The sequence below is a fragment of the Cryptomeria japonica genome, chromosome 1 (genome assembly GCF_030272615.1).
Source record: "Cryptomeria japonica chromosome 1, Sugi_1.0, whole genome shotgun sequence".
Taxonomy (NCBI): domain Eukaryota; kingdom Viridiplantae; phylum Streptophyta; class Pinopsida; order Cupressales; family Cupressaceae; genus Cryptomeria; species Cryptomeria japonica.
This window is the reverse complement of record NC_081405.1, coordinates 666378579-666450667: the sequence shown is the minus strand read 5'-3', so window position 1 is coordinate 666450667 and position 72089 is coordinate 666378579. Positions and strand designations below refer to the sequence as shown.

General features: G+C 35.6%; 1 protein-coding gene across 4 annotated transcripts; it reads right to left on the bottom strand.

Moving 5' to 3' along the window:
• Window positions 1-30814: 30814 nt before the first annotated feature.
• LOC131071957 (CMP-sialic acid transporter 2) lies at window positions 30815-65160 on the bottom strand. 4 transcript variants are annotated; one of them, XM_058007932.2, is made up of 15 exons: window positions 64834-65160; window positions 56356-56410; window positions 56210-56258; window positions 56008-56119; window positions 55761-55840; window positions 47087-47162; window positions 46225-46325; window positions 32728-32799; window positions 32403-32451; window positions 32237-32278; window positions 31851-31972; window positions 31550-31609; window positions 31372-31420; window positions 31200-31294; window positions 30815-31111 (listed from the first exon to the last, which is right to left on the bottom strand). In XM_058007932.2, the coding sequence occupies exons 1-15, from the start codon at window positions 64858-64860 to the stop codon at window positions 31060-31062; spliced, it is 1041 nt and encodes a 346-aa protein (XP_057863915.2). In that variant the 5' UTR covers window positions 64861-65160; the 3' UTR covers window positions 30815-31059. The 4 variants fall into 4 exon arrangements, with proteins under 4 accessions (XP_057863915.2, XP_057863917.2, XP_057863916.2 ...); XM_058007934.2 differs by having other exon boundaries at window positions 56210-56255; XM_058007933.2 differs by having other exon boundaries at window positions 56359-56410; window positions 64834-65159.
• Between the last annotated feature and the right edge of the window lie 6929 nt (window positions 65161-72089).

Here is a 72089-nt window from a genome sequence, read left to right as displayed (position 1 = left end):
GTCCTTCAAATTGTCGATTAGGGTTTGATAATGAAGAAGGCATCTCCTTAAATAGAAGACACAATATGAAATGGAGGGATAAGATTGAGAGGTGTAAAAGGAGGTCGGCTAAGATTAGAGGGTAGGTAGAAGAAATAATAAAATAATGAAAGGGGTAGGTAATATATGAATTAAGAGATGAGTGACATGTGTCATGTGTAGAAAAGGGTAATGAATTAATTAAATAAATAAAGATTTATTTAATTAATAGAAGAAGTGGGATCAATTAAATAAATAAGATATTTATTTAATTTAGGAAAATGATAATTTAAATAAATAAATGTATTTATTTAAATGAGAAATAAGGCTAGAAGAGGATAAATGAATAAATTAAATAAATAAAGATTTATTTAATTAATAAAAGAATTAGGCTTAGATAATTAAATAAATAAAATATTTATTTAATTAGACATGACAATTTTAGGTGTCTACATTTTGCCCCTTTTTGAGACAATGCGGCTTGTCGCGTTGTTTCAAAGAAGATAAGATGAACTGATACAGAGTTGCCCCAGTATGGGAATGATATGCCCCCTCGAGAGATTGGATGAAGATGTCTGAAAAGATTGCAGACAATCTCTCGATAAGAAAGACAAGATAGAATGGATTGACCGGATAAAGTGACAAAGTCACGGGATGAGGAAGACTGACTCGGGAAATGAAGGCTAAGGCTAGGGTAGGCTATAAGATAGACCACGGGCAAAAGACATCCTCATTGTCATCTACACCCTCGGTGGATCAAAGTACAGAGCGAGAAAAGAGCAGGAGCAGTCAGCAGCGATGGCTTTGGTTCACAGATTCGACCACGTTCGTCGATTCCAGAGGCCAGCAGAGGCAGGAGAGCCGGTAAGTACCACCAAACCTCCTCGTACTTTGACGCATTTAATTTTGTCATTAATGCATGCTAGTTAGAGCAATAAATGTGCTTAGGAATAGGGTACAGAAAAGTCTAAAATCGTGTAACCACGTCTGCGTCGGTGCCAAGTGCGTTTGTGTCCGACAGGCGCATCTGTGTCGATGCTAGGCACGTTTGTGTCTGGAACCGCGTCTATGTCAAATGCAGGCGCGTTTATGTCATGCAGAGGCGTTTGTGTTTCAAAGTCGCGTTTATGAAAAATATAGGCACGTTTATGTCATACAGGTGTGTCTGTGTTGTTTAGGCACGCTTGTGAGGTCTATAGGCGCGTTTGTGAGTTAAAAGCGCGTTTATGTCCGAAAATGCAAGGTTGTGTCTTCTAGGTCAAATCGACAGTTCTGTGATGAACATACGTTGTCGATTGGATAAGCTGCTGAGAGGATACACTGAAGCAGGTCCTCTAGGAAGACTAGGATAGATCAAGGCACTTTGTGATGAACAGTGAGCACCAAGATAGAGTACTTTGTGATGAACAGGGAGTACCCAAAGTATGAGCAGCACTTTGTGATGAACAGGGAGTGCAAATGTGAGTAACACTTTGTGATGAACAGTGAGTGTCACACACGTAGTACTTTGTGATGAACAGGGAGTACTACTAGGATAGAAGCAACACTTTGTGATGAACAGTGAGTGTCCCTAGGATAGATAACCATATGCATTTAGATAAAAAAAAGTAGCATTTTGTGATGAACAGTGAATGCCACTATAACTGACATGATTGATTTGCTTGACTGCAGGAGTACTTGCCTATGTTGGAGTCACGGGAGAGATTCCCATCGACTCAGAGATTGCAACCTGAGCTGACAGCTGAGGAGCGAGCTGCCATCGAGGAGATGGGCTTGAGACATGTGCTATATGTGCCTGAGTTTCGGGCAAACATGGGACTGTTGACTGCACTTGCTGAGAGATGGCATTCTGAGACATGCACTTTCCATTTGCCGATGGGTGAGATGACAGTCACCCTTGAGGATGTCTACAGGATTCTGCATATACCGATTGATGGAGATTTGATTCCATATGATCGTGACGGAGACAGGGAGGCATTGAGATGGGTGTTTCAGGATCCCGGCCTAGAGATGAAGGCTGGTCATGTGGCATGGGACACCATGACAGCCACAGGGTTAGCATTGCCAGCTGTGATCGGAGGAGCTATCAGTGGGTTCTTGTGTCCGGATAGGGTGACACGGGGATTGGCAGTGGGCTGGGGCAGAGCACTGGAGACACTGGTGATGCAGCACACCAGATATGCTTGGGGACCATGTGTGTTGGCCCACTTATATTATAAGCTTCACCAGTTTGTATACCATGGGTCAGTTGGATTGGGCTGCGGGGTGACACTACTGCAGGTTTGGGCTTACGAGCATCTGCCGATTACCCGACCGATACACTTCAGGGGTAGAGGTCATGGACGCAGCTTTGTTCATTTATATGACATGATCACCTCGCAGCCGCAGATTGGCAGGCTAGAGCATTGGCGGCGAGTGATAGATGACATTGATGTAGTCATTTGGAGACCGTATCTAGGATGCGAGGAGTGGGAGGATGACGCAGTGGAGCTTCCCTACACTTTCTGGAGCAGGTACCTGATTGGGCAGACGCCCTATATACTGGAGAGGCAGCTGGTGGACAGGGTTGGCCGACAGTTTGGCCGGATTTAGAGGATGCCCCGAGATCAGGCATGTATGCCCGCACTGTCAGAGATCAGGAACAATTTGGGTCGCTACTGTCGTATGATCAGGCAGTGACTCAGCTGGTGGAGATGATACCTCTTCCTTGGGACATGTGGCCTGAGATTGAGGATGTCGGGATGGATGCAGAGTATACAGCGTATTGGGCAGAGCATCCATTCCCACGATTGACAGATCCAAGGGAGCTATTGGATGGAAATGGAGGTGGGGATAATGATGATGATGGTGGAGGTGATGGGGGTAGAGGCCGACGGAGGCGGAGGAGAGTAGTGGGAGAGAGGCGAGTTGCACCTCGGAGGGAGGGTGGGGAGGAGAGGCAGGCTCGAGTGGTGAGGGGTCGCGGTGGATTGCCCTTATAGGTACCAGCAGCACAGGGTCCTAGGCAGGTACAGAGACAGGGACAGGTGCCAGCACAGGCACAGGAGCAGGGACGGAGACAGGGATAGGTACCCGTATAGGCACCAGTACGGGTACAGGTACAGGGACAGGCACCCGCAGAGGAGGAGCCACAGGAAGAGGCAGAGGGGGTTGACCCAGAGGAAGATGAGCTGATTGAGCTCAGGGAGATCTGCCAGGGCCAGGCAGATGAGATACAGGAGCTGGAGAGGGAGAGGGATCAGCTCAGGACGAGGCTCAGAGATACTGAGCGGGAGAGAGATCAAGTTATCCAACGCTATACAGAGGCTGAGACAGCGCTGAGGGTCGGGAGACAGGCAGCAGAGGACACAGGGGCAGGATATGCATATGTCCTGCGGGCCGGAGAGGAGATAGGGTACTGGAGGGACCTCTACTACGGTGCAGTGCCAGCAGATCAGCGGGCGAGGAGCTTCCATAGACCGTCGCGTACAGCGACAGCTACGGGAGGGAGTCGGAGGAGGCAAGCATCTAGTGGTGGGGTCATGGGTCCTCCACCACCACTAGATAGAGGGGGCAGGCGGGATGATCCTGGGGTGGGTCCTTCAGGGGCTCAGATTCCATCGAGGCCAGGCGGCTCCGAGGGAGGGAGTTCATCATAGCCTTAGAGGGCTCCCATTGTATCCGTGTTGTACCATTCTTTTGTATTGTAGACACCTGCGGGTGATTGTAGCCATATGATTTTGACATCATTGTATCATGACACTTTTGATTATATATATGAGATGATTCATCTTTGCGGCAGCTATATGCATGTGTACCTATGTGATGAGATGTTTCATGATGTATGTTTATGATATGGATGCAAATATGTACATGGTGTAATGCCATATTTTTTTTGTTCTCTTATGTTTTAAAATGTTATGCCAATGCAAATGTAAATTTATGTAATGCATATGAATATGATAATGCAAATGTAAATTGTGCTAACAGGTGTTGTGTGCAGGATGTGATGCAGTTGTGATATTTATATGTATGTATGAAATGCTTATATGTGGTAATGCAAGTGCAGCTACATGAAATGCAAATGTTTTTGGTGTGTCATTATACTCAGTCATGTGATAGCAGGCTACACGGACTCGAGAAGGATGATGGAAGTCAATCAAGAAAGGGGGGATGAAAGACAGAAGATATGAAAGTGAAAGAGCTTCTTGTGTGTTATCATCATTGAGCTTTATTATGGCAATTAGGTTATGACAATCGAGGCATATGTTCGACCCAGAAAGTCATTGTACCTGTTTGCATGGAGATAAGACAGTCACAAACAAGGAATGCCCCAGTTCACACTAGACTCACACTGTCCTCATATCCTTGGACAAGTCATAGCATTACTAAAAGACAATCCACAGATAGCAAATACAAATAGGTGACGATACCCCATCCTCGCCTTTCTAGTCAAAGACATCCTGGAGATAGAATCTCTAGTTAAAGACATCCCGGAAAAGCTAAAAGACATGTCAACAAAAGATAAAATCAAGAGAAAACCAAGACTTGACACCAACATCCACTGTAGTCCTCAATTTTAGTGTCTCTTGTCACTTGTATAAGTCTTATTTGATTGTGGTCACAATGTTTACTTTCACAGAAAGGATAGATAGCACTGAACCATAATGTTGTCTGAGTCTGTTGAAAGATTTGATTTGTTGAAGCCCATTGTTGCTACTGTGTCTCATCTAAAACTAACTGAATCCATGAAACTGATACTTTATTGCGAAGAAGATGGAACTTTATTGCGGAACTGTGATGCAAATGCTGCTTTATTGCGAATTGTGCGCGGATAGACTGAAGAAAGCTGGAAGAAACTGTACTCCTTGAAACATGTGATGTTCTCAGTTCCACACCCATCACTAGAGATAGGATTTGCCTTAGCCACAGATAGGATCTGATTTATTATGGATGGAAAGGGAGGTGAAAAGGGAGGTTTATTATGAATGGCTAACCAATCTTAGGGAGATCAATAACAAGCCATGATGGGAATGGGTAAGTTTATTATAGATGAATTGGTCGTGAGTGTGTGCAAAGTGAAGTGATGAAAAAGAATCCTGAAGGAGGGAGGAGCAATGTCTCTACGCATGGCGCTGGTGACCTAGTTTTCACAACGGTACTTGCCCAGGGCGCCACCGAAGTGGTTTTCACCGTTGGACGAAATTATTTCTCTTTACTTTTTTTGATTTTTCAATGTTTTTTGTGTCACAAGGCGCCTGTTTGCCAGGTTTTCACCCAGTAACGATTTTTTTTGTTTTATAATTTTTTTGTATTTTTGAATTTTTTGATTTTTTTGTATTTTTGAATTAGGATACTCTGAAGAGCTATGTGTAGAATCTACAAAGGTGCATGCTGTTGATAGGATCCTCCAAAGGTTCACCTTCTGTAGTTGAAAGCTGATATGCCCCGGATCCATATGCTGCTGTAACGATGTAAGGACCAAGCCAGTTTGGTTCGAACTTGCCCTTCTTCTCTCTGTCTTGCTTATTCTTGGGGTTTTCTCTGAGAACCAAGTCACCTACCTCAAATGTGTGAGGCTTGACCTTGTGATTGTAGCTGCGACTCATTCGTTGTTGGTAAGCCTTGAGATGATTAAAAGCAGTTTGTCTCCGTTCATCCAGCAGTTCTAGTTCTTGTAAGCGAGAGACCCTGTAGTCTTCATCAGTGATGATGTTTTGCAAAGAGACCCGTAAAGAGGGTACCTCGACCTCAATAGGCAAGATGGCTTCAGAACCATAGACTAGTGAATAGGGTGTAGCTCCTGTAGGTGTACGGACGCTTGTGCGGTAGGCCCAAAGTGCAGGATTGAGTTGGATATGCCAATTACGGCCAGCGTCGTCGACTGTCTTTTTGAGGATTTTAAGGATTGTTTTATTAGACGCCTCAGCTTGGACATTACCTTGGGGGTAATATGGTGTGGAGAAACGATGGGAAATATGAAAGCGGTCACAGAGTTCGCTAACATCTTGATTTTTGAAGGGACGCCCGCTATCAATGATAATGGAAACCGGAATACCGTATCAGCAAATGATATAGTTAAGGATGAATGTAGCAATTTGTTGTCCCGTAACTTGTGTGAGAGGCATGGCTTCAATCCATTTTGTAAAATACTCTATGGCAGTGATAATGAATTTATGACCATTGGAAGAAGGAGAGTGAATCTTGCCTATGAGATCGAGTCCCCACTGACAAAAGGGCCAAGGAGACGCAAGTGGTTGTAGTTCTTGTGTTAGCGCATGTATGAGGTCTCCATGAATTTGACATTGCTTACATTTCTTGACAAACTGATATGAGTTTTTTTCCATATTGAACCAGTAATATCCAGTCCTAATGAGTTTCTTGGCCAAGGTAGGACCACTAGCATGTGGACCACATATCCCTTCATGCACTTCACGTAACGCAATCTGAGCTTCGTCACTTTCTAGACATCTAAGAAAAGTGCCATCTAGACCTCGCCGGTATAGGGTATCAGCTAAAATGACATATCGAGAGGATTAGCGAATGAAGGTGCAGCGTTGGTTATTTGATAGATCAAGAGGTAGGATATTGTTGCGAAGGTATGTGAAGATGGAACCATATAACTGGGATTCGCGACCGACAACACATATCATCTTAGTAGGAGTGATCTCATATGAAGGGACCAAAAGGTTATCCACCAAGAACTCATAGCGGGTCTCGTTTGGAGGTAGATCAATCAATGAAGCAATTGTAGCCATGGCATCTGCGGCTCGATTCTGCTCTCTTGGTATCTGCTCAAAATCTATCTTTGTGAAGTGTTGTTTCAGATCTTCCACCATTTGTTTATAAGGCATTAACTTTTCATCTTTTGTTTGATAATCACCAGTTGCTTGACGGATAACAAGTTGAGAGTCTCCAAAAACACGAAGTTCCTGGATCGTCCATTGAACTGCAATTCATAATCCAATTGTTAGTGCTTCATATTCCGCTATATTGTTAGTGCAAGGAAATGATAAGCGGTATGATTTTGGTATAGAATCGCCTTGAGGAGTTATAAAGAGAATACCGGCTCCTGCCCCATGCTGTGTGTATGAGCCGTCAAAATATAGTTGCCATGGCTTTGCATGTGACACTGTTAAAATGGATTCATCTGGAAATTCTGAACTTAGAGGAACATCATCTATCATAGGAGCATCTGCTAATTGATCTGCGATGGCTTGTCCTTTTATTGCTTTTCTGTCCACATACTCGATGTCGAATTCACTCAATATCATTACACATTTGGCCAGTCGCCCAGTAAGCGTTGCCTTATTGAGAAGGTATTTTAATGGATCAATTCTTGCAACCAACTTAGTCTTATGAGTGAGCATGTAATGTCGTAATTTCTGTGAAGCAAAGACCACGGCGAGACATGCGCGCTCAATTGGTGTGTAGTTTAGCTCGTATCCCACCAATGTGCGACTGATATAGTATACTGCTTTTTCCTTGCCCCCAGCAATTTGTTGTGCTAAGAGTGCCCCCAGTGCTGTTAGAGTAGCTGATATGTATAGTAGCAGTGGTTGATCTGGAACTGGTGGCATCAGAACTGGTGGATTTAGGAGATAGTCTTTGAGCGTCTGGAAAGCCTGTTGACAGTTGTCATCCCATTTGAATTTGATGTTTTTATGTAGCAGGTGCTGAAAAGGATTACACTTATCTGCCAGTTGTGCTATGAATCTTCGTATGGACTGGAGTCTGCCTTGTAAGGATCGAAGTTGACTGATATTTCTTGGTGGTTGCATTTCTAAGATAGCTTTGACTTTTGCTGGATCCGCTTCAATTCCTCTTTTGGATACAATGAATCCTAGGAGCTTCCCAGAGGTTACTCCAAAGACACATTTCTTAGGGTTTAATCTTACTTTGTATTTTTCCAACCGATCAAAGGCAACTGAGAGTATGTCCAAATGTGTATTTCTGTCTATTGATTTGACCAAGAGGTCGTCAACATAATCTTCCACAGTTACATGCATGAGATCATGAAAGATAGTAGTCATAGCTCTTTGATATGTAGCACCTGCATTCTTTAACCCGAAAGGCATGACATTCCAGCAGAAAGTTCCCCACGGACAAGTAAATGCTATTTTATGTTGATCCTCGGGTGCAATTCTTATCTGATTATAGCCAGAGAATCCATCCATTAATGATAGCATTTCATGACCTGCTGTGAGATCAACAATCAAGTTAATGTTTGGTAATGGGAAGTCATCCTTTGGACAAGCTTTGTTAATGTCTCTGAAATCTGTGCAAATTCTGATGCTACGGTCTGGTTTACTAACAGGTACCAAGTTAGAGATCCATTCAGGATAATCAATTGGACGTATGAATCCGACATCGAGTAATTTCTCAAGCTCTGCTTTGACTAGTAATGCCACTTGTGGATGCATTTTTCTCAATTTCTGTTTTACTAGTTTTGCCCCCGGTTTGACTGTCAGATGATGCATTACCAAATCTGGATCCAATCCAGGCATATCAGTGTATGACCAGGCGAAGTTGATTTGTCGCTCTTTGAAGAAACTTATGAATTTTGACCTTTCAGACTCTGTCAGTGATTGAGCTAGGAATATGTTGTGTGGAACCTCCTCTGTACCGATGTTTGTTTTGATAGTCTCCTCTACCAACATGGATGATTTTTCCTCATATGATGCTGGGAGAATGTCGAGCCTTCCATCTTCGGGCGCCTCAGAGAGGTTTTCACCCTCAGATACGTCCTTTCTTTTTACTTTTTTGGAATCAAATAGCGCCACAGTGTGGTTTTCGCCATAAGACCCTTGATTTGTTCTTATTTTCACATTTTTGCGACTGAAAGGTCCGACACCCTCACCAAAATATGCCACGCTATTGAGTTCTATGGTGTATCCCGCTTTATGGTCTCCAGGGGGAAGATCATCTCGTATGCCTAGATAATCAATAAAAGCTTCATCGTTTTGGAATGTATCCAACTGTGCAGGTCCTTCATTATCCCAGTCAATGAGTTGGTGGTGAACAAGGGGAAGGCCGTTAATGTCTTCGAAGTTAGTGGGGCTAAGAGTGAAGATGTGGTTATATTCGGTATATCAAGGTAATTATCGAGGTCATCGATGGCACTCTCCTCATCAGTCTCGATCGCAAACGAATCCCAATTATCATCACTAGTAGCGCAGTCCGGAACAGGTGTTCTCATCCTATGTGATTTCAACCTAGAACCTTGAGACAAGGACTGTATAGACTCCTCATGGGTTGTTTCTTGACCAACTTTGAATTTGTTATAAAATTCCTCCTCTTCTGTGGGTTCATCTAGCTCTCTGAATGTCTCGGTGAGCTCATAGTCACTGGAGGATTTGTCTTAACCCGATTCCCATTCGTTGGAGCCTGTGGAATAGCGATCCTCTTGTTGAATTTTGGCAATTTTGATTTGTAATGCCTCTTCTGTCCTTTTAGTGTGGATCTTGGAAGTCAGAAAACCAAGTCCCTTTGAGCGTTCCCTTTTTACAGTCAATTCAGGTTGTAAGGGCTCCATAACGCCTTCTTTTCGTAACCCAAGAGGGCTTTTTCCATCATACCCAAATTTTTGTAGAATCTTGAAGCCTTTGCCATATTTCTCACAGGGTATATTGATCTGATCTTGTGTGTCATCTTCAATGTCTTTGTAGAGCATTTTGTATAAACCTTCTTCTTCCAGTTCGCCCCATCTTTGAAAGGTAGTAGGGTCCCATTTGAGCGTCATGATGAATGTTTGCTTATTAGGATGTGGCCTTCCATATTCTTTTGGAGAGCTCATGACTTGTCGTAAATACATGGTCTGATTTAAAGTGTATTCTCCCATGCCTTTGTCCTGAAATCTGCCTTTAAGTTCACCCTGTTTTGATGTCGAAGGTTTCAATGACTCAGGGTCAATGTATGCCGAAGAAGGAACAGCTTCACGATTACTGGGAATGATGATCTCAGTATGTGATCTCAAGTTATTGCAATATATGAACGGATTAGGATCGCCATTAACTGTTACCTCGACTCCATTGTGAGGAAACTTAATGCATTGGTGATATGTCGATGGGACTGCCCTCATTTCATGAATCTAAGGACGTCCTAGCAATATATTATAAGTGAGATCTAAATCCAGGACTTGACAAACCACATCCTTTGTAACTGGCCCAATTCTTAGAGGTAAGGTGACCGTGCCCTTGGATGAGCGCTCTTCATCATCATATGCCTTGATGGTGATTTGATTTTTTGAATTCACAGCTTTATCGGAATATCCCAATTGTTTAATGGTGCTCAATGTGCAGATGTTTAGACCAGCTCCTCCATCTATCAGGACTCGTTTTATTCGATGTTTGTGTATGAAGGCTTCAATATGTAATGGTGCATTATGTGGTTGACTTACGGAGGCGTCATCGGCTTCTGTGAATGTAAGGGAATGTGGAATGGAAAGGTATCCCACCATGGCTTGAAACTGGTCCACGTTCAGATCAGTAGGAATGGCGGTGTCTCTCAAGATTTTGTCAAGAATAGCTTTATGAGCGGGGGATATGCGTAAGAGCTCAAGGATGGAGATGAGCGTGGGTGTCTTCCCTAACTGTTCTACAAGGTCATACTCAGGTTTAGTAGATGAAGAAGCGGTGTTTTTAGTTGAAGCACCTAGCAAAGTAATTTTACCTCGATGAGTTGTAACATGACACTCAAAGGTAGGCTCAGAAGAAGATCCAACACCTCTTAGGACAATCTTGGGTCGCTGAGGAGGATTCTCAGGGTTTTTGTTCTTGATGGTAATAGTAGAGATATGATTGTCCATCGAGATATGATTGATAGTTGAATCATAGTTGTAAGATGCTCTAGTATAGTTGGCTTGATCATCTATGACTTTAGCTTTTCCCTTGTCATGTTTTGGGAATGGTTCCTTAAACATCTCATGTTCTTGATTGGATGAGTGTCCCTCAATCTCAATGTCACCTCTATCAATGAGATCTTGCACAATATTCTTCAGTCGATGACAATTACCTATTTTATGACCCTTGCTTTTATGAAATTCACAATACTCATCATCATTCCACCAATTTGGTTTGACCTTTGGTTCATATGGAGGAAAATCTGGAACTGTGATCACTTTGTTTGCCACAAGCTTTTTGAAGACTGATTCGAGTGGTTCTCCCAATGGGGTGTACTTCCTTCGTGATCTAGAAGTTGTTTGAGTATTCACTTGATTGTTTGTAGAACTTGATCCAGGAAAAATGAATTTGGGTCGCACTGTGTTGGCATCAACAACACCATCATTGACTGTGTTCTTGTTTTTATTCCAATATCTTGGCTTGTCTTTTCCTTTATAGTCATCTTTGTTTTCCTTAAATATCTTAATGACTCCTTGTTCAATTAGGACCTTCTCTGTTGCTAAGCCTTTTTCAATGACGTCCTTGAAGGTGGACAAACAAGCTTTCCTTAGATCATAGCCAATGTCTTTATTAACATTCTGGGTGAACATTTCTACCATTTGTTTTTGTGAGATTTCGCAAGAGCATCTGCTGGCTAGATTTTTCCATCTTTGTAAAAATGATGCAAAAGATTCTCCCTCTTTTTTCTTGGTGTTGCACAAAGTAGTGACTGATATGTCTGTCTCTATGTTGTAGGAGAAATGTTGAATAAATGCTTCTGCTAAGTCACCCCATGACTTAATACCAGGTGGAAGTTGGGAGAACCATTCCATAGCTTGATCACCTAAGCTTTGTGGGAATAATCTCATCAAATATGTCTCTTCTGCTGCTACCTCAATGCAAGCTGTGAAAAATTGTCTTATGTGTGCCTTAGGATCCCCTTTTCCTCTATACTTATCAAATTTAGGCGTCACAAAGTGTGTAGGAAATGGAGGCATTGGAATGCTCTTGTCAAATGGATAAGGACATATGTCTCTCATTGTATATGTTGGCTTCGGTGTATTTATGTCCTCCATTTTCTTTTGTAAGTCTCTGATTTGTTGCTCCAAATTGCTCTTAGGTGGAGATCGACTTCTTGGACCATACCCCATGTTTGAGGCACCAATTGGAGGAGGAGCATGTTCCATATATGGATGATATTGATCATACACATGTTCATATGGAGGAGGTCTATAGTGATGCTGCGTATATGGACCACTTGGTATAGATTCATGTTGAAGAACCCCATATCTATTTTGCGCATGTATACCATATTCTACAGGCATGTCATGTTCTATTGTGTTGCCCCCAAATTTGACATGAGGTTTCCTTGTGTCCAAATTTTGAGCATGCCTTGGAATATCCCATTGCTTTGGTGGTCGATCCTTAGCATTGATATGTGATTGAGCATATTTTTCTCCATAAGACTTCCATAATGGTCTGTGAAGGTGAGTATCATATGTTTGACCATGTGTATGTGGGACCTCTGGTTTTCGAAGCAAAGTTGATGGTGATTCAAGTACCAGGTGTGGTCCTCTATTTCCTCCACTATTAGGTCTCCTTTGATCCATGTTGGAGTGAGGTTGTTGCAAAGGTCTGTGTTCCATTATTTGAGACATGTCAAAATCGTGAGGTATCTTGGCTCCACTTTCTGCCATCATGTGTAAGAAGTATTGTCTATCCCTCCTCATTATTTCCTCAACCAATCGATTGAAATGGGGATTCATAATGGATTCTTTCACATCTGCTGAATGTATTGATAAGTTGTCCAAATTGTCATTGTGTGTAGCATTGTTGTTTAGAGTGTCCATGTTCTCAACATTTGGAATGTTTCTATAAGCCTCCATGTCAAGTAATGTAGTGTGATCAGTATTGAAAAATAAATCATTGTCATACTCATAAGAACTCATGTTTGCGGACTCTTGAGCTTCTTTAGTTTCTCTCCTAGATTTTTGAAGACGGGTTTCAACCATGAACTAGGTATTAACCAAGATGTGTGAGACTAGATGAAAATGGAAAAAGTATGGAAGACCAAGAGTTGGATGAAATGTAAATGAATCTGAGGTGTACTTGCAATGTCCAAAGTGTAAGACCAAGTATGTATGTAGTAGAGTAGGTGTGACTTCCAAAGAGAGGATAGTTTCTCTTGATGAGGTAAGCTGACCTTGACCCTAAGTAAGACCAAATGAGACCCAAAGGTAAGAAACCTTGATGAGGGACCACTTAGCAAAGTGTTGTTGTATGTAGTGTGTTGACAAAGTATGATGAGGACAAGCAAGTGACCTTTTGACTCAAGTTTAGACAAGTATGAATGTAAAATGAGATGTGAAGCAATGATGGACTATGTGAGACCCAAGGACAGGTTGAATGCTAGATGAAACCTGAAGAAACAACCTAGGAAGCTCAAGTATTCCGAAACTGATTTCTTTTGTTTGCTGGACTGTGAAATTTTTCTTGCAATTTTGAACACAGACGCGACTGTATACTTCACAGACGCGGTTTCCGGACACAGACGCTACTCTGTTTAACCCAGACGCGCTTTTGCGATTTTCTTGTTTATGTTTGCTGGACTGTAAAGATTTTTGCAATTCTGGACACAGACGCGACTGTATACTTCACATACGTTGTTATCCGACATAGACGGGTTTATATTCAACACAGATGCTATTCTGCCCTTCACAGACGCGCTTATATGACTCAGACACGGTTAAAACAGACACAGACACGTTTCTGTAAAATTTGTGCAATTTTTTCCAATCTATGAAGTCGTTTTGTTGTGACCAAATCTGACTGTTTGACTGTTTTTCGTGACAAGAGGACACAATGCTGATGAGGACTCAATGTTTGCAAGTGTTTAGACTCCAAAATGACTCCAAAAAAAGTGTGTTGTTTGATGTAAAATTGTTTTGCATACACTTGAAGACACAAAAGACACAATGTTTTGTTGTTTGGTCTTGATTGTTTGAATGTTTAACATAAGTCAAGCACAATTCTTATGGTTGGCCAAAACAATAGCTGTTGATCCCACATAGGGTTTTACCCTCGAGGCTACGCTATTCAGAGCGGATACTTAGATGCTTGACCTCACTAGCTCCACCCTCGGCACTCACTTCTCAGATCAGCCAAGCATCAGTCCCCATGAAAACTCCCCATGGCGAACTTTGTATCTGTGTATGGTGAAAATGGATAACAATAATAACAATATTGAAAGGCTAAATGAATTCAACCACCAAACCCTAGCATAACAACAACAAAGATCCACCATAACATATGAAGATTACCTAAGACAATGTAAATAAAACAAAATCACAAAGATTATACCATTACATGTCCAATAGGGTTTGAATCTCCATTCTTCCTATCTCCATTGATCTTGCTTGATATATTTGCTCTCAGATTTTATATGCACAAGAGCTCAACAAAGAATAGAATGTGGTTGCAAGTAGGATCGTAGTGTAGTCAAAATGATCGTTAGAATGCTTGATTAGCATGAGTGATTAGGTCATTAGAATGCTTGATTAGGGTTTGATAGTGAAGAAGACATCTCCTTAAATAGAAGACACAATATGAAATGGAGGGATAAGATTGAGAGGTGTAAAAGGAGGTCGGCTAGGATTAGAGGGTAAGTATAAGAAATAGTAAAATAATGAAAGGGGTAGGTAGTGTATGAGTTAAGAGATGAATGACATGTGTCATGGGTGAAAAGGCTAATGAATTAATTAAATAAATAAAGATTTATTTAATTAATAGAAGAAGTGGGATCAATTAAATAAATAAAATATTTATTTAATTTAGAAAAAGGATAATTTAAATAAATAAATGTATTTATTTAAATGAGAAATAAGGCTAGAAGAGGATAAATGAATTAAATAAATATTTATTTAATTAATAAAAGAATTAGGCTTAGATAATTAAATAAATAAAATATTTATTTAATTAGACATGACAATTTTAGGTGTCTACAGTATCTCTACTAAGAACCGTATGTGTGTGGGCCACTACCAGAGGTCCGACCTCCTGCCCCAACAACTAGAAAGATTTGGGCCTCTAAAACAAAATGGTGCTAGTAAGGGCATCCGCTCGTGTGGCCATACATGCGGCACTTTCAGCTCTGTAAATACAGAAGGCTCCCAGCCGATAGGGGTTACGCCCTACAAATGATCAAATAAATTTGATCAAACGGGTTTATGGGGAGACATAGTGTCGGTATGAACTAATCAATACACGTTATCCATAGTTTTCACCATGAATACATTTGATTATAGTGGTTCAGATGAGGTGGGTTTTCCTCGCTACCACTTGGGTCGTCATCTTCTCACTAGTAGTCCTAATGACCACACGGGAAGACAGGCCCTCTAAAGATTAAACAAAAAGAGCCTATTGCTCAAAACACAAAAGACAATGATTCAATTTTAGTGCACCAATGGAAGTGTTTGCTAGTCTATGAAAACAAGGCACACAATAAAAATTCAAAACCCTAGCCAAGGACCTGCAACAAAAGTTGTTAGTAGTTTGGGTTATTTGACATAATCACCCCTTCATGCAAACACACAAGTTAAGTACATTTTAAAAACCCAAAAGACTTTGTCACATAGGGGCCTTCAACAAAACGTTTTGCTTCCAAGACAAGCTGCACCAATTTAGTTAGCTAGATCTGAAAGTGTTAGTCCAAAAATAAACCAGATCTGAAACCCTAAGTACAAAATCCAAAAATTGAATCAATGAAAACTTCAAAATTCTGAAACAGTAAATACACAGACGTTGTTACCCTCAACACAGACGCGTCTGGATAACACAGACGCGGTTCTGTGATGCACAGACGCGCCTAAGAATCACATACGCTCCTTTGACACAGACGCGGGTAGAAATAACACAGACGCGTTTCTGAAACACAGACGCTCCTTTCTGAAACCTGCAAAATAAAATTTGTCGAAAACACAGACGCGATTCCAGATCCCGCAAACGCACCAGAAAATCAAAGACGCGATCCAAAAGTTCACAGATGCGGAAAAAAAACTAAAATGCTGTCGAAAAATGTCCGATCTGCAACTTCAAAAACGCAAAATCTGCAACAAGGAGGTTAGATGCAAAGGGACAAGTGTCCCACCGGGCGTGCCAAAATGTACATGGTGAAAATGGATAACAATAATAACAATATTGAAAGGCTAAATAGATTCAACCACAAAACCCTAGCCTAACAATCAACAAAGATCCACCATAACATATGAAGATTACCTAAGACAATGCAAATCACATGAAATCACAAAGATTATACCATCACATGTCCAATAGGGTTTTGATCTCCATTCTTCCTATCTCCATTGATCTTGCTTGATATATTGGCTCTCAGATTTTATATGCACAAGAGCTCAACAAAGAACGGAATGTGGTTGCAAGTAGGATCGTAGTGTAGTCAAGTCCTCCAAATTGTCGATTAGGGTTTGATAATGAAGAAGGCATCTCCTTAAATAGAAGACACAATATGAAATGGAGGGATAAGATTGAGAGGTGTAAAAGGAGGTCGGCTAAGATTAGAGGGTAGGTAGAAGAAATAATAAAATAATGAAAGGGGTAAGTAATGTATGAATTAAGAGATGAGTGACATGTGTCATGTGTAGAAAAGGGTAATGAATTAATTAAATAAATAAAGATTTATTTAATTAATAGAAAAAGTGGGATCAATTAAATAAATAAGATATTTATTTAATTTAGGAAAATGATAATTTAAATAAATAAATGTATTTATTTAAATAAGAAATAAGGCTAGAAGAGGATAAATGAATTAATTAAATAAATAAAGATTTATTTAATTAATAGAAGAATTAGGCTTAGATAATTAAATAAATAAAATATTTATTTAATTAGACATGACAATTCTAGGTGTCTACAAGTGGTTATATTTTTTGTGGAATCATGTAAATCCTTATATTTATTTCCATCTCACCCATTCAAATAGTATTTAGAGACGAAGAGGAGTAGGATGACAATTAAAATAGTAAGAGACCATAAATAAAAATGTGCCAATGATCAACCAAATGAGGTGAGTAAAAAAATAAATATCATTCACAATTAAATATTGATTTAGAGATAAGTTGTAGTATTACTATGGAGTTAATCAAATCCTAATTGTAATAACTTCTAATGAAAAGTAAATTAAAAAACTAGCTTCCCATAATTGTTAACCATGTGGAGTTGTAGAGTGAGTAAATGAGTCATTCATTCGAAAAGACGCAAATGAGACACAAACTTTAATAATTAATTAAAGGGTACATGAAAACAAACATTATGATCATTATGGAAATTCTAATTTTAAATCTTTATACTCTATGTTTGAAAACGAATCATAGACCATAGTATTTTCAATTTGGTTGATTCTCATATTGGCATTATATGGGTAGCTTGATTTTCTTATCTATAACAGTGGTTAAATTCATATGAGATAAAGTCATCCTTGTTTTGTGTATGAGACAAAAATATTATTTCTATTTGAGAAAGAAATCAACCTTGTGTTTGGGAACTAATTAGTTACTTAAAACATATTAACATTAATTAAAATAATAAAATAATATTTCCACAATCCATAGTAATCTTGGTAAGCAGGTTTTAGGAATCAAATTATGTGCGAGTTTTTTAATCAACGTTTCGGATCACACATTGTGATCCATCATCAAGATGATTGAGAGCACAAGAAGAAACAATGATGATGGATCACGGAGTGTGATCCGAAACATTGATCGAAAAAATAACACACAATCTGATTCCAGATACCTGCTTACCAAGATTAATTAAAATAATAAAACTTGATAGTTTTAGAAATTGTTCTTTTAGATCTATGAAAGTTTATTCTTTGCTTCTCAAATTTTTTATTAATATGAATTGAAGTGGAGATAATTCTGCATTTTCAAATAATTTCTTGAAGTTTATAACTTGGCACCAAGCACTACACATTTTTATTAGTAACTCTATCCAAAATGTTTTGGCTATATCTATTTTAAATAGAAAATTTTTGGTTCAATTTATTGCATAATTGATTATGTGTACTTAGAATGTGTCATGATAGTTTTAAAATTCTTTCCAATAACATTCTAGTGTAACTTCTTCCTCGTGATTGCATGGGTTGTGGGTTCCATTACTACAGTCTTTTTCTTCCTGGTTTGTGGGTCTCCCTTTCAATGTTGATTGGGAGTGGGTTTTTTAAGATCTAGATTACTAGAGGGGGAATCTTCCCTTGTGTTTTCTCCTACAAGGCTTTTGGTTCCTATTTTTGAGGCTAGTTTTGTAGATCCTATTGTGGTTACTTCTACCAATTATGTTGATCTTGGTCCTATTGAGTTGGGTTGTGGGGTTTGCCTTGCTCCTATGTACCCAAATGTTGTATTTTCAGGGGTTCATGCTAGTAATAGGTTTAGGGGTGTCTTTCAAAATTCTTTGGTCATTCATGTTCTACTTCATTCCTTGACTACACTTTTCATTATGCTTGTTTTCTAGGAATAGCTAGGTGATTGTATTGTTTCAAGTATTCTAAGTGTGTTCCAAAACCAATTTATTTTTAAATCTTGGTGGTCCCTTTCCTTATATGAGATATTTTTTGTTCAAGGTGATCCCATAGCAAAAAGGTTTTAGGGAGCCTTTCAAAACCTGTTGGTTGTTGTCTATTCCCTTAGCTACTTTTGTCTTAGCTTAAGTTTTTTTTTTGAATTTGGTTTGGGGTTCTTACCTAAACCCCTTTGATACAAAAATTTTAATCTAATGTAGGTTTGGGACCCCTTTTCCTATCGGCTTGATGCTCCAGTCAAAAGCATCTCTTTCAAAAAAGGGTTTTCTCTTTTTTGGTTATGGTTGTCTCTCTGCTTGTGAGATCCTCTTTCTGCCTGGTTGGTTGTTATATAAGGGTTTGGACACTCTCTTGATTTATCTAGTTTTTAGACTAATTCAAAACATTCTAGTGTGACCTTTTTGAGTTGGAAGTAGTTAACTCACATAAACGATATGTTTCAATGATGAATAATTTTATATATTTCCTTAAAACCTATCATAAAGTGTGATAGAAAAATATAATTTTACTTTATCATAAATATTTAAATAGTTTCTTCATGTAGTGATGGGTTTCAAGATAAGGACCTCCTAATTAGAATGTTTATTCAAGATCTCAAACTAATTTAGTTATTTGCTACCATTAATGTATCCTACATTGCATGATAAAATATTATGTCTTGATTCTCCCTAATTGGTCTTTTATCTCAAATTTTCAATTTAAAATAAAGGACACAACTATAATTCTTTCTTTAGTGCTATCTTTCTCTAGATTAATTAACTAGGGATTCTATGGAATATTTCTCATAAAATGAATATAATATAAAGATTACATCCATAAGAGAGCAAATCACCATAATAGTCTATTATAAAGTATCTATATAAAAATATGAAGGAACATTAAATTACCATTACAAACCCATAAACCAAAAAATAGTTAAAATAGATATAAATTTATGAATATCTCCTTACAAACACCACAACCAAAACCAACAAAATAATAAATAGCAAGGGATAAGAAAACTCAATAATGCCAAAATCTTGAATTCACTATATCACATTACAATCCACTAGGTATTCAACCTATATTGCATTATGGTTCTACATTACATTTGTCAAGAGACTACCAACTATGGGATCAACTAATGGAACCTATTTCATGAAATAAATCCTTCCTATGCCAAGCTCTATGGATCTTATATCTAAAAAATTATAGAATTGTGATGATGCTAGAGGCATCTACTTGCCACTAATGAATCGCCATGAAAGTTGTCAACACCTACCATACATCTCCACAAAAATTATGAAGAAAATATCAACTTTCAATGCACTAGTTTCAATTATTCATTGTTTATAGTTAAAAAACTTAAAGGGTTCAAATGAATTCTCTTAACATCATCACTAATAATTTTCTTCCATATTTATCACCACTTCTTCCTTAAACTTTAATATATTCATATTTTTAAATGTGTAGGATATAGAAAACATATAAGCTCTACACTCTAAGCTACACTAGGGATATATACTACTAATCAATATGAAATCCTCTCGTATGTAGGCCTTCTAATGTAGGGGACATGATTAACAAAACCACTATTACCCAAAACTAACTTAAGGAACATTAAGACAACTATTTCATTACAAGTGAAGGTTTGAATCGATCTTGTATCCATGAGTTGATTTGTTCTTAAGAGATCTCTTCTAATAATGACACTTGATTGTCATGGTGATTATTACACTATATACCATCCAAAGAATAAAAATATAAATTGCACAAAAATACCACGTCATAGGTTATTACCAATAATAAGATAGAATAGTCAAAAACCACCACATTATGTGAATTCAACAATGTCTACATAAATGTAGGAAGATTCTTTAATATGTAATATATTATTACAAAACTATTTTACTAGGCAAATATTAATTATGTATTTCTAATACTTCAACTCAAAAACATTTTGATTTTTCTTTACAACCCATGTGAAAGTAAGTTATCTTCAAATATAATGGCATTAGGATTCTTGAAAGTTGCACTCTTATTCATTTTTGGAGCATAAAGATGAAAATTCCTTGATTACATATATATGGAGGGAAAATCCTATTCTCTTATGTTATTGATAGATAACAAGAGTTAGAAGTTGGGTTTTTGCGCTTAAGAGCATCATGAGGCAATGAAGAGGGTTTAATCTGTTCTTTTTTTAATTAATTTTTAATTGGTTCTTTTCCATATATTATTTTGATTTAATTAATAAATTCAATCTCTATGTCCATAAGAAACATATATTTAATATAACAGAATTAGAACTACAAGCATAGTATCCAGATTTTTCTTAAGCTGGTCAAACTACTTCATTATTGGATTGAAGGTTTGGATGTGGTATGAGAAGCATGGGAAGAATAGAGGATGTCTAAAGAGGCTAAGAAGCAAGAGAGAATGGAATGGTAGTGGAAGGAAAAATCACTCTATATATGAAGAATTGTCATAAGATGACAAGAGGAATGATATAATAAATCATTATAGTACTTAAATGAATAAAAATTATGTAACTTTAAAATAATAACTTTAAAAACATAGATCATTACAATTTGATAACGTCACAAATCTTACACATAATAAACATTGACAAAATAAAAATTTCATCAATTTCAACCTAAACAGATTTCATCATCTCGATAAACCTTCTTAATCTCGGATATTCTTCAATAATTGGCACAGTGAATTTTAACTACAATTACTTATGATATAAAATTTATTAAAAATATATACCATGGCAGTGTCGCTACAATATGTGACAAAATTTTTCTATTATTTATCCTATGATAGATGTTCATACCTTATTCCAAAACTTCCAACTTAGCAAAGGTTGGGAGGATGCTAGAAAAGCTTTAGACGTGACAATTGCATTTGATTGAAAGTCTCTAAAACCTTTGACACAAACCATTTTTGTTCATACCCTATAATCAGGCATTATGTGGGAGCATTTTTCTCTGAGGCATTCTGTAATAACCAACCACAAATGAATCAACAAAATTGAGTATTCTTTTTTTTTTTTTTAATGTAATCATTATATTTTATTCAATTGCATACGTTGGGCATCCATCCATTTAGGATTAGGCATTCATCCATCCGGGATGAGCATCTAACCATACGGGTTAGGCAATTGTCCATACGGGACATAAGATTCCATCTATCCAATACGGATAGGCATCTACCCATACGGGGTAGGCATCTATCCAAACGGGATAGGAGATGCTCTGGCCAGAGACTTAGACTCATCGAGACCATTCGGGTCCTGAGCCACTCACTAAGTACTACACTCTTCTAACAAGAGTGCACCGAGGTCGCCGTCCTTAGGAGTAATTAAAATAATACAAGCTTGAATTCCGCCTCGAAATTTGGCTTAAAGCCTCGGGAAGTCAAGCGAATCCATACGGGATTCCTTCCAAGTATGCATTGCATTTCTTTTTCAATTTAATTATCTTATCTTTCAATTAGGATTCTTACTCAACCAAGCCTAGACCCCACCCACGAACGCCTGAGTATGAGGGACAACTCCATCCCAAGACTTCCTACATACCCGCTTCGGCACGGGATCAAGGTGTAAAGTATGTAGTTCTATTTTCTATTCTATAATTTGATGTAAACTGATTTGTGGGTACGCAACCCTTTCTAGGGTCAATGTCCCAGACAGTTTCTCTGCAGTTGCTACCCACGATGGTAGCGCTTAAACGTAAGCTCAAGATGGCCTATTGCTTGTGGCCTAAAAATAACTAGGTCCTAATTCTTATCATGAGCGTCACCCTTGACCCAATTGCAAATCACCAATATCCCTTCAAGATAAAAAAGAAATCAATTCTATGCGAGCATTTAACTTGACCATCCCTATAAAGGGGTTTACTATGGTTTATCTCAACGGATGTGAAAATCATTTAAAAGTTATCTTATTAAATTTTCGATCCAAGGGGGATTACTCGCCCCTTGGATTTTAACTTCCAAGTGTCCCTTATTACTCCCCGACGATTTATAGGGACGATGTCACAGACGTCGTTAATGCAGCTTTATTAGGCGTTAAGTGCAGTAGTTCAACACGACAGCATTACCCGTAAGCGTGACCCAGAGGCACCGTATATACCGTACGCTGCTAGTTTTGGTTTTCCAACTTCCTTTGTTTAGTTTCTAAACTAAGAGCTTATGAACATCATGCTTGAAATATAATTATGAAATGGATGTACATAATTTAAACTTTAAATACTATTTGAAAAGAAAAATATCATTATTCTACAATTAAACAAATTAATACATGTATTGGCATGGTAATGATAATTGTGAACTTATGAGTAATTGCATGAAGATAAGGAATGCGAAATAATATAAATGCAATGCAAAAGTAACGTCATTTACATACAAAATACAGAAATGTTTTCTCTTATCGTGAGACTAATTAGTTATAGAGTTACAAATTCCCCATGAGGGATTAGCTTATACTTTTGAAATTTTGGATCAAATTGAATTAATAAGACTTATTTGTTTTTTAAGTAAATCAAAATCATTGATCAAAAAATCCAATAATTCCCTAAAGGAATTGAAACAATAATTTGATTTCTATCTTTTGCTAATTTTTTTAAAAGAAAAAAATTTAACTAACCAATTATATAAAATAATAAAATAATAAAAAATAACTTAAATTAAATTTGAAATGATATAAAAAAAAGCAACTTAAATTAAATTTTTAATTAAAAAAAGCGATTTTAAAAATTTCATCGAAATTAATCATTAACAAGTTTAAATGTAGTAATTAGGGGAAGGTGGGGACCACGGGTCCCATCATCCCCTACGGTCCTGCATGCGCAGACCCGTAGGGAATAAGGGGGCCGCGTGGTCCCCTCCACTCCCCTGCGGCCACTTACGGTGACCGCAGGGTAGTGGGGGTACCATTAACCCCGCAGTTTCCAATAAAACTTGCGGTGGCTGTATTAAATACCATGCGTGCATGCCTATGGCAATTTTTGAATGTCGTGCGTTACAATGGTTTAAAGTTTCAAAATAAATTTTTATGTTATGTGTGTGTGTGTGTGTGTGTGTGTGTGTGTGTGTGTGTGTGTGTGTGTGTGTGCAAGAGAATTACATTTCCAGATTATTGAAATTCACACAGAGAAGAATAGATAACAGGTATGTAAAAAAACATATTAATGTTAGAGATAATACAGATTAAGTTCCAGGAACAACATACAATAGAGAAGTAACCAGAGAGGGATTATTTATTCCTTTGTTCTTTACACAGGGAGATTTATTCACAAAAAAGAGAGATAAATTTATTTGTACACACAGAGAAAAATTTTCACAGAGAAGAAATGTTAATTATATTTTTACAGAGGATTTAGATAACCAGAAAATGAGAAATCACAGAGAGAATGATCACAGCGAGATCTCTTCAAATATATGTTTCAAATTTTAAATCAATAACCAGAGAAATGATTCTGGAGAAAGAAGATAAAGATAGTTCTGATTTTAGTTCTTTAGCAAGAATCAATCTAAACTTAATAAGAAATTTTAAACGATTTAATCTAATTCCTATCAAGAATTTGGAATATATGGATTTAACTTCTTAAACAATCGATCTAATACTTATCAAAAATTGAAACTAATGGATCTAATTCTTATCAAGAATCTGAAAATAAATGAATCTAATACTCATCAAAATTTGAAACAAATGATTCTAATTTCTTAAACAATTTAATCTACTTCTAATTCTTTCAAGAATCTGAAAATAAATGAATCTATTTCTCATCAAAATTTGAAACAAATGATTCTAATTTCTTAAACAATTTAATCTACTTCTAATTCTTATCAAGAATCTGAAAATAAATGAATCTATTTCTCATCTAAATTTGAAACAAATAATTTAATCTACTCTAATTTGCAGCAAGAATAAGTTGCATGAAAAAAAAACTAAATTTGAAAGAACCTAGGTGCTTGAAAATGGTGTAGAATCCTCTATGGATCTCCCTTGATCCTTCAAACTTGAAGAGAAGTCCTCCAAAGCAAAAATCTTAGCTGAAAAATGAAAATATGACTACAAGAGAAAAAAATTTGAAGAATTTCTTTATGGAATTACCAACTTTTTTTTGAAAACTTGTACATCTTTTAGAAGAAAAAACTCCAAATTCCACTACCTAATTTTTAATTAAAAAAAATAGAGATTCTCTCCCAATTTGGCCTTCATGCAAATTGATTAGACTTAGTGGGAGGAGTTACATGCAAGGTGGTGGAGAAGCCTCTAGAAGCTTCTTATTCCTCCTACAACATGTGCCATAATTTGGGTGAGGAAATTTAAATAAACAATTAAAAGAAAGTATATTTTCCATGTGTGTGTGTGATTTATTATTTTTATTCCTTTATAATATTCATTCAATAGTTTAGCCAAAAGAAATATAATAGAGTTTGTATTTTAATCCAAAGGTGATAAAGGAGGGTTTTGACACATTCTGTCAAATAGTTCATGTGCCTTGTCTCAACTTACACATTTTGCATACATGTCTACCAAGGCCATTGCAGCTACACCAATTGATCTTGTGATGTACATCCACACCCTATTCCAAAGCTCCCATTTTCTTACAGGCTGAAGGATGTCGGCAGAGCTTTACACCTGCTAATTGCATTTTGTTAAGAGCATCTAAATGCTTTTCATTAAACTCATTTTTTGCATATCCTGCAATCATAGCATTCCATGAGCCGACATTGCTTGGAGGTATTCAGTCAAACAGTTCATGTACCTCATCGATGCTTCCACATTTCGCATAAATGTCTATCAAAGCACTTTCGACTAATAAAATTTCCCAGAGCATGTTCGACTGTGATAAGCCCTTCTGCTATGGGTTTGATGGATGTCTACCCTGTCCAAAAGCTCCGATTTTGGCACAAGCAGCGAGTACACTGAAAATAAACACCGATGTGGATGGATTGCTCGGGAACAATTCGAATTCGAATGTTAACCTATTTCTGGCTTGCCGCTTCTGCAAGGAAGTGTGGAAGACTGGCATGGCCTTCGAGGGCGTGGATGTTGATGAAAATGTGGTGGTTACAAGGGAGGAGATAGAAAAAGGTGTGGGGAGACTGATGGAGGGTCCACAAGCGCGTGAGCTTAGAAAAGGGGGAATGGAGTTGAAGGAGGCTGCATTTAAAGCGATTACACAAGGAGGTTCTTCTTTTACCAATTTGAACAAGTTTATTCATGATATGGCACAACTTTCAAAATCGGCTTGTGTCATCTCTCAATTTCGTCCACAGTATGTATTAACTTCTCGTAAATGAAAACAAAATTCATAAAACGCCTCCTTTGATGCTTGGCATCTTGCTACTCAACTATATATGTCAACCAGGATGCCAACCAGGGAAAGCGTACCAGTAGCCGTTATAGCTAACTTCGCTCATCCACAGATTCTAAACAGTATATCAGATTTAGAAGAATTTTTTTGTTGTTGTCTCTCCATGCAGCTTAATTGCTTATAGCTATTGATTTGGCTTCTAGGTAGTAGCAATACAAGTTGTGGGATTTGTATGTGCGCAAGGGTCAAAAAGTACACTTTTCAAAGTGTCGCTTGATACCTATTTAAAGATGCCCCAATAACCATGCACTTAAAATCACCAATACTTATGCATAAATTCCCCAGTAGTTGTGTGCCATGGGTACCAATAAAAATGCTCAAATGGGCCAATTATGGCCCAAAAAAGCTGAAAAATAAGCAGCTATTAGTACATATATAATTTATTAATGAGTTTTTAGTTATTTGTTTTTTCATTTTTTTAAAGCTAGTAATTGGGGGGTTGGGTGTGCAAGGAGTGAATGGTTATTGGAACATGAACGGTAACCAATGCTCTTCCCCTATACGGTTTATTAAATAATATGTATTGGTGTGTTATCAATTTGAGATTTTAAATATGCTTCCTACATTGCTAGTATTTAGCTAGCTCTATAACCTTTATTTCGTTGGTGTTCACTAAAGGTGCTCAAATTAGCTTGATAGTGGAAGATGAACATTCCAAGAAGCTTAGACTACATAAACACCATCACAAACAACCTTTCAGACAATTCTCCTTTTGTTGTTTACTTAACGTTTCTTTCATATTGGGATGGTAAATTGTGATAAATGTGTTTCATAATATCAATCATGTCACTTGTCTTTACTTTTGTTTCAACTTCATAGTTCCATATTACCCTCTTTATCTCGTCTATTCAAGATTTAAATGTACTATTGAGTATTTATTTTATATATATATAACATGTCAATAGATATTTTTTTTGGAGAAGATTAAACAATTTTTAAAATTTAAATATATTACATTTAACTGAAATAAATATTGTCAAATTATCATTTTCTTAAAAAGGATGTTCATTTATAGTCTACTCATAGCTAAGACACAAGCTACATAAAACCAATTCTTGAAAAACCCCTCTCAACATATTCTAGTCATCAACTAGGAAAGAAATTCAAGAGACTAAACCATGTAGATAATGTTTAAGATATCCTATAAGACATCCAAAAATAATGTTTAAGATAACAGAGTGAGCTTCAAAAGAGTTCAAAAACAAGCTTGTGGGTATTCATCCCCACCGTGGTTTTTCCCATTTGGGTTTCCACGTGAAAAATTTGTGTCATGAGTTGTGTATTTTTCATGTAATGATTGAGCAATCTTTGTTAAGGTGAATATGCATGCAAAGCTAATGGTTATGGTATTACTGATACAACACATGCATTTGTATATTGGTGAAGTAGTTATCAAGTGTTGAATGTTATTTGAAGTATTCAGTTTTACTAGTTTAGCTGTCTGAAGTCTTACAGTATTTAACTAGTATTGCCATGGTTAAGTTCAATGATGAAGACAACTGGTTAGCATTGTTTTAACTTGATAAGTTTTTGTATGTACTGATTCAACCCCCCCACTACCGATTAGGGTATTTGTTGTTCATCATTATTCATCAATTGGTATCAGAGCAACTCCAGGTCCTCGGTGATATAAGCTTAACCGCTTGAGGTAAAAGATCCTTCTTTAATGATGAAATGGGAAGGTCCTGAGTTCAATAGAGATAACTTCAAAATATGGAATGACGGAATGAAGATTTATATCAAGAGTTTGGGTGCTCAACACTGGAGCTATGTTGAGAATGTCTATATTATCCCCACTGGCACTCTAACCGATGATCAGAAAAGAAAGATTCAAGAAAATGGGCAAAGTCATGGAAGCCCTTATTAGTAGCCTGTCTGATATTGAGTTCATTGATGTACAAGATAAGGACAATCCTAAGGATGAGCATGTCAAGCAAACTAAGGAAACCATTTATGGTGATGGTGAGCATGTCAAGCAAACTAAGGAAGAGAGCCTTACGGGAAAATTTGAAGACATGAGGATGGTTGAAGGAGAGACCATTCAACAATATGGCATAAGGATCATTATTCAGGAGCTAAGGTCTATCAACAAAAGCAAGGTATCCTTACTCTATCATTGCAAAGTTGACTGCATATGAGTTGAATAGCTATGATGGCAACGTTCAGAAGACTGAGTCATCCTTTAGAACATCTGCTGCACTAACCAGAAAAGGAAAAGAAGTACTAGTTATGAATCCAGGCATTGCAGAGATATGGATGATGAAGAGATTATGATGGAGTTTGAAGCTCTTCTTGCCAAGATACTTCCAAAAGGCACCAGAAAATACAGAGGTAAGCTTCCTTTAAAATGTTTTTCCTACAATAAGATAGGACATATAGTTGTTAAATGTCCTAACAATGACAATAAGGGTAAACCGGAGAGGTTTAGAAAGTATAAAGGAGGTAGGAGAAATTGTCTTGTTGCAGTGGATGAAGGTGTTATCGATGAAGAATCTGAGAATGAAGAGAATTAGGACATAGTATTTGTAGCTGTAAAGGAAGAGGTGTTTAATGAGAAAGCCCTTGTCTCTCGCATTGACAACTCTAATGAGTGGATCATTGATAGCAGGTGTTCTCACCACATGACTGGTGACTGGAGAAAGTTTGTCTCTGGAAGAATATGATGGAGGTGTTGTCTGGTTTGGCAACGATGCACCTTGCATGGTGAAAGAAAAAGGATCCATTTCATTGAATAGAAAAGGCAGTGCAGATGATGTCTACTAGGTGGAAGGCCTTAAGCACAACCTTTTGAGTGTTGCTCAGCTAAACGACAAAGGACTCATTCTAGAGTTCAAAGGTGGGGTCTACAGAATAATTGGAAAGAGTGGTGAACTTATTGCCACCGGTAAGCAAACCAGAGGAAACCTGTTTCAACTGAATGCAAAGATTAGTCAATGCCTGATGGAAAAGTTTGATGACAGTTGGATATAGCATAGGAGACTTTGTCATATGAATTTTGATAATATTGTAAAGGTAAGTAAGATCAAGGCAGTAAGAGGATTGCCTTTTTGAACAAACCGAAGAATGATTTATGCAGAGAATGTTAACTGGGAAGCTGTCTTCCTCAACATTCAAAGGTAAGTCTTTTTCAAAAGAGAACTTACTTGATCTTGTGCACACCGATCTGTGTGGTCCTATGAAAACAAGAAGTATTCGGGGAGATCGGTATTTCATGATTCTTACCAATGACTGCTCAAGAATAATGTGGGTCACATTATTGAAAGACAAGTCTGAGGCATTTGGAAAGTTCAAAGCCTTTAGAGCATTCGTTGAGAAGGAGAGTGGCAGAAGAATAAAGTGTCTTAAAACTGATCAAGGAGGTGAATACACTTCTGATGAATTCAACAAGTACTAGGAAGAGAATGGTATCAAGAGGCAGTTGCCTGCCCCAAGAACACCACAACAGAATGGCATAGCAGAAATGAATAATAGGACTGTAGTTGAAGCGGCTAGAACAATGTTGATCCAAGGAAAGGTTGCTCACACTTTTTGGAGAGAAGCGATGAGCACTATAGTCTATACTATGAACAGAGTAATCATCAAGAAAGGTAAAGATAAAACCCCTTATGAGTAATGGACCGAGAAGACTCCCACTGTGTATTTTAAAGTATTTGGCAGTAAGTATTATATCAAGAGAGGTGAGCATCTGAGCAAGCTTGATGCTAAATGTGATGAAGGAATATTTCTGAGATATTCCACTAAAAACAAAGCTCTCAAGTGCTACAACAATAGGACTCCAAAAATTGTTGAGAGTATCAATGTCAGGGTTGATGAATCCCCCAAGAAACTTGAGGAAACCAGCAGTGAGCAAGTGGAACCACGTGTAATCTTCTGGGAACCAGTTAAGAAGGAAACAAGTTGCAAACACCAGAAAGACCTCAGAGTTCCTATACTGGTAGAAGCTGCAGCAGGTGAAGAAGAAGATGAAGTGGAAGAAGAGGAAAAGCAAGCAGAATCAGCTAGGTTCATTCCTAGGTATGTGAAACTACATCATGATCCGAAGTAGACCATAAGAGATAAAGATGCAGAGATACTCACAAGAAGAAAGGTGAAAGAAAACTCTTGCATGATTTCTGAATTTGAGCCTAAGACCACTAGAGAGGAACTTATCGATGAAGACTTGATAAAGGCAATGGAAGAGGAGCTGGACCAGATAGAAAAGAATAAAACTTGGTCCTTGGCACCCAAACCGGAACTCAAGAATGTAATAGGTACCAAATGGGTCTTCGGGAATAAGTTGAATGAAGAAGGCACAATGATAAGGAACAAAGCAAGACTTGTATGTAAGGGATATGCTCAGGAAGAAGGAAAAGACTATGGAGAAACCTTTGCCCCAGTGGCTAGACTGGAAGGTGTATGAATGCTACTTGCATTTGCAGCATTCAAGGGATTTAAGGTATACCAAATGGATGTAAAATCTGCCTTCTAGAATGGAATCCTGGAAGAAGTGGTGTATATTGAGCAACCGGATGGGTTTTCTTTGTCAGAAGATAGTAACATGGTGTGTAGATTACACAAGGCCATGTATGGATTAATACAAGCACCAAGGGCATGGTATGATCAGTTACACTCTCATCTTATGAAAATAAGATTTCAGAGAACAAGTGAGGACAGCAACATATACCTGAAATCTGAAGGTGATCAGATACTGATCTGTTAAGTATTTATAGATGACATAATCTTCGGAGGAGATGATGAAATGAGTCATGCATTTGTACTAAGACAAGGGGTTGGAAAAGCACTAAGATTAGTGGTCACTAATCACACATCGCCCCATTAAAAATGGGGACCCCTCTTTTTCTTAGCATAGTCGTAGAATAGGGTGTCTTAATTTAGTGTAAAGTTACAATCAAATTCATCCTTAAAAGTGCATCCAATTATATTGCATCCAATTATATTTCCACCTTAAAAGTGCATCCAATTATATTGCAACTTCAAAAGACATACCTTTATTACAATAGTAATTAAATACTACTTGATTTGATTCATATTGACTACTTGGATGGAGATGCCTTCAAATAGATTCTCCTTGAAGGGAGACGCCTCCAATTACATTGCCACTTCAACAAAGCAACTTTTATTACAATAAAACTCGAATATCAGGCATATTCTTGTAGGAGAGGATAGAATAAAGAAGAATAAAGGAAAGTAAGATAAAAGATAAACACTCAATAGTTGGCTATCACCTTGGCGCCTTTCCCTTCGAATGCAAATAAACTGATACAGATAGAACCCTGCAAGCAAGCACATCATTAGGTTTTTCTTTTTCAAAAGCAAGAACAAATATTACTGGAAGGACGACAGAGTAATTATGTTACTTACATAGAACCAAGGACAAAAGGAAGAGTTAATTGAAATCCAAAGAGAAATATTGATATAATTGCTGTAAGGAGCATTGCAACTGAGGTGGAATAAACCTGTAAAATTTAAATGAATGTTAGATACAAGACAGACAAATGTACATAGTATTTATTAAATCTAACAGCAAATGTACCTTCACAATGTTATCCGCGTATTTCATTACCATAGATACTGCAATCCCACTGCAGACAAGTGATGCAAGCTCAAAGTGAATCATATAACCAAGGACGAAAAATCAAATTAATTTGTGAAACATCCACTGGCCAATGTAATTTATTGAGAATTCAAGAAACTTGGAAAATTTGGTGTACCCGAGAGCATGGTTGATAATCATGCATACAGTAATGAGTGAAAATCCATGGAAAAATCCCCTGCAAAACATCCAATGGTACTTTACATAGGATGTGATTATATCGTATAAATGGAATTGCTATTTCTCCAAATAATGCAGGCTAAAAGTTAATAGGATTCGTGACAAATAACTGGTATTATTCCAGTTGACATCGATGAGAAATCCATATTCCATAAAAAGTACAATAAAATTGAAGACATATTATATGTAGAAAACTGCTAGATTTTCAATGATACGGGGATAATAAGACCATGCTATACTTGTTCCTGATCTCCTCATCATCCTGTGCGAACATAGCTCCAGCGCTGAAAATCATTCCAAATATATACAGCCAGAAATTCTGAGCGTTGATATTTCTTGAAGGTTGCTTTTTAATAATCAGCTGTCAAATACATGATGACAAAAATCAGGTTAGAAAAAGGGAAAAATTAGGGTAAGGGTCAGGGTTAGAAAAAACAAGTTGCCGGATGAGTTAGAAGAAACCCAAAAATTGTATCTACCTATTTTCCCAGATAAAATTGGCAACAGGAAAATGGTGATCAGATTACTCGGGATAAATACACGATTCTGTACAATTTAATACACAAACACTGTAAATTGTGTACAACATGGAATAAAAAATGGCAACGTAAATCTTGCCCCATACCTCAGTGTAAACACCAGCAAAGCCACTCAATAGTGCCATCACCTGCAAGCAACATTCAGATAAAATAACCACCCAAATGCAGCAAAATGAAACCACGCTTGAGATGCTTTTATTATCAATGAATGACAGTGAAACTTAAAGCTCGGAACAAATTAAATCGGCTTACAATAGCCATGATCCAGCCCTGAACAGGAGTCTGTGAAACATGATCATATCTGCATCAAGATGTTATGCTATTAGATATAATGCGGTTGAATACTCTACAGAAATATTGTTCAACAGACTACTACAAGTCTTTTTCTAGTTTATCAATAGTACTTAGAAAAAGGATTTTCTTTGCACAGCCTTGGTAAAAGCATCACTGGGATTAAGTCTGAGGATACACTCTTAAATCCAAAATAATATAATCCAGTAAATAAAACATTTATCAGAGTGGAAACCACTGCCAAATAGTTTTCAAAGTTCAGAAATATGAGAACATAATGACTTACGATGAAGTTAGCTCTGCAGTAGTGCATCCAATACACAATAATATATAAGCTGACCATTGAATATCTGTTAATCTGCAAGAAATAAAGCATTTAGTACCATCAAAGAAGAGCTCTGATATGTTTTATGGCTGCAAACTCCCCATGCCCTTCCGTTTTACAGCTGATTTTGAATTATAGTTTCTGTTTCCTGGCACCCACGCAATTATTTTATTAAAGGATTCTGAATTTGCATATAAATTGCAGATGTTTTAAAAAAACTCTAACTAATCAAATGATTCAACAGTGAATAGATACCTTAAATGGTCCAACTCGACATGCAAAATGAAATAAAACCATTAGACAGGCCCATAAACGTATTTGTGCAACATCGACAATACAATGTGTCATCAAATCAGTTTATTTGCACAACGAATACATCAAATGGTGAGAAACTTGCCATTGATGTTAAGAAATTAGAAACGCAAGTTGACTTGACATAAAACAATGAGAATGACCTATAAAACATGATGCAAAAATGATATTGAGTGTGACAATGTGTCTGCATACAAAGAACATTTTACTAACAATCATATGTAATCGTAGCATTACGCTTTCAAAACTGAGAACAACCAACAATTACACTGAGCTTCAACAGTTATGTGTAGCAAAACTAGGATACATAAAGCGCGATCGTCTACTAACGAGCAGTTTAAAAGAACTTGCATCCACATGATTCATAGAGCTACCAAGCTCTCAGATTAAGAAAAAAGACGGGAAGAGGGTCTTAAAAGAAACGAATACCATAGAAGACTCGAGAAAGGAATTATATTGATGTCTGCAAACATCCAGCTCATTTTAATAGGTCTGCCAAAAAAAACCCACTTAAGAAACCACCAGCAAAAAAATATCAGCCCCTAGGCCGGAAGTGGAAACGAATCTGTATATCTTTCGGGGCTGGACAGAGGAAATCTGCTTTCCGTCAGCACCATGTAGTCGACCGAATTGGTGTGGAGAGGTGATGCATGAGCCTCACCGCCATGCAAAGAGTTCAGTCCAAGTTCTGCTTCGTTCAGTTGTTTGCCATGTGCAGTTTGATAGTCAGTTAAGATTTGATTTGGATTAATTTATTTTTGCAACTTGCAGTTAAAAGTATTGTGAGAATAATGCACACTGGTGCATGCTCTATTTATAGTTGCATGAATATAATTTATTGTAAAGGGCTACAAGCTCTATAAAGAAGAGGCTTATTACTATTTGTGGTACAGTGTGCAAAATTGTAATCGATTGAATGAATAAAAAAATTATGTGTTAAAATACCATTCTCCGTTTTCTCTGTTTCTTTATTTTGTGTGTTTCAGATTTCACATATGGTATCAGAGCAGGTTGACGGGCCAAATTGAAGATTGCAGATATTTGAGATGATAAAAAAACACAAGAGTTGTTTGTGTTTTCACTGCTGAAGGAAATCGCTGTCCACTGATCTGTTAAAAAGGAATCTGCAGAAAATTAAAGAAAATCCCAAGTCTTGAAAAGCAGATTGCATGAAGATTGCAGCCAGTGTGAGGAAAATCGCTGTGTTAAACAAGAGTTCATGGCTACCAGATTCTTATTCCTAGCACCAAGTCAAAGAAAAAAGAAAATCTTAAATAACAGAGAAGAAGAGTCGCTGCCACAAGGAAAATATTGCAGTATTTACATTTTGAAAGATCTTTGCCAGAGGCGATCAAGGATTTCAGAGGAAGTTTAAAGAAAAGGTTCGGAAATTTTTAACCAGAGGTTAGCAGAAAGGAAGGATTACAGTTTTTGGAAACCAGTGTTAAAACCAGTGTTAAAGAGGATTAATAGTCAAGTATACAAGCAATAGCATCAGGTAAGCTAAATCATTTATCAATAAGAAAGTCTTAAAAAAAAAAATGAAAAAAGAGAATATTTCTTTGGTACGTAAAAAAAGATTATTTGAAAGAAGAATTGATGGAACTTAAGAAGTGTAATTCATAGTTGGTAGCAAATTTAAAGGAGCTTGCAAAACAAAGATGCGAGTATTTGTTAGAAATAGAGAAATTTGAAAAAGAAATAGAAAATATTAAAGCAAAAATAAAAAATAAAGAATTAGAAGCAAAATTAAAATTGTTTGATGAATTCAAGGAGAATAAAAATTTGGCCAAGAAGTTAAAATTGTTGGAAAAAAAGAAAATGAGTTTTTGAAATCAAAGTCATTAGTTTGTGATGTCTCATGTGTCATGTGACACAAAAGATTTGTTTCATTCCCTTGAGAAATCAACTAATATGAATGATGTACCGAAAGTTTCTTCAAGTGAAAATGGTGAAGTTGAAGGTAAGGATATGTGTGAATCTCCAAATTTTGTAGGTGCCACAAACAAAAGTTGTTTTGAAAATATTATTGGTATGAAGATGATGCAGAAAATAGGTTATGAAGGAAGAGGACTGGCAAGCATGGGCAATGAATTTAAGAGCCCATTCAGCCAATTATGAGGCCAAAGAGCGAAGGTCTTGGATATGGTAAGAAAGATAGATCTGATGTTCCTAGTATTACAAGTTCAAGAAAATCAGCTCAAAGAATTCAGTGTTCGCATTGTCTTAGAGAAGGACATGAAGCAGAGATTTGTTGGTATCTTCACCCTAATTCAATTTGTGGGTTGAAGAATCATTGTGAAAAATCATGTTGGAAAAAACAATCGAATGGACAATCTACAAAAGGTTGTAAGCAGATTGATTATGATTGGATCGATGGATCCTGTTGGCAAAAGTTAATGAATATATTCAGAAGGTCGTATAAATTGAAATGTTTGCATGCGAATAGAAGAAGTTCCAATCAAGTAGTTGATGATTGCTTGCTATGATTGGCACACTAAAGTGTCATGAGTCTTCTCTATGATAGAGAAAGGAAGGGATGGCTTTGTGATCTCTCATGAACGAGAGAAATGAGTTGCAAGGGGTCGGAGTAAAGATCTAGTTTGTCAAAGCTTCAAGATCATATTGTGAGTCTCAACATCAAGAAAGAGTATGTTGAGAGGTGATGCATAAGCCTCACCACCATGCGAAGAGTTCAGTCCAAGTTCTGCCTCGTTCAATTGTTTGCCATGTGTAGTTTGACAGTCAGTTCAGATTTAATTTGGATTTATCTATTTTTAGAACTTCCAGTTAAAAGAGTTAAAAGTGTTGTGAGAATAACTCTATTTTTGGTTGCATGAATATAGTTAATTGTAAAGGGCTACAAGCTCTATAAAGGAGAGGCTTATTGCTATTTATGATACAATGTGCAAAATTGTAATCGATTGAATGAATAAAGAATTTTATGTGTTAAAATACCATTCTCTGTTTCCCCTGTTTCTCTGTTTCTTTATTTTGTGTGTGTTCCAGATTTCACAATTGGAAGGCCCATGTCAGAATCGTATCAAATAAATGGGCTGGGCTGACAGAGGATTGAAAGATAGAGTGCCATAAGGCTGGTTTCCCAAGGAGGGGCCTTCCTAAAAACTTTTAGTGGGCTGGGTTTTTAGGGAGGGGGCTTCCTAAAAAATTTTTTTAGGATTATTTTAAAGAGGGTGCTTCTATAAATTTTGTAGTGCAGTTCAGATTTAAAAGTTATTAAGTTTTGAAATTTATGGTAGCAGGTGATCTGATAAATTTATTATTTAGCATAAATAAATAACTAAAAATTACAAATAAAATTTGAAAACCTTCAAATGATTGACAGGTGGTAAAGAAAATGCTTGAACTGGTGGAGTAATTTCTAGCAATCCACTCAAATCTGAAGCCCTAAAAAATAGGGGCTACTATTTTTCAAGAAAATATTCCAATTAATCCTCTAGCAAATTTTGTTTTCATTTCATGTGACCACCACCACCCCACCTTCCGGAAATGGCTATCCAACCCCAAGAATGCACCAAAGCATCCATTATGATACATGAAGGACATATATTCCTTGGTGAAGAGCTGGATAGTCAGTCCCCAACCCTCCCCTGCTCTTTAAAACTAAATCCTGAAGCCCCTCTCATAAGACTCCACCATAATGTACTACAAAATAGATCAATACTTGGAAGCTAATGTGAAAGGTACTATAAGAAAGCCAATGACAGCCTTGAACAAGTAAGGATAATATGAGGTCCCCCATCTCATTTTCAAATTAGACAAATTAAGCGAGGGTGACCAAAATTACCAATGGTGTGGGGAGGAACAGAAGGGTGGTGAAAAACAATGCGTTTAACAAAATTGAAGAGTTGTGACAAAAAAACTGGTATACAACCGAAACTAGAAAATTATCTAGAAGATGGAAAAAGAAAAAAATGTTAGTATCTGTAGAAGTAAGATGATCTTATTTTTTTAATTAAGAGGAATCGACAGACTAGTCTAGCAATCTGGAACTTAACTCTTTCACAATGTCAGTTTCTCTATAATCTTTCAGGTGATGACAATAGAATCCACACTACACATTACATTAAATCAGAAATCGAACCCACAATCTGAACCACCTGAATAACAACAGTATGCTACCTAAAATCATTCTCAATACATTAAAAAGAAATGCACTTGTGCTTAGAAATAACTGATTGTAGCTAAGAATGCAATACCACACAGAAGAAAAAGGATCTTCAACTGTAATGCACCAGGGACGGAAAACTAGTAGATAGCCAATACAAAGGAGCATTGATATTGCACACATGCGTGATGTCAAAGCATGTTGTGCCTCCAATGTAAACGACAAAACCTTTTGTGTATTAATCTTCTCAGCACTTGTTTTTTAACTGTCAATCTTCTTAATATAAACTTACCGATTGTCTTCTCATCACCTACAAACTAAAATTAGCCTCTAAATAAATAAGTGATACCGCTCATAATGAAGATGATTCGATTAATGTTGGCAACTACTTTGCTATGGGCCTAACAAATGCTATCAGGCCAAAGATGCTGCAAATAATAGTGATTGAGCTTCCATAGCCTCCACTCAAATGGTTCTTCTAAAGCCAAAGAAAAAGTTAGTTGCAGCCTTTGATATTCTCTCTTTTTAACTTTTCGATTATTTATCGAGTAATGAAGTTATCTTTGTGAGTAATAAGGTCTAATTGATATTGTAAAGAACGTCAAATTGTTCATTTCTTCATTTGCAATGATGTTCATGATGGCATATTTTTTCTACAAATTAATGTAAGCACAAACAATTAGGCAGAATGAATATCTGAATGTTGGGGACAATATAAAGCTTTTTTCATACAATTTGTAACCAATACATATTATTGAAAAAAGAATTTAATAGGATGCAAGATCAGTTCAAAAAGATGTTAAGCATGTTGTACTTTTTTCAACTATAACAAAGCAAGAATATAAAACCAAAATGACCTTGAAGAAAGGTGTTGAGTTACAGAGGCAAAATGTTGTGCCTAAACCTGTAACCCAAATATGCCACTAACTGAAGTCACAAAAGCAAATTTTCTACTTCATCTAAACCCATTGCAAGAGTTTGGGAATCTCACAAAATAAATAAAGGAAAATGTGATATGGGTTACAAAGATTTTGTTAGCTCTTATGTCCAGAATATTCCAAACCCAAAAAATTTATATCAGGTGGCATACAGATAAATGTCATCTTCAGTCTACATCTATTGATGATTCTTATGAAGTTCAAACATCTAAGCAACCCAAAGCAATAAGTACCAAGTCCAATAATGCCCAAGTTTGTTACCAATGTGGACATCAAGGTCATCTTTCTAGTAATTACTTTGACCTACAACCTTGTACATCATATGGTTTGAATACTCATTTTGTCAAACATTGTTATCCATTAGAACCACCTTCAAAGTTTAAAAAGTATATGGATTTTGGTTGGATAGATAATTCAGGGTCGAGATAGAAGGTTGATTTGTTAACCAAATCTAACCAAGTCTTATAAGACAGTTCAATCTATTACCAATGGTGAAAAGGTGCCTTCTCATAATGATGATGTAAATCTTATTGAGCCTACATTACCTATAGTTAATATTGATATTTCTGAGATGTCACTTCGTACATTTGATTAGCCAGCAATTGTTAAAAAGATTGAAGAAGTGAATCTGCTTCACATGAATGATGCAATTTATGTTTATTATGGTTACCTCTTATTCAGTAACTGCATCAAGGAGATCATGCTGTTAAAATTTTCCTCTCCCATCTGTCGGTCGGGGGGGTGTTGTTCTTCTGTATATGTCAAATTCGCATGCAGACTTCATAGATCATTGACACCTTGTGTTGGTATAATGATTAAACTTCAAAGTATCGATTGCACAATGTATGCTATATCAAATATTCTTTTTCATTGATTGCATCCAATACGTGGTAAGCAGAGCTGTCCAAGATTGATGGTGATTTCTCAAATTGGCTACTAAAGTTTGGTCAATTTTTCATAATGCAGCCTTGACAAAACAATTCACAATTTGAGACCTGTCAAAGTGACAACCTCATTATAAAAAGTTCAGATCCATCAAGGTAATAGGCTCATAAAGATTTGAGAACCATCAAAGCAACAGAGTCATTATCAAATTTGACACATGTAAGAGCAACAAAGACATTACAAGTTTGACACCTGTCAAAACAACAAGCTTATCATCAAATTTGAGACTTCTAATGGCAACAAGCTCGCTATCAAAGTTTGAACCCTATCAAAATAACAGAGTGAGTTCAAACAAATTACAGATCTATCGCAGTAACAGTCTTTCTAAAGAAACTTCAGATAAGCCAACAAATATTCTCATCAAAGTGTTGAGCAGCTTAAAATATCGATTGTTTAACAATAACCTTTCAGATTAAGGGAGGTGTTATCGTGTTAATCATCCGAATTAATGTTGGAATTAAGGTGTTTCAATCTTTGCAAATCCTAACATTGATTTTGCATTTATTTATTTATTATTTGCCTACAAATGTTTAGTCATCTAGTGGGACCCACAAGCTTGGTGGCATCCTACTTGGCGATGACGATATGACACATATCTTGACTAGTGTCAGCCTATGACATATCGGACAACTAACAAGCGATACCTTTTGCATGGAGAAGGTGGGCGCCTTGGGTTATGACGAGTTGCAAGAGAATAAGCTAATGTTAGTCATTTATGATGGATTCTCTTACAGCTAAGTGTTGTAAGTTAGATGCATAAGAGCCTCTATCATACCTCCAAATAGTAAATTTTGGGTGCTCAACTTAGGAGGCTTAAATGGCAAGTCATTTGGAGACGTACATGTGTCACTTGCATGCTTTTTGGTGGCTGAATAATAGGGCCAAATGCTTTGCACGACCCCATCTTGTTGCTTCATCTCGAAGCTTCCTTCTTTGATGTATTTCTCTATATAAGGTAGCCTTGGAGAGTATGAGTCATGTTAAGCTTGTAGGTGAAAAGTTATGCTACCAGAATTAATCCAAGTTGTGGGTTGTAGTTGCAGACTTTTGTTGAAGAAGCTAACTGCTGATATTGTATTGTAAGAATTTGATTACTAGAATACAAAGTACTGTGCTTTTAGAGTGTGGGGTTTTCCACCCGAAAAGATTTTCCCCATGATATATCTTATGTTCATTGTGTTTATCTCTATGCATGTTTATAATCTACTTGTAAATGTGTTTCTGATTCTGTAATAGAAGATTTGTAAAGAAAGTTTGCACTATCTCCCCCACTAGATTAGTGTTAGGAAGTGTTTTCTATGCCTTAGCTTCCTTTCAGTTGGTATCAAAGCATGGCCAGATTCGGTTTCGTTGTTGGGTAGCGGGTTTTTTGTACTGATCTCAATTTGAGTGGGAGCTTTTGTAGAGTATTTTCAAAATCTTGTTGCAAGAAGAAGATGGCAAGCACATCCACAAAAGTTGATATGGAAAAGTTTAATGGAAGCAACATCGAACTTTGGAAGTTGAAAATGGAGGCTATGCTCATGGATAGAGATCTATGTGAACCAATATCTAAAACAAAACCTCAAACCACGCCGCAAGATGATTGGGATAAAATGGATCGAAAAGCAAAGGGTTTGATAAGACTCTATTTGGTTAATTTGGTGCTCCTGAATGTCCATGAGGAGATGACTACAATTGCACTTTGGAAAAAGCTTGGTGATATTTATCAAGGGAAATCCTTGGTAAACAAGTTATTCTAGAGAAAGAAGTTGTATTCTCTGAGGATGGAAGAGGATATGTTGCGGATCACGTGAATGTGTTCAATATGCTTGTTGCTCAGCTATATTTTGTTGTTGACAAGATTGAAGATCAAGATAAATGTATGCTTCTATTATGTTCTTTGCCAAACTTGTGGGATCACCTTGTGATGGCCATTAGAAGCATAACAACCACTTTAAGATGGAGGATGTGGTTGGTTCGTTGTTATCTAAAGAGATGCAAAGGAAAACTTCTGAGTCAACTAAGGAGGCTCTTGTGGTTTGTGGTAAATCAAAAGAGAAATGCAAGAAGGGCAAGAAAGACAAAAGAGGCAAATCTAAATCCTGTGGGAGATTTAAGTCTCCTGGGAAGTCCAAGGCAAAATGTTGGAACTGCAGCAAAACTAATCATTTCTGTAAAGAATATAACGAGGAGAAAAAGGAGGAGAGACCCTCCAATTCAAATTCGGATAAATCCTCTCAAGATGACATTGAAGCATTTGTCGCAACCTTGGCAACACATGTATTGGAAGATGTGTGGCTAATAGATTCCTGTGCATCTTTTCACATGACCTCACATCGGGGTTGGTTTTCAAAGTATGAAAAATATGATAATGGGAAGCTGTATCTCGGTGATGACAATCATTTGAAAGTTTTTGGCCGTGGAAGAGTCAAGATTAGATTCCTTGATGGTAGAATGAATGGGATCGATGGTGTAATGCACATCTCGGGTTTGGCATGGAATCTACTCTCTGTAAGGAAATTGAGTGATGTGTGTGTGCAAGTCGTTTTCTCACAAGGTGGATGCAAGATGACTAGAGGTTCTATGGTGCTTGCTAAGGGTGTTCAAATAGTCACCCTGTATAAGCTAGATGCATGCACTATACGGTGCAATAGTGCTTATGTGGAGTCCAAGAAGAGGGCTCTAAATTCTTCATCTTCACTGTCAAATCAAGTTGTGAAGAGGACTATTGCTTCTACATCTGATGGTCATACTTTTTGGGTACCGAAGGTTCCTAATGCTTTACATATGAAACTCCCAGCTCAGAAGACAATGTTCTGGCACCAAAGACTTGATCACATTGGTGAGAAGGTTCTCAAAACCCTAAAAATTAAATGCCTTGTAGGGGGGCTTAATGATTGTAATCTTAAGTTCGATTTCTAAAAACACTGCATCTATGGTAAACAAAATCATGTTCAATTTTACTCTAGTTCTCACAAATCTTTTGGGTTGTTGGACTTGATACATTCTGATTTTTTGGTCTTGTTAATGTTCCTTCGATTTAAAATCTGTGTATTTCATTTCATTCATTGATGACTATAGTAGGACATTTGTTTATTTTCTCAGAAGTAAATCTGAAGTCTTTGGTTGGTTTAAGGAGTTTAAGGCTCTTGTTGAGAATCGAAATAGTAGAAAGATTAAGAGTTTGACGACTAACAATAGTGGTGAGTGTTGCTCAACAGATTTTGACAAGTTTTGTAAGGACCATGGGATTGAGAGGCATAAAACAATTCCATATACCCCTCAATAGAACGGAGTTGCAAAGAGGATGAACAAGACATTGATGGAGAGGGCTAGGAGTATGCCTAGTGGTGTTGGCCTCGAACAAAAGTTTTGGGCTGAAGCAGTAGTAGCCATTGCCTGCTATCTGGTAAACAGATCTCCTACATCAGCACTTGTGGAGGTGTGGTTAGGAAAGAAGCCTTCGATGAGACATTTCAAAGTATTTGGTTGTGAAGCTTATGCTCGTGTTCCGAGTGAAAAAAAGTTTAAGTTGGAGAACAAGGCAATGAAGTGTATCTTTATCAGCTATGGTGCCAGTGTAAAAGGGTACAAGCTTTGGGATCCAGTGACAAAGAAGGTTATCTATAGCAGAAGTGTTATTTTCAAAGAGATGAAATCTTCCACTATTGAGCTACAACCAAAGAAAGAGGAGAAACGGAATAAGAAGGTAGTTCAGATTCCTTCTACCCCTAAGAGAGAAGAACTACGAGCTCCCGGTGGACCTAATGATCGGGATAGCTCTAGCAGCTCTGAAAGTTCATAAGAAGATGAAGAACGTCAACCAAAGAAAAAGGAGAAACTGAATAAGGAGGTAGTTCAAATCCCTTCTATCCCTAAGAGAGAACAACTACGAGCTCCTGGTAGACCTAATGATGAGGATAGCTCTAGCAGGCCTGAAATTTCAGAAGAACATGAATAACCTCAACCTTAGCCTTTGAAGAGGTCTACTCGTGATGGGCAGCAACTTGATAGATATGGGTATTCACCAGCTAGGTTTGCATATTCATTTGTTAGATTCCAGTTGTATTTTAGCTTTGATTGCTAACATTGATGAGCCTAGGACTGTTAGAGAGGCTATGGGTATGCATAACGGAGATTTTTGGATGGAAAACACGAATGATGAGATGGCATCTTTGAAGAACAATACTTGGGATCTGGTACCTTTGCCTGAAGAATGTAAGCCCATGGTATGCAAATGGGCATGCAAGAAAAAATTAGGCCCTAATGGCAATGTTGAGAAGCATAAAGCACAATTGATCACAAAGGAGTATTCCCAAGTTGAGGTAATAGATTATGGTGACATTTTCTATCTTGTTGTAAAGCTGACATCCATTTGATTTTTGTTATGACTTGCTACAATTCATGATTGGGAAATCAAGCAAATGGATGTGAAGAGAACATTCCCTCATGGTGAAATGGTGGAAGAGATTTATATGTCATAGCCAAAGCATTTTGTAGTGAAAGGTAAAGAAAATCTAGTTTGCAAGTTGAAAAGTCTTTGTATGGTTTATAACAATCTCCTAGGATGTTGTACCAAAAGTTTAATACCTATGTGTTGAGTTTGGGATTTCAGAGGTCTAAATCCAATCATCATGTTTACTTCAAAACTAATAATGGTTGCATTTTTATTATTGCATTATATGTGGATGATATGTTACTATTTGGGAATGGATATTTGATTTCTAGCTTGAAGTCTCAGTTGTCAACACAATTTGAGATGAAAGATTTAGGTGCGTACATTCTAGGGATGGAGATTAGAAGAGACAGATATAATAGAAAGCTTTGGTTAAGCCAGAGTAAGTATGTGAATTCAGTGTTGGAGAGATTCAATACGACAACTTGTAGATCCATGATAGTTCCTATTACATTGGGAACGAAATTATCTATGAAGGATTGTTCAAAATCTCCTTTTGAGGTGGAGAAAATGGTCAATGTACCATATGTGAGTGCAGTTGGCAATCGCATGTATGTTATGGTCTATACAAGACAAGAATTGCAAGTCCATATGTGGCTAATCCTAGACAGGTGCATTGGGATGCAATTAAGAGAGTGTTCAGATATTTGAGGTGTACTTCTAAGTATTCCTTGTGCTATCATGTTTATCCTACTGGACCTCGGCATTTTATAAATATTCATGGATATGTGGATTCAAATTGGGCAAGTGATATTGACAGTAGAAGATCCACCAATGGTTAAGTCTTTAATATTAATGGTAGTGCTATTAGTTGGATGATTAAGCCACAAGTTGTAGTCGCTTTGTCCACGACGAAAGTGGAGTATATGGCAGCTACTCATGCTTGTAAGGAATCCATTTGGCTTAGACAATTGTGTTCAAATATTGGGTTTGATGCAAGATTGATTACTATCTATTGTGACAATCAGAGTGCTATTTACTTAGAAAAGAATCCAGCTTTCCATGCCAAAACAAAGCACATCAATGTTCAGTTTCATTTTGTTTGAGATGTGGTAGAGTATGGGAAGGTAAAATTGGAGAAGGTTGACACTTTGACAGATGTTGTAGATGCATTGATGAAACTAGTAAGCACAAAAAAGTTCAAATGGTGTTCCAGTTCTATGGGCCTCTCGGCACCCTGCAATTAATCTATGGGCTATTTGAAAGGTCTTTGACCAGCAGGAGAATGTTGGGATTAAGGTGTCCCAACCTTTGCAAATCCTAACATTGATTTTGCATTTATTTATTATTTGCCTACAAATGTCTAGTCATCTAGTGGTACCCACAGCTTTGGTGGCATCTTATTTGGCGATGACGATATAACACATTTTGCACATGTGGAGGTAGGCTTCCCACTTTGAGGATCTTGGCAAGTCCTAGTCTATGACATATTGGACAAGTGGTAGACGATACCTTTTGCATGGAGAAGGTGGGTGCCCAAGTCGGCTATGACGAGTTGTAAGAGAATAAGCTAATATTAGTCATTTATGATAGATTCTCTTACAGTTGTAAGTGTTGTAAGTTATGATGGTCGTAAGATGCATAAGAGCATCTGTCATACCTCCAAATAGTAAATTTCAGGTGCCCAACTCAGGAAGTTTGAATGGGTAGTCATTTGGAGATTTACATGTGTCATTTGCATGCTTTTTGGTGGTCGAAAAATAGGGCCAAATGCTTTGCACGACCCCATCTTATTGCTTCATCTAGAAGCTTCCTTCTTTGATGTAGTTCTCTATATAAGGTAGCCTTGGAGAGTATTAGTCATGTTAAGTTTGTTGGTGAAGTGTTAGGCGGACAGAATTAATCCAGGTTGTGGGTTGTAGTTGCAGACTCCTGTTGAAGAAGCTAAGTGTTGATATTGTATTGTAAGAATTCGATTACTAGAATACAAAGTACTATGCAATTGGAGTGTGGGGTTTTTCACCCAAAAGGGTTTTCCCCAAGATATATCTTGCATTCATTATGTTTATCTTAACGAGTGTTTATTATTATCTACTTACGAATGTGTTTTTGATTCTGTAATTTTAAAAAAATTCACTATCTCCCCCCACTAGATTAGCGTTAGGAAGCGTTTTCCACATCTTAGCTTTCAACTAACACATTTTAATACATTTTTCAATTTAAATGAGGTAGTTAAGTTGTCATGCTACCTATAAAATAATGATGTAAACATTTTTTTAAGTAATTTGCATTATATACAGTAAAATATATTTATCAATTCTGCCACCCTGGGCCTAAGAGATAGAAGTCATCAGCTTAACTAACGAAGCGCTTCTTTTGGAATCTTAATAAACTCTTACGTATAAATGTTCATACAGATTTGAATTCCAATGCTTCTGCATTGAAGCTTGTTATGGGCACAAAAGAGTGCGGAATAAAACACAATTTGAATTTCAAGGACACCGAGTAAAGCATCAGAAAATCATATGCATTTGAATCAACAAAGAGAACCACATAAAAAATGAACGCAGAATGGAGAATGGAGAATGGAGAATGGTATCACCAAAACTGACAAACAAGAAAGATGGCATCACATTCTATCAGAAGCAGAAAAAATTAAATTAAACAGAAGAGATTTTTTATTTGCTTTATTCTTTTGCCGTTCCATTGTGCATTTTTAAATTCAGAGCTTAAAGATTAAAGAGGTAAGTCCTTACCTTCTCCTCAAAATAGTACGATACAGTACTCCGGTACTAATAATGTTCAAGTTTTTCAATATTTGGTAACTTGGGGCATCCACATACAGGAAGATATAGTACTGCAAAAGAGTAACATAAGTTTGTTATATTGTCAGGATCATATAAGCCTACTGAGTTACAGAGTAGTGATGAAACCAAATGAAATCGTATGAAATACAACTCGCATATAGTCATTACATTGCCTAAAAACTACACTTATAATTTCATATGGTCAAAATGCAGGATATACGTAAAACAGTAGTAATCAAAACGGCAGTCGGTAAATTTATTATCTGAGCTATTAAAAGACGTCATAATTTTTACATTATTGCGGCCATAAGGGCTGAAACAAATCTGTTTTATATCCACAATTTCCATCATATCCAACGTCCACAGATATTAATAATGGGGATCTCTCAACTAGCCCAATGTAAACACCAAAGTTTCCCCACCATTCTTTGCAAATATTAATATAATTACTATTGATAAAGTGATAAATGGAAATAAATATTGGTTTGGGCCATAAGAATTAAGTCACAATTTTAATCAGAATACGTCATATACTTCAACAATTTCTCTAACGAAGAAAGGACTAATCCCCAACGACTGAGAATTCTCTATAAATATGACAGGATTTGACAAAACGTAATTGCCTTGAGAAGCTAAAAAAAAATAGCATAAAATCTCAATCGATTAATGTCATATTACATATTATGATGATACTGGCAATAAACTGTAATTTGGATATAATGATATGCAATTTTTTCCTCTTATCCTTAAAAGCGAATTGGAGAAAAATCAGTGAGTTAAGAAACAAAAAAATTTAGATATATGAACATACCTGTAGTAAATTTTTCACAAGATATAATCCCGCCGGTACAGGATAGACTTTGATCTCTTCCCAAGTGGTAAGAAGTCTGACAGATTAATTCAACCAGAGGATCAATATCAGACAACAAAATGTTCGTATAGATTAATCATATAATTCCACTCTGATACAGTTTGAAAACATCGAGTTTTTGAAAAAAAAAAGCTTCATTATGATCCTATCTTTTTAACAAATTTGATTGTAACTAATACCAGATTAGTTATAGGTGTATAGGCATGCATTCATAATCAAATGTACCAACAAATATGTCAATATTAGGTGTGTCGTACATTTTATAACTTCTAACGTCTGATTTATTTAATTTTTTATATCCATTCAGAAACGACATTATCTTTTGTAATTTGTAATTATATTTTAATTATTATGTGAGTTATTATATGTAATTTTTATAATTTAAGAAGTATGTTTATTAGGAAAAAAAATTATGATGAGAGGGAGTAAAATGTACGCTAGGAGAAATCAAGGAATATGATCAATAAGATCACAAGTGGAGTTTTAGATGAAAGAGGAAGCCCTTTATATAACTTCTTTTGATTTGGGTCTAGTGATTTATCATGGTTAATAATGCTTAAAATAGCTAGTGGCATCCAACAAATAGTTTTAGAGACCATTCATGATTGTAAAATCTGCACCTTTGATCAACTACAAATTTATTTTTTGCCAACTCATAACTACTTCCAACTGAATCAACCACCATCGTGATGACTACACTACACAAACAATTATGCTTACACTCAAAGCTGGTAAGCTCCCAAATGTTGGTGTCATCCCCAGTTCCATACCTAGGGTTGATTCGCAATGACCTTGCGCACATATCCCCTTTAAAAAATTAACAGATTAGTAGTTCACACATCATTATTAGAGAGAGTTCGTTCTCTCCTCTTGTATAACATCTTTGATCGTGCTTTTAACTCATGACTATTAAATAAGCATAAGCTATCAACTCGATCAAATTACAATAGAATGATATCAACGGGTCATCAAGTGTTGGTCTTCTACTAATCATTAGAGTACAACAACACAACAGTCATATCATTCCATAATCCCAAGTTCACACACAATGACTATCTCGAATACACATCACATATACACAAACTATGTCAGAGACACATAACTACTACAACATTAAATAGTTCATACGTGCATTTCATATACTAGAGTGACAGCTCTAGCATACCTCTCATATACTAGCTCCAACATGCATCACATATATTCAATGTAAATGATCCATATATAGTACATCACATTTCTACATAAAGAACAATGGGTAAAGTGGAAAATAAATGCATCCTATTGCATGCATCATCGCATTACCTAGTTCACAATCACATAAGCCCATAAGCAGATCTCGCTTAAAAGAGGAGAGGAATTTTGTTGCATCTGATACTACAACATAGGTCCCATCATTTTCCCAATCCACTGCCATCTATTTCGACAATCAAACAACCCATACTACTTGATCTCAAAGCTGGCTAAGGCATTAGTAACAAATGTGCACAAAAATCAAAGTTATTTACATAAGTATACAAAGAGAATTAACTAACATATACACAATAAGAGATAAACATATCCACAATGAGTGATTAACACCTACTCTTTTAGTCCATCCCAAATAGAAAAGGAATGTCAATGATTTACGCATAATATCATAGGTCCACTTTGTTATCACAATCTCCTGCACCCATCATGATGATGGCGAGCATCACTAGTTATGACACTATCAGATGGTTGGCAAGAGGATTCTACGTATTCATTACAATATCAAGCTTTCACCATTTATCCCAAGATACCAACTTCAATCGCTTATAAGTCATCGACAACAAGTCTATCCACCCTGGAAGTAACTTCTAGCATATACCACCGTGTGCCCTAGGTTGTATTATCAGCTATCTTCTTCACAACCCAAATAGCAGTTGGCAAATTGATCACCCCCATGCTATAGGCAACTACCTATTAAGCCTCTTGATACGGTGATTAGCTTTGATTAACAATATCCACATGATTAGGTAACTACCTGTGCAACTCTTGGCAACCTTCACCTCCCAAGGTTAAATCATTCACACAATGTAATATCTATCTACAAGTACTCAAATACCTTGGAGGTTCACAATTGTGGGTGTCAAACATAACATAGAATATTGTGGGTGTCAAATATAACATGGTTCACAATACTAGTCAACTAGTCCTATAATCACAATCAATTGATTCAAGAACATATACATAGAATATTATAGGTCTAGAATTGATTTTCACAAACACATAAGAATCGCATATGAATCACATGTGAAAAATAAACAAATACCAACTATAATGTAGATGTCCATTCACTTCATTGAACCTACTATTCAAAAGCATATATTAGGTATGGAATACAATTTTAACAAATTTCTTTAGCTCATTTATAACCATATTAAACCAATTTCAACCTAAACTAAAGCCTATTATAAAGGGATGGTTGAGGAAATTTAGGAACAACCCCAACCTTGGAGTTATTCCCCTAACCCCCAACAAACCTGGAGTCACAAAGGTATCTTTCGCCCTAAAATTGCCTTCATACCCACTTGTTCTCTTCACAAGGTTTCTCTCAAGGAACATTCACTTGTAATTCTTACATAAAAAACTCCTCATCTAATTAATACACAAGGGAAATAGGGTTTTCTGTCAAAAATAAGTTAAATGAACCTTAGAAAACTATTACTAACTTTGTTTTAAAAATACATAAATCTCCATACAAATTGATATTCCTTAACGAAGAAGAATAAGGATTATCTAAACTCGCTAATACTAGTTTCCAAGATATATCTCTCCAAACATGGAGATCTAAACATAACTAGGGACAAGTTGCCATACAATTCACGCTCAATCTAAAATAGAATATTGATAAAATGTAAAAGTTTCAATAAGGCTCCAAATTAGTTCCCACTAGAGTATGTTTCAATGATATCAACTAACATGATAACATAAGGCATCATCCTATCAACAAAACCACATAAAACCCCTTTAAAAATCAAAAGGCATAACTCAATCATTAAAAACATCCTTAGGTTGTTAGGAATAAGGTGTCTAAAGTTCTAATCATTTATATTTTAATTGATAATATATTACGAAAGGATTTCAATGGGTATATTCGATATTACAATTTAGAGTGTCAACTATCAAGAATGACATCACATATCATAATTACATTGCAAGATAGATGATATATCAACCTTCATTTTATGTAGGTTCTAACTATACACTTCTAATTGAAAGTAGCATTAGACAATCTGGCACTAAAGCGCAAGAGCTAAGGATATTGTCACAGTAATGTCCAGAGCAAAAGATGAAATGCATCCTCTGTATGTTGACTTCATAGTAATATAATAAGGATCTAGTTTAGGAGAAATATATGGAAATAATGTATACATTATTACTATTTTGGACTTCCGAATCTTATTTATGTTAAGAGATAGTGAGTATGATAAAGGTGAGCAATTATATTTTTAGCGTGAATTCTTCAAGTTCAATTAGATGAGTAATGAAAGCGTTGTTAATTTGATTATACCAACTATGCATACGAAGGCCTTCATGGGATGTTCATCAGATCTAAGCTCTTAATGAATTTAGATTTTGATGACATGAGTAGACTATCTTATCTCTAATTGTACAAGGACATGCCTAGATCAATAATCATGTGTGATTGTAAAACAAAGAAATTTTTAGATATAAATAAGGTTTTTTTGTCCTTAAAAATTTTTATCTTATTTGTTCGTAAATGTAGTGTTGTAAATTACACTCTATGTAATTCTATGCTACATAAGCGTCTCCACTTTACGCTAACTAAAGACAACCTTGATTGTCTTGTCCTTTTGCCCATCATGCTTGCCTTGTCAGTCTCCGCATTGTCCTTTTCCTGACCCTGCCAACTGTTTGACATGTACACACTAGCGCACTGCGGAGACGTCCACACACCACACTAGCACCCCACGAATCTAACAATCTGAAGGCGGTCGTTTGAGCATTACACCTAAACCTGGAAAATGCCTGTAACGCCTCTCCACAACCACTGACACCCATTTTTGTCCCTGCATGTTTATCTTTTTGTTTTGGTCTCATTTTTGCTCTCTAGTTGGTTCTCTAGATCTTTGTCTGGTGTTGGATTTGATCTCTGTTGCTTCTACTCACTCACACGCTTGTTCATTGTCTAACTTCAAAGCTCTCTTATTGTGTTCTTGACTCTCGCATATTGTTACCATTTTTATTATTCTTTGCAAAACATCGGCTTGTTCTTCTTCTTCATCCAACAGGATGCTCACTTTGGGTGTGGAAGGGGAGTCTTCTTCTTCCTCTATCTTTCATTATCTCCATAGCATACTCATCCAGATATTGTTGTTGTATCTATCTTTCATCTATTATTTGATTTATCAGTTTATCTATCATTCTATCTATCTATATTGGTTGTTCGCGGAGGTGGAAAAACCAAAGCGAGTGTCTAACTATGGCAAGCCTCTAAAACACAGCCACAACATTTTCGTCCTTGTTCGCCGTATGTGCACGTTGTTGAGCAGATTTGGGGAGGTGCTTGAGACTTCAAGCGTGGACTAGCTATGAGATTATACCTCTTCCTTCTTTCCTTTTTGTTACTTGATAGTTAGTTGTTTTTACTTTTTGCATTGTTATTTCACTCAATTTCTATTATCTGGGCACATTTTCGTCACAATTCATTCTTTGTACGAACTTTGTGACTCTATTCGTACAGGACGCCAACGTGTCACATTGTCGTCATATACCCACACGTGCGTCCTCAAACAAAATGTCACTAGGTTGCATCAAAGAGACTCTATGACACGTTCAGTGTCATCTAAGGGGTATCTAACAGTCCTAGACCCTGTCCTGCATCCCAAGGGGAGAGGTTAATTAGTGAGTCCCTAATAGGTGGTCACCCACCTGTCAAAGTGGTTCACTTTTTCCCCTCTATAGTAAACATCATGTTATCTAATTGTTTTGGATTCCTATCTTCACTCATGAAATTTTAATATATGGATCTTGAATTTGTTCTAATAATGGAACATAACTAACAAGATTTTTGGAGCTCAACTTTCCTAAGATGGTGTCCACACATGAATTGAACGCCTTTGTAGCGCAGTCGATTCTCCATACCACCTACAAACACTTAATGTAAAAAAATTGAACTATGATCATGGTGAGATGAATGTTTAACAAATGAACCCATATAATCTATTGTTATAAATTAGGATCTTAGGATATTAATTATTATAAACAAGATATAAAAAAAATGTGTTAAGAATCATACAACCATAAATTAACACATTACACACGATATACATGGGGGCAACCCTTTTGGGTAAAAAAACCGCATAAAGCATCATTTTATTATAACACTTACAGATGTAGTTGTGATGTTTAAAATGGTGTCAATAATCAATAAACAAACACAATAGATGAAACAACATTAAATTAGGAAGCATATGAAAATGAGCTCCAAAGTGACAACTCAAAAGTTGAGTAGCTACATGATCATGATTATGCAAAATTATGGCTATAATGATTTGATGCAAGATTAAAGCTAGGATGATTATGCTAAAATGTTCAAGAGAACCTAGATTATCATGATTATGATGATTAAACTATGTTAAACATGCTAAGATGACCTAATTGTCAAATATGCTAAATGATTAAGAGATCTAATTGAACTATAATAACGATGCAAAAAAACTAGAATGCAAGAGGATTAGGAGGATTGATTGATGAAAATGAGAGGCTAAGGAATTCCTAGGCCAAGGTTGAGGTGGCAAGAATCGACGATCAAGATTCGACCTGGAGATACCAAAGGCTAGGATTGAGGAAGTTGGAGAAGAGGTTGGAAGGAGGGACACATGTCATCTCTGTGGTGACAAGTGACAAGGATCTTCAACCAATTGCTCATGAGAGAGCAAGTGTCAAAGAGGCAAAGACGTGGCCAAAGTGTCATGTGTCTCAAGGAGGGAATATCCAACCCACGAGAGGTTAGGATAAGGAGGTTAGGATGTGCAAGATGTATAGGGTTAGTTAGACCCTAGGGTTAGATTGAATGGGTTAGGTTAGGGGGTGGTTAGGCTAGGTGGTTAAAGTTAGGACACATGTGCCCAGTTTGAATTTAGAAATTCAAATAAAAGGAAAATGATAATTAAACTCAACAAATTGATTTAATTTGTTTTATTTAATTATGGGATTAGAATAATTGAATTTGATGGGGGGAAATAGATTAATTAATCAAGGGAGTATTGAAATGAACTAAATGAATAAATCCTTAGATTTAGTCACAAGTAGAGGAATAGGGGAATTAATTAAATCACTTGTGAATTTAATCAATTAAGGAAGGTTTATTAATTAAATAACTACATATTCAATTACTTATCTCCAAACCATTTTTGATTGTATACAGTAGTCTATCATAAAATAGACAAGAACCTGGGGGCACTCCTCCAATGCTTCCACATGACCAATAATACCTCTTGTGCATAGTGATACAACTCACCATAAAGCTCCAAATTCACAAACCTCTAAAATGAGAGAGAACCTCTGAAATAAAGGAGTAATGGTGACTTCACTAGTCACGCCTTTTTAATAACCCTCATTCACAAATAACTAACAATTCAATAGTTATTAGATTATAGTTATTTCAAATGGGATATGCTTATAAAGCTTATAATACATAAGGTTTTATAACCTTAAATATTAGAACATTATATATAAATGTTATAAGGATATGACCCCTAAAAAATTATGTTCTAACATCTATAAATTTATGCCTTTATATTGATTATAACAATAAATAAAGATCAAATATTTAATGATTCAAATTGACAACTGAAATATCATACTTCAAAAGAATAGAAGTATAATAAATATTGTTCATAAATACACACGTGATTAAAGTAAATTAAACAAAGAATTATGATTGATAATTTTATATAGTATAAGGATGTGATAATTTTAGATGTATAAAAGCCACAAAATAGTATAGAAGTAGTGGCAAAGGTAACTTGGTTCATGAATATAATATAGTTAAAGATAAAAACTCTAATATCAATCAAGAAATGTTAGAAACTATACGTGTACAAGTTGAAGCAATGAAATCTAATTATGGAGATCATAAATAGTGATGAAAAATAAAGAGGATTGAGATAGGTTTTCTAAACGATGCAAAACATAAAGTGTATCGTACCTAACAAATGGGATGGTTGTGTTAGTGATAGGTATCACATTTATATAAGGCATTTTTTAGCTACCTTATTGGTACTATTGTAGCCATATATAGGCCATATAATGGTGTGTGTGTGTGTGTGTGTGAAAATGAGCTTGTATTATGTATCACATTCTTTAATGATTGAATAAACTTTTGAGTCAAAATTCATTAATGTTGATTTAATAGGGCAATGGTGATACGTATTGAAAACTTGTGTATGTTAGTGATACATAGATGGGACTATTCTTAAGTTACCAAAAACAAGAATTGTGATGACAATTCGATAATGCGATGAGAAATGAAATTCGAAAAGGTTGTACATAAAAAACAATACACAAATAGATATATTAAATAACTTTTTATTTCAATAAAATTATAATAAATTTAAAATTAATATTAATTATATTATCATTTCTTATATAAAAAAATCAATGATATTTTTAAATATTTAAAATATAAATAAATATTTTTAAAAAGTAAAAATATAAAAAAACTTATATAAAAATCAAAATATTGACTAGCTAGAAAACAACTCATTGATTCAAACAAGTGGGTAAAGAGACTTCATAGAAACAAGCTGACATAAATAAACTAATTGATTAGCTTCAATGCTACTCTTTTAACCAATGAAAAGAAACCAAAACTAATGCATGTCAAGGGCTACTAAAAAGCATGTGTATACTCTTTTACTTCAAATGTATTAAATTCATATGCATAAAAAACTAATTGTTAACTCGTTGAAATAGAAGGGAAAGTCTAAAAGGACGCATCAGACAGGAAAAGCCAAAATAGAGATTTTTGCTGTAAACGCCTTTGCAGAAGATTGAGATGGCCCAGACGACTTAGAAATGTCCGCTGATGATGACCCAGACGACATTTTCTTGTCACATTTCTAATAACAAAGGACTTTTCTGAATGTACTCTCAAGAAATAGGTATAGGTCTAGATTGATAGCATTAAATTGCTACTACTATTAAGAAACTAACACTCGTGAAATAGATGATTTCTTAAGTTAGATAAGTATTTGATGTTTCAATTGAAAATACACAATCCAATAAATCGATTGGTTATTAAGATTACATTTAAAAAATAACGAAAATGAAAAAAAGTAATAATAACCAGGGCTGATTAATACACAAATCCCCCCAACTCTTCTATACGTCTAAGACATCCACATGTACTCTTAGTGATATGCTCCGTTGTTTCTCTTTTGTTTGTGCGGGTGTTCTTTGACTGTCTGTAAAGGCTACTTTGGGGTGAGTTTACAGGTCTTGAGAATATGTCTGACTCAATAATCTAACTTAGTAGTATCGTTTAATGTCCTATATGTTAACTGTACCTCACAGTAAGAAACATAACTTAAAGAAATTACCAGTTAAACAGGCCTGTCAATATTACTTGTTATCCTCTGTGATGCCTTCTCTCTCCCATATTAGAGTGACAGCAACCAATGAGAACACACACTTAAGCGTCTCCACCTGCAAAATACAATTCGTATCGTTGTAAATGTGGTTCAACATGTCTGCATACAAAAGACTGCCGACTATAAATGATGCGTATTATTTTATCTTGTGGATACCAAAAAAATAATTCAATCAAAAAGAAAATCTTCTACGGTGAATAAAAGATCAGATTAGATGCCCACCATAAAATTTGCCGTTGCAACACTGTAGTCATACTTTCCAGCTCGTTTGGACCATGCAATTAGAATTCCTTGTGAACTAGTAAGCACAGTCAATGCAATTATCACAAGCGACCTGAACATTCATTCACAAACAAAAAAGAATAGGTTAATTAGTGAACCTAGTCCCGTGCAACCAATGGAATTACTAATTAAAAGTGCTTACTTGCGTTTCCATTCCAATCCTTCTTGAATGCCTATTTGTGGATTATCTGCTGAGTATGCACAAAACACACAAACAATACACTCTTTAGCAACAAGTCCCTGACAGCTAAGAACTGCTATAGGAGTTTCAAGCCAGCATAGAGATACCACCAGAACCAGATTCAGGGTGCGGGTCTTCAATATCTGCTTTGCTCTCCTTTTCCTGCGACAGCAAAGATAATCATTAGAAAACTCACTCCTTTAGTAGAAAACATCCGAGGCTTGTTTTTTACAAGTGGGTGACAGACATGAAAATTTTCAGAATTCCAGCTCACAAGATACATCTCTTGCTCATGATGCCAAGCCGTATAATCAACCAAGTCCTAGAATTTTGTGGGGGCTTCACATTTAAAAGAGTATGCCTCATTTCAAGGTAGCATAATTGTACAGACTACAATTTTCAATCGCCAAGTTATCGTAATTAACATTGGAAATGTTATTTTTGGGCTTGATATAAAGAGAAGCAGTGCTGAATCCAATTATGCCATGGATTTAATATGCTTTTCAGATACCACATATTACATGAGTACATCTCAGATGACCCAAAACTGGCTTTATAATACATCCACCACATCGTATTATTTTGATTACATAGTAAAGTCAAGATTTTACCTGGAGAACTTCAGGACACCCTTAGAGTAGGAAATACAAATGGAAAAACTAGAGATGTGGGTAACAGATATTGATGTGGCAGCATTTTAGAGACACATATACAATATAGCTTAGATACGCCCATACAAATTGAACAATACAACAGTCTGCAAATGGAGCGCTCAAAAATCTGTTTATCACATTAAATTTATCGACAAATATATCATAAAATCCACATACAATCACTTCTTTACTAATACGATGGTTGACATTCACCATAATCCTCCCGGAATAACAACCATTAAATATTCATGTAAGTATAAAAAACATATAAGATCACAAATTTAGTTTCACATAATGTTTTGGTAAAAAGATCATCTATCTGTTTTGTTTGAGCATGAAATAGTAGATTCTTGGATAACAAAATGGCACTTTGATTGTCACAATGAAGTAATCAAGCCCTTGCTTGATGTCACTTAAGTATTGAAAGAATAGCCCGCAGTCAAATTATTTCTTTAGCTTATTCATTTGCTGTTGTATATTCAACCTATTATAGTTGATAAAGCAATAGTGGATTGCTTCTTACTACACCATGAAATAGGAAAAGGATCGAGAGAGAGAGAGAGAGAGAGAGAGAATAACCTGTAGTTGATTTTCACACATCTATACAACCTGCCCAATTTGAATATGAATATCCAACAAGTTGCAGATTTCCATGAGAAGAATAATAAACACCCGTAGTCAAAGTCCTTTGTACATATCTCAGTATAATTTGTGCTGCCATCCAATGCGAAACCTTAGGAGAACTCAAAAAACCGTGAAACCACCCCTACTACAAAAGAAATGTCTTCACCATACAAAATACTTGTATAAGGTAGGATCAACATCTTCACCATCAAAATACACAAGACTACCATCAAAATACTTGTATAAGGTAGGATCAACATCTTCACCATCCATATCCTTCGTCAACTTCAATCCTGGAGTAAGTGGATTAGAACACTTTTACAATCTTCCATTCTAAACTTACTAAACAAGTCTACAACATACTTGGTTTGAGAGAGGTAAATTCCATCATCTTTCTACCATACTTGGATGTCACGAAAGTAGAGTAGAAAAACAAGATCTGTCATCTCAAATGTATCTTGCAATTTTAAGCTTTTGTCACTGATTTTGTTCATGTTATGTCTTGCGATGATAAGATCGTCAACATAAAGTAAAATAATTATTATACCACCTTCATCAAATTTCTTTACATACAATTTTAAAAATCACGAATTATGGAAGCTTTGAGTTTGGAAATATTCATCAGTCTTAGCATACCAAGTCCTTGGAGCTTGCTTCAAGTCATAAAGAGACTTCCTTAACCAACAACCTAAGTGTTCTTATCTATAACTTTTAAAAATCCTTGGGGTGGAGTCATATAGATCTCTTCATCAACTTTACCATTCAAAAATACACTTAACATCCATCTGGAAATGAGTGGCCAAAGCTATAATAGTCCTAACAATACTAATCTTTGCTAATGGAGCAAAAAAAAAAAAAGTGTTTAGTCAATTCCCTCCTTTTTTGAGTACCTTTTGGCCACTAGTATTGCCTTGTGCTTTTCAATGCTTCCAGCAGACTTGTACTTAATCTTATACACCCACTTATTATTGACCACATGTTTTTTTCCTTGAGCAAGTCCACCAATTTCCATGTTTTATTCTTTATCAAAGAGTCATATTCATTCTTCATAGCTTGTTCTCATTCATGTTTTCTTTTAGCCTAATCATATGTTTGAGGATCATCGGTCTACATTATGGTCGTCATTTGAGCATAATTAATTTATTGGAACTTTTGACAAATTTCTTAAAGACTCTTGGTCTTTCTTAAAGACTCTTGGTCTTTAAAGGGGTACTACATTCTTCAACTTATTAGAAGTTGCCTAATAACTTTCATTGGTTTGGAAGGCATTGGAGGATTCATCATTATCTATGTCCACTTGTGATTTTATCATGTTCTCTTAACCCTTCATTAAACTTGACATCCCTACTCGTGAACACATCCTCCAAACTAGGATCATACAACTTGTTATCCTTTCCACTGACCATCATAGCCAACAAAGATGCACTTAACACTCTTCTTATCAAATTTCTTTTTTCTAATCATATCAATGATGTCAATGATGTGAACAAATGCTTTACATCCAAATACTCTAAAATACTTAACATTTGATTTCTTTCCATTCCATGCTTCTTCAAGAGTGATGTTTTCCAAACAATTAATAGGAGATCTATTCAAGATATGTGAATGCAATATTGATAGCCTCAACCCAAAGAAACAAAGGAAGACCATTGGATTGTCACAAGCACCATGCCATTTCTACTAGGATCATATTCTTCCTTTTAACAATACATTTTGTTGAGTATATATACTAGGCATTTCTCTCTATGTTTCTTTTTTTCTTTTCATGGTATTTCAAGCAAGAGAATATAACCTATTGTATATGTACAAGTGACTTTGACTATGGATGTTTATTATTCTTCTTTTAGAGATCTATAGCTTGTTGGATATCCAAATTCAAATTGGGAAGGTTGTGCAGATAACCAAAAATCAACTACAAGTTATGTTCTCTCTCTTAAACCCATTATATTACAAAACGATTTGAGCTTGTTGATATATTCTCCACCATTATTCCTTCTTATTCACTTGATCTTAATTTCCCACTTTAATTTTCTACAAATGCTTTGAACATTTCAAATTTACTACACACTTCATCTTTTTGCTTAAGGAAGTAGACTCAAACTTTCCTTGAAAAATCATTAATGAATATTAAAATGTACCTAGCCCCTCCCCTTAGTGTGGGATTCATAGGCCCACATAGATCACTATGGACAAGTTCAAGAGATTTACTTGCCCTCCATGAAGACCTTTCAAACTTGTCTCTATGTTGTTTACCAGCCATGCATCTTGTACACACATTTGTTTTTACCCTTATCCAAGGCAGCTCATCAACCATATTCATCTTTGAAAACATTACGAGGATTTAATAGTTTAAATGACCAAATCTTTGATGTCATAACCCATTTGCGGAGGAACCTATAGTTAAGTAAGTTGTCTTATCAACAAATGTTAAATATTTGTGGATATCATCACTCTCAACTCCCGTGGCAACAATTTTGAATCCACAATGAATGTTCTTTATTAGACACTTATATAAATAGAACTCCATTGTATAACCATGTGGAGTTATTTGACTTACTAAGACATTTTTTTTGTTAAACTTACCTATATAAGATTCACATCCATTACTTCCAACTTCTTATCATCGTGTCCTTTCATCGAAGTTGAAACTATTTATTTGAGAGTGCAGTGAGCTATCATCCCCAAGAAATATCCTTGCACCTTTTACTTCTTCTAAAGAACTAAAGAAGTTTTTATTGTTGTAAGTCACATGTTGATTGGCCCCCGAATCCATATACCAAGTGTTATTTGAATTTCCTTGAGTGGCTAAAGAGGTTATAAATATATTATGATCACCATCCCGTCTTCTTTTTCAATGTCTTCTTTGATAAAAATTTCTTTGCCCTCCTACATGTCATTTCCTAGGACATCGTTCACTTTAATGCCCTTCTTATCGAGATTATAACATGTGATAGCTTTGTCTCTATTAGAATGATCTTTGTGATTTTTCCACTTATTTTGTGCCTTTTAAAAACCATGCCTCTATTGACTATCCATTGATTAATTTCATTTCCTTTGATTACTTTTGTGCTAATTTTCTTGATTTTGTCTTTGATTTGATATGATTTATTTTGATTTTAATTCTTAAATTGTTCTCTAACCATAAATGCTTGAGAACTCTTGCTAAACTCACTTGTGAATATTTTAAGCTTATTATCTTCATTCAATAAAGCCCCATGCTACTTATTATAGTTTGATATTCTCAAATTTTTCAATTAGATCTAATGCGCAAATGAAGTCATGGTACTCATGTGGAAGACTTTCAATTAAAAAATGTCCATCACTTCTATGTTGGTTCTCTCATATATTGTTTGTAAAAATTTCTATATTTTCTTTGTTGTTTTTATATTTTGAACATAAGACATAATCCTTGGATTAATTTGCAATAAAATGGTAGTCTATGCATTCCTATCAACTTCATCTCATTTTTCATGATTGTCTTCATCTACAGGTTTGTTTTCTATTGCTAGCTCCCATTTACCTTTCATTTGTATAATCAATTCCATCTCACATCTCCAATTTGCATAGTTGAAACCATCTAATTTTGCACTAACCACGATATTAGAGATTTTTTATGAAGCCATAACAAGGACGAAATAAATTCCCAAAATACAAAGGCTTAAAAATGAAACCCCTACCAACACACACAATGAAATATTGTATTATCATGCCTTGATATTAGTCTTCTAATAAACCAAACAATCAAAGACTTTTCAATAAAATTGACTAAAAGAACTTCATTAATTTCTTGACTTTAATAAGAATTGACAAATAGTTTTCACTCTTTCTTTATATAGGGGAAAAGAACTAGTAGTTGAACGTAATTTCTTGACTTTAATAAGAATTGACAAATAGTTTTCACTCTTTCTTTATATAGGGGAAATGAACTAGTAGTTGAGCGTAATTTCTTGACTTTAATAAGAATTGACAAATAGTTTTCACTCTCTTTCTTTATATAGGGGAAATGAACTAGTAGTTGAGCGTATTCCAATGGATGTAATACCATTTGTTGATTTAATGTCCACACTTGTTGATTTAATGCCCAATATTTTTGAAATCATGTAATGCCATATCAACGCACAATTATAGTCTCACATTTACACAAGCATCAATCTCACTTTTTTTTGGAACTATTTTAGACATCTAATGATTTTAATTTTATCTGAATTTCTCAAATGGACACCAAGATTAGATGATGTTGACCAGCAATAATAGACACCAAAAAAAATAGGATTGGAACACCATAAAGGTCATCAAAGAATTGGACATAAAATATCTCATGGGTTGGCCAGCCAATTAATCTAATCATGTTTTAAAGTTGCTTGCAAGTTGCAATACACAAGAACAATGACCTCTATTCATGCATGTTTTAAAGCTGCTCACAAAGAAAACCAAGGTGAAAGAAACGGCGTGGACGGCTGCAGCGGCGGTAAGACAGACTTTATAATTAATTTATTCTAACATATATTGGGCATATTTGTTTCTCGACATACTCTCGGTGGTGCCCTTTTGAATTTTAACGGGCTTCTCTGTAAGTAATTCTAGATGGTAATTAAATTTGATGAAATAATTGCTATTTCATTATAGTTGTGCTCATCCAAATAAGACACCCAAACTCCGGTTGTTGGGTGCTTATACGGTTATACCTGTAAGTCGGGTAATATCTTATCTGACAAGTAATCGAGACTAGCACCTCTGGACGGTTCACGATTTAACTTTTAATTCCACAAAGCAGTAATTCAAATTTTCGATTTTAAGCTTTTAAAAAGTAAAATATACACAGGAAACATTTAACACCCATACAATTTATTATCTAGCTAAGGGAAAACATAAGAAGCAAAAGCTGGTAGTCTACCATGAAATTGTTATTGCCAGGAAACTAAAACTTGTAATTATTAATAATAACTTCCAATGCAAAGCATCCTAGGTTCACATGGTAAGTTTTAGTGCCATAAACTGAGTTACAAATCCTCTAGAGTTAAGTTTGAGGTTAGCATTTTCATTTTGGGATTAAAAACTTTGGAAAGCTAAGCAGTCGTATCCTGTAATACCAACAGTTCTGTGTGATAAGTTTTTTTAAATTATTCGAATATAGGGGCTTGAGTTGAACGAACTCTGGTGGTTTTCTCAATTGTATCCCTGTTGCTAGATGTGTTTCTTGGTTCTGCTTTCTTGGGTTGAAGAGTAGAGATGTATACATCACTTTCAAGCACATACACTACATTATTTTAAAAAGCTAAAAAAGCAAAAGATCTTTCTGATCATCCTGCAGAGTAATAGCCACGATGATGATGCAGCAGGTTCAGACCCTCCCAGACATGTTCTTCATGCATTTGAAAGTTTAAAACTGCCATGCATCCTGTGCTTCTTATACAAGCATCCTATGTGCACTAAAAGATTAGAGACTCAGGCTGGGGTCTTATTGGGATTTTTAGATCTATTTTAAGAGAGGGTTTCATCGGATTATTGAAATCTTTTTCTGCAAAATAGGTTTCAAATTTGGTTGGTTAGGTTTTTATAAGCGTGAACAATCATCTCAAATTTTTCAATTTTTATCAATTAACTCTTTTATTATTTTTATCTTATATTATTATTTTTTTGAATTGAATATGCTAAATAATAAAATTCACCAGACTACCAGCTTCCATAAATTTTGAAAACTTTAAACCACACTATAAGATTCATGAAACCATCCAATTTAAAATAATCCAAAAAAATTTTAACCTGAGTGTTGCCAAAATTGAAATAACCAATCTACCAAGCAAAAGTGTTATAAATAGATTCGTTGGAAAGAGTCCTATTAGTTAGTTTTTGATTTCAGGGCGTCCAATGTTATGATGTTAGAATTTAAGTAAAATGTTTTACAGAAAAAATGTATGGAAAGAATTTCTTCCTCTGGTATATCGGGAAATATCCAATTAAACATACCCACTTTATCCATTTATTCATATACTAAATCGTTTATTTAAACCCTTGGGGTCTACAAGCATACATCAAATCCTCATACCCCACAGCAAATCGCTGCTTGCGAGAAACACAGAACTGGGTTCCCAATGTGTATATATGCTCAGTGCACAATTTTGCAGAGTGTAAGATGCAATCGAGCCCTAGTCTTGGATTTATTTTTACCCAAAATTTCGTAGAGTACTTTATAACAGTCCGTTCAACAGACTTTCAAAAAATAAAATAGACAACAAAAAAGTCCTCAGAAATATCTCTGTGAAGCATTGGTCCCCCAGCAAGCATTGTGCATTATAAAAACAAATAAAGTATTCTGCATTTAAACTTTGAAGTACAAATATCACCCAACAGTCTGTTCAATGGATTTATAAATAGAAAAGCAATAATTATCCCAAAGATGTCTTTAAACCATGGTTACCCAACAAGCATTGAAACCTTGCAAAACGAATACCACCCAACAGTCTGTTCAGCAAGGTTTTAAATAGAAAGAAAGAAAAACAGTCGCCCACAAAAGATCTCAGTTAAAGATGTCACCCAACATGCATCTTGGAAAACAAAAACCACTAAACAGTCCGTACAAGAAACTTTTAAATAAAAATTAAAGCACCCTGAAAAGATCCCTGTACAACATGGTCACCAACAAGCATTCTACATTGAAACCTTGAAATTACTACCCTACAGTCTGCTCAACAGAGTCCCACACAAAATGTAGAAAATCAACAGTTACCCACATAATATCTACGTAAAACACGGTCACCCAACAAGCATTCTACATTGAACGACAAATACCACCCATCAGTCTGTTCAACAGACCATTAAATAGAAAGTAGAAAATCAACAATTGCCCATAACAGATCTCTGTAAAATATGGTCTGCCAAGAAGCATTCTACATTAAATCCTTGAAAAACAAATACCATTATGTTCAACAGACTTGTAAATAGACATAGAAACAAAGATATCTGTAAAACATGGTCTCCCAGCAAACATTCTGCCTTAAAGCCTTGAAAAACATAAACCGCCCAACAGTCTGTTCAACAGACTTCTAAAGAGAACAAAGAACAACAGTAATTGCCTTCAAAAGATCCATGTCAACCATCGTCACCCTACAAGCATTCTGAATTGAAATTTTGAAAAACAAACACACCTAACCAATGCTTTGGAATGTAAAAGCTACAAGTATAGCACCCATTACAGATTTTCTTTCTAACTAATTTGAGCATTTACCCACTTAGGATTTTGCAGAGAAAAGGACTAGAAAATGGTGAACATACATAACAGTACTAAAGAAGATAAAGAGAAAACAGTACCTGCTCTTTGATCTCTCTGTAACCCATTTTATTTGAAATAGAGTTCAAATGCTGAATCACTGGCTTCTGTCACTGAAATATGCAGAGAACTTTCCAGTCAGTTTTTAATTTGAGATTTGTAATGCTTGCTGTTATGGTGACCAAGCATGAAATGGGTGTAAGGTCCAACCCATATTCAAATTTCAAGGGAATTGGAGCTTCCGTTCAAATTTCCAAGTGTGAAAGGTCCAGATTAAATATCAAGGAGCTTGGAGTGTATGTAGACCAGCCCATACAATATTTCGTAACACCAAATTGGGGCAATTGACCTTATATAAATTCAATTGAAAAAACACGTTATTTTAAAAAAAAATATCAACACACATCAGAGGATGCTACACAGTTTAGTACTCAGGTAATATTATACTTTTGTACAGTGAACCCACCTTATTAATTGGCAGTTAATTGATATAAGTGTAAAAGTACGGTACTTCATCTAAACCACCGAATTAGCATTCAAGAAGCTTTAAATTTGCTGGTCAGTAATTATTAAACAGTATTAATTTCAAATTTATTATTAAAAATTATATAACAATTTTATTTTTTTAATGATATCAGACTTCCACGAGTCATATCAAATCTCATATTTCTTTTGATGTAAAAAAATATTTACACAATACAATTCAGAAATAAGTACATTAATTAATTTCTTTTAAATCTCATAGTTCAATAACCATTAAGTTCTTGTTCATCCAATCCTTTTAATTAATTTCAAAAAAAATAAAAATATATAATTAAAAAAATTTTAAGATATTTCACATGTATTAATAGGGCCTACTTGTATCTCTACTTGTTAAAATTTTAACATTTAATTGGAGTTGTGCAACTTCATTGGGTATGGCATTTGTTTGTGCATAAGTATTTGTAAAAACGGTTATTAAAGGAAAATGTTTTGGTTCTTAGAAGAACATGTATTGGATTAGTTGTGCAAATTTTTGAGATAGTTGTAGTACATTTCAACCTTTGTAAACATAACGAATTATCTAGCATTCTTTGTAACTACCCAAAAGATGAAACAATAGTGTTGACCTCTTCAACCACATACAAAGTCAACCAAAAAAAAACATCAAAATCTAATGTACTATTTAAGAACTTAGGGCTATTGAGACCCTTCCTCTAAATTAAATTTTAAATATATAATTTAAGATATATAAAGATTTATAAAGTGTCAATTTTCTTATAAGATCTATTTATTTTTTAGGTGTTTGAAATATAATGTTCAAATACATAATATGATTTAAAGTAATTTAATTTCAATCAATTATTGTTTACCAAATTTTGTATCAAAAAATTTTTCACTACTCAATCACTTTTGTCTTTATCATAGCTTTATTTTTTACTTGTGTAGAGTGAACATGCCCAATAAATTGACGTGCTAAATATAGCCAATAAGCAATGCCCCTGAGAATATCATGAGTACTACCAATAACTAGAAAAGTACTCTACATTTGGTAAGCCATCAACTTATGATATAAGACAATTTGATGATCACTAAGCATTAAATCCAAAGCTTTAAATGTGATGGTCACTAATAATTAAAAGGCATTGATATTAAAAATTTATAACATTCAAATTTGAAGAAAAATATTTTTAATTAAATAATAAATTAGGTAATATAGTTAAACTTTAAACTTATGTGTTATAAAAATTAAAGATGAAAAGTGTCATTTTCCATGAGATTTACATCATTTTTTATGGGTATTTTAAGTATATTGTCTCATACATTATACAATCCAAATCAATTTAATTTCAATTCATTATTATTTACCCAATTCTTGTACCAAAACAAAAATCTTAGGATAATTATAAAAGGGCATTGCTCCTTGTTGTGAACAAGGTGTTTTACCTAGTTAGTGCATCACCTAGGTCCTCTTCACACTAGTTACTTAAATTTACTTAGAGTACACATAGAATAGTTATCACTTTATTCCTTGATTCATAAGATTAAGATACATGTTATCATATTATGTAACCATATGTCTCACCATGGGCTATATATTCTCTCATATTTGTTCTCTCTAATGCTTTCATAGAAATTCCTTGATCTTAGATGGCTACAAGTTTTAGCCAAATTTTGCATGGTATAAAGTTATAGTGTCATAAATTGTATCCACATCTAATTTCATCCTCACCTAGACCTCACCTTAGTGCTTCATCTTTTTAATGCCCGGTGATTGTTTCGATTCTGCTCACACCACCTCACAAAACTGTAATTTCACCATCTTCCCTACCTTCTCCCCAAATCTGAGTCTCAATTCCTAGGAGTAAGGGATTGGGTGCCCTGGTCCTAGCTTAGAACCAGAGTGCCCAGCGCCCTAGTCCTCTGAATCAAGACTCAAATTTGGTGCTCACAATGGTCACATCGAGTGAACAAGAAATTAGGTCCTGTGTTAGTCTACTCAAAAAATTCAAATAATTTTTGGACAAACAAGTATAAAAGGAGGTCTACCCCTATCATTTGAAATCTAAGAAATCTCCTATGTTGTCTAATGATCCTAATTGTACTCTAGTAAATCCAATTCAAGTGAGCAAGCAATCAGACATTCATCGAGCATCGGAGAAGAAGTGAAGTCAAGTTCAAGCATTCCACATGGCATCCATGAGTAACTTTCTATGAAGAAATTCTACAAGACATCCTAAAACCCTTGCATGAGGATTCAAGCAAGCTTCATCAAGGTATACATTTAAATTACAAGCATTTCATTTCAGATCCAACATTTCCCTTAAAATGAAGGAATTTTGTTGTAATTTTCCATTACATTTACTACTTCAATTTCAAGGTTAATTCCTAAACCGGGTTTTGACCCAACGCAAACCCCTATCAACAAAAATTTTCCTCTCTTTTTGTGTGCAAGGAATTGACTTGAGAGATGTACTCAACTAATCCAATAGAGTTAATGATGATAAACAAGTTCAAATTTCAATGGAGCAAAAATCGAAGGACTAGGGAGAATCTCTACTGCTCGATCCCAAAAAATTAGCCCAAAACTTTTAGGAACGGGTTATGATTCTCTTATTCTACCCAGATCCCTCCCTATCTACGACTTTGTTGGATATTTGTAACAGTCAATTTTTGTCAATTTACTTCAATTTCTCAAATACTTGTCCTAGATTCAACTACACAATTTCAATTGCATTTTCAACTCAAACAAAAGGGGAATAAGACTTCAATCAACATTCAACCCTCTTCCTAATAGAGTTGAGGTTGGATCTATTGTGTTCATCCTCCTTATTAATGTATTAATGAAACCCTAATTTCTCCACACCAATGCAAAAACATTCTATTCCAAGTTTTACATGGTATCAAAGCTTTGTGGCATTACTTATTGTTACTCTTTATTGAGAGATATAAATTGTAGATCTAAGCATATCTTGAAATGTTGAGTATGTTATTCTTTAATTTGAATGATGACTTGGAGAATTAGAAAAAAATTGATAAAAATACCAAATTTGGAGGTTCCTCTTTGTTGCCTTTCTACTGTAGATTCACTTTGAAGCTTGTTAGTGCAAATTTAGCCTCACCATTGGTTTCAAAACTTCCAAGAAAATCATATTTGTCTTTTGTTTTGTTTAAATTGGACATGTGAGGTTGAATCTACAAGGGTTAGAAGTTTGAAAGTGGTTGTCAAACCTAGAAGGTAGCTACAATTTAGTTGTATTTCGGATCAAATATAATCTTGTCATTTCATCTAGAAGGTGTTGGTATGTGGCGACTAATCATGATATAGAGCTTAAATTTTGGTGACTTTCTCCGATGTGTTTTTGCACAGATCAAGTATGAGGGAGTGCAAAGGTCAAAGCCCTTCCTGCCAAACTAAGTAGACTATCCCCCCAGCAAGAGCCTAAGGGAAAAGACCACAATAGGGATCTAGGGATTGCTAGAGACAATGCCCCTGAAGCAAAAATTGATCATTATTAAATAAAGGAGTTTGATATTGTTTTGGTATGCAAATTGACCTTTGTAAGCCACCAAAAAGGGCTTGATAAATAAATGGTTGTATAATGTGAAATATCATCAAATTTGTAATTTTCTCTTTATTGGATTATAGAAAAAAGTGGATGGTCATTTATTTGTGGATATAGCTTGCATTGAGTGAACCACGTTAAATCTATGTGTGATTATGGATTGTTAATTTTGCCATTTATTATGTTGAAGGCATATTACACTCACATAATGGATGCACAAATATGTGTCAATAAAAACTAGAAGCATTAAATTTGAAGTGTTTGTAACATTTAAATGCATGAAAAACCAAAAAAATATTTTACAAAGAGGTTTTTATGAGGTGCAATTTGAACTAATTGTGCCCCTCTTTGTAATGCACCATATTCTTAATATTGATTCCTTTTTTATTATTTAAACTTTCCTTTGTGGTATTTTTCTCTATCAAGACATTTATGGGTTAGACTAAAGTTTAAATTATTTAATGTCAATCTTATCCAAGGTCACACCATATCTTATTAGCAAAGTACTTACATCACATGATTTTAATCACCTTTAAAATGCCTAAATGCATTGTTCTTGTCTTATGGTGTGCTCTTATGGAGTTGAAACCACATTAACCTTAACATTGTAACATATTGGAACTTGGACTTTGCCCCTTATCTTTATGCTAAAATAGAATTTAAATAGCTTTTTGGTGCTCATTTTAGCATACTTAGCTCCTATTAAATTCCCTTTGTAGTTCCATCTATCTTTTGTAAGTTCCATGTTCTTAGACGATGCACTATCCTCAAAAGACGTTAGTATAGGCCTTTAACTTGTTAATAAAATTATTTTGCTACATGTCATGCCATTTCTAAGCTACTATATTATCTTATGTTGTATGATGTTTAAAGGAAAAATTGCACCATAACATCGAGAGTGTAAGAGCAATCTTGCATCACTCAAAAATATTTTGCTTTTCAATAAGGGTTAAAATGGTAGTGTTACTATTTTTAGTAAGTTAGCATTTGTGCACGCATGGACACAAAATCTTACACAAACCTCCAAAATAGTAAAATGAAGGCAATGGTGAAGAAATCAGTTCAATATCATGTTGAATTTGTGAGATATTAATATTTTCATTTTTCAAAATATTTTAAGTCAAATTTGAGGGCACTGAGAGGCTTCAAATGAGCCTGAAAATTGGCCTAAAATCAAAATGTTCCCTAATGGTCACATTTTGCCAAGAAAAGATTCAAACTCCAAAGAAATCATAATATTAGCAATCATAAAATCATTTGTATGTATGTAAATATTTAGAAAATCATTTACAAATTGTATAGCTTGAAATCTAACGTCATATGACCTGCACATTGTTCATTGTACGACTTACCTTCATCCATCATCATATTGCCCTATTCACAAGATCGTCAAATGACTCTTGGTACGACTTGTTACTCATCTCATCTGATTCTTGGTAAAACTTGCTAATTGTTGCATTGTGTTGCTTCTACCTCCATCATTTGTTATACAACCTATTGGAACATGGTTTTTCCTTAGGAAAATTTGGGGTTGTTCTTAGAGTTTGACTTACAACATTATAGTTGGTTATTCTTCCAACTATGACTTTGGCAAAAATTAAGAGTTCTTCATGTGAGTTGTTAAATTGGGAGAAAGAATATCCTTGAAAAATGGGCAATATTTTCACGATTAGAATGATAATGAAATGGTTGTAGTATTATTTGGGTTCAATGAACGATTGGGTGCCAAATCCTTAGCCTCTAGCATGTAATCAAAATGTGCCAAGAGTGTTACCCCTAGAGCTTGCAAGGGGCTAGCCCTTGACCTTGTTAGAGGCATTGCTCCTCAACTCTGTGGGGTACTACCCCTAGACCCCCATTGAACTCTTTTGATTTTTCAAGTACTCTCCAAATTTGAGTTCCCAAACTATGCTTCCATTTTTTCCTATAGGTCTTCAACTACAATATCATCATCAATTTGGAAAGTATTCCCTAATATTTATGTATTCTTACTTGTTTTATTTGTCATTTGGAAGATGAATTTTTCTTTTGGAGGAGATGTTGTAGTAAGTGTACAATGCTTATTATTATGTTTCGATAATATGGTTTACCCAACTATGTATTAATTGTTTGTTCACTTTAAGGGGTTATAAGAGTTACCTATTAGTTGTGTTCCTCTTAGTGATCATTAGGTCCTTTAAATAGATTTTATATTGTCAAGAAAAGCAATATAATATAGTTGATCAACACCAATCCTTGGCTAACCATCTTGAATCTACTTATGTAACAACTTCATGTGCAAATAAAGATATACTTTTACTCTATGTGGTATGCATTATTAATTGTGTTCATTGTTTCAAGTATTCATTTTATTAGATAAGAGAGTAGGAGCCTTGTGCACTTAGAGCCATGGACAAGGTTGAATTTGTTTATTTTAAACAAAGTGGAGGAATGTGCACATGGTTAATTTGTTGACACAAGTTGATTTGATTTGTTAATTCAACGAATGATGAGGGGATTTTAGATTAATTAAATAAACATTGATGTATTTATTTAATTTATGAGATAATTCTAGGAAAATGATTGACTTAATCAAATAAATGCGATTTATTCAAACAATGTTGGAACATCGAAAGAAAGAATGAATTTGTTAAATAAATAAAAGTAATTTATTCAATTAATATTGGAAGAAAGGTTGGATTAGTTAATTAAATTGTTCAGACTTATTTAGACAACATTAGATGAATGAAATTTACTCATAACCATGAAATAAATGCAACAAAAAAATCATTGTGAAATGCCCTTTCAGCTCATTGCTTCTTAATAGGTGCTTCCTTCATGTGTAGGGATCATTCATGCCACCCCTTCTACGGCTTACCCCACAGATGTGTCAGCACTATCTAGCCTTATTCTATTTGGTGAGGTGATGGTGTCTCGTAGCGTGATTGCTCCCATTTTTTGCCCTATGTTTGTGTATGATGTCGATTGTGTGCTAGGGCAAAGGGTGAATGTTGAGGTTTGTGGCTATAAGGCTCACTTAGGTTTGGGATATACTATGAAGACCCAAAGTTTTTCCCTTGTTTTGGACCTACTCCCCCCTAGCATGTGTTTCAACCACTTGTTTGTGTCAAATCTTCTCTGGTTGTTGTCTACATAAAGGACACTATAGATAATGAGGATTTCTACTAGAGGTGTGGTTTGGTGTGTTGATTTCCCACTCTCCAGCCTACTCTTCCTGACCTACACAAGTGGGTCCAAACCTCTCGGAAATC

What these genes read in the sequence shown, in the direction of transcription:
- LOC131071957 (XM_058007932.2), bottom strand. Translation starts at nt 64,860, where the DNA reads ATGGGTTACAGAGAGATCAAAGAGCAG. An exon ending in ACAGAGAGATCAAAGAGCAG is followed by an intron (nt 56,411 to 64,833) that starts GTACTGTTTTCT and finishes TTGCTGTCGCAG; the next exon opens with GAAAAGGAGAGCAAAGCAGA. An exon ending in CCTTTTGTCCTTGGTTCTAT is followed by an intron (nt 31,112 to 31,199) that starts GTAAGTAACATA and finishes GCTTGCTTGCAG; the next exon opens with GGTTCTATCTGTATCAGTTT.